This window comes from Geotrypetes seraphini, chromosome 10 (assembly GCF_902459505.1).
Source record: "Geotrypetes seraphini chromosome 10, aGeoSer1.1, whole genome shotgun sequence".
Classification (NCBI taxonomy): Eukaryota; Metazoa; Chordata; class Amphibia; order Gymnophiona; family Dermophiidae; genus Geotrypetes; species Geotrypetes seraphini.
Genome location: NC_047093.1, coordinates 119,849,437 through 119,921,525, shown reverse-complemented (window position 1 = coordinate 119,921,525; position 72,089 = coordinate 119,849,437). Strand labels below are relative to the sequence as shown.

General features: G+C 39.8%; 1 pseudogene; it reads right to left on the bottom strand.

The window, feature by feature from the left end:
• Positions 1-19,677: 19,677 nt before the first annotated feature.
• LOC117368564 lies at positions 19,678-69,730 on the bottom strand (annotated as a pseudogene).
• Between the last annotated feature and the right edge of the window lie 2,359 nt (positions 69,731-72,089).

The following is a 72,089-nucleotide window of genomic DNA, read 5'->3' as shown; positions in this document are numbered from 1 at the left end:
TTGTCGAAGCGGTATCGCTCCAGGCACTGCTGGTCACTAAGCTCAAGGAAGCAGGAGCGAGGTCTAAACAGCCTCCTGCGGTGGACTCGGTGATGGGGCCTCTCATTCTCCAGCTCCTCTTCCTGCAGAAGGATCTCTACTGCAACCAGCACATTGACCCCTTCCATCGCCCACAAAGAAAGCACCTGGCAAAGAAAGCAGAGCTCATTACAATCTAAACAGGCCCCAGCTGAAAGGACACATTTGAAAGGACACATTTGAAGTCTTCTTTCTCTGTCTGTGTTGGGGGGCTCAAACACAGACAGTGTTTGTGTTTGTTCTCTTGATGTTCTGGGAAAAGGCCATTTAATCTTGTTAATGAAGTTAGCTGTTTGAGACAATGGAGGTTCGACCCCCACTGCCATGTACCGGTTGAGAAAGATAAGGGAAGCTTTAACACCTTTAGATTTAGACAATGAAGTGCATATCCTGCTCACTCACCCCCCCCCTTTTCTTGTGTGATTACTTCTTTGAAGCCTATGTATCCTGGCACCAGATATGGTTTGTACTTACGTCATCTGCTAATACCACTGACCCATGTTCAAAAAAGTATAAAAATCAGACCTTAGACTTAGTAGGGATGGGCGGACCCGCTATTCCTAAGGCCTGATTGGTCCAGGCTTCTAGAGCCTGGGCCAATCAGACCTTAGGCTTCGGCGGGATGGGCCGGGAAGGGGTGGGCCCGCCTCATTTCGACGAGGCTTGCCTGCTTGCTCGACGTGCAAGACCCATCTGTAAGAACAGATTTGGTAGAGTGGGGGTTGTTAGCGTCGGGGGGGTGCGTCTTCGGGCAGGAGGGATTGGGCACCCTCCTGCCAGCGACCGATATTGTCGGGGGGGTTCGGTAATGTCGGGGGGGGGGCGGTCGGTAGTGTCGGGGGAGGTGCGTCTTCGGGCAGGAGGGTTTGGGCACCCTCCTGCCAGTGATCGGTCAGGGGCCACGGCCCGCTATACTTATAGCGGCAGAGAGATCCCTTGTCGCGATAAGTATAGCGGCCGCGTTTACTTACAATGTAGACCAGCATTTTGCTGGCCTACATTTTTAAGCTTCTCATCTACTAGGGAGACACGTAGGGCCGCCTAGGTTCAGCCTAAGGCCCGCCTAAGGCCCTTAGACGAGCTTAGGCATCTTGCGGGTCTCCCTAGGCTCCTGGAGGAGCCTTCAGGCCTGCCTGGGGAGCATTTTTTTAAAAAAACGTGCATCCCGATTGGCTGATTAGACAGCTGTAGGACGCCTACAGCTGCTTAAAATCGGGACGCACTTTTAGAGAATCTGGGCCTTCCTGCGTATCCTTCCTTTCTAAGGGGAATGCCTCCAGATGTCTGAACAAATGACAGGGTGTTTGCAGAGCGGTTTCGGGACCAAGAAACGGACCCCGTTCGTTTCAGTTGGGGGCTCGTGTCCGGGATGGCCTATACATCACCAATATCTTGTGAGTATTTCTGAATTTTGAATTCTGTTCTTTAATACTCACTGGTATTGGCGTCCTGTTCCAACCCTTTATTTATTTAGTAAGGCTTTTGGGAAGTCTCTCTATTGTGGAGTTTTTGGGAAACTCCCGCTGCGAAAGTGAGCAGCTAGCGTTCTTTCGGAAAGAACGAGATTATGTAAAGTCTTTTGGGAAGCCTATTTGTATTGCGGAGTTTTTGGGAAGCTCCCATCGTGAAAATAAGCAGCTGCCATTCTTTCGGGAAGAATGAAATTATTTAGAGAAACGCCTGCCCACTCTGTCATCTGTACCACTCTTTGCATGCGCTTTTATCTTCTATCGCTTAGATAAGATTTTATAGAGTATAAGATTATATTGTATATTATTAATGTATCTCGCTTATAGGTAAGGTAAGCGAGCATCGCACATTGCTATATTGTTTTTGTAATTGGTCAAAGATGAGACTTGTAAGGCTTATGTTGCCCATGTGTGTGACACTCTCCTTCCAGCTCACATCTCTCTGTGTCACCAATCCTTTCCCATATACGTTTGCATTGCTTATAAGTTTAAATTTCTGCTGTTTCTTGTGCTGTGTTGCCGGAAAGAAAAAATTCCGTTTTAGGTTTCAGGTTTGTTTGGGGATTTGATATACCATCTTGTCAAGGTTCAGAGCGGTTTTACATAATATATAAAAACAAAGAGTAGAAAGGCATACATTAAAAAACAAATTATAATTATTAAAACAGACAGTCAGACACATAGACAAACATTAACTTACCGAAACAAAATTAAAAAGGGTAGAAATACATTTGTGTAATGAAAAAGAGAGGGAGAAGGATCAAAACAAAAGGGAGGGAACAAAAAATAAATAGTCTAGCACTTTGTAGAAAAGATTAAAATGAATAAGAAAAGCAAGGAGCAAAGTTCCATTACAGTCCTTAAAAGGACTATTATACTCCAAATGCGTCTTTAAAAAAAAAAAAGGCCTTCAAGGTACTTTTAAATTTATCAAGTGATGGAATTTCTCTTATATAATTTGGTGCTGAGTTCCAGATGGTAGGGGCCGTTACAGAAAAGATATTAGTACGCATGGTGCCAATGTGTCTTAAAGAGGGAATGGATAACAGGTTTTGATAAGAGGAACGTAATGTGCAATGGGGGTTGTGGGGGATTAATAACCTGCTGATGAAATCAGGTAGACCGGAAGCTATGGTTTTATGCATCAGTAACATTATTTTATAAGTAATTCAATGATCTATGGGAAGTCAATGGGAGTTAATCAAAAGTGGTGTGACATGATCAAATTTTCGAGCTTTTAAGTTGAAATGATTTTAATGGCAGTATTTTGAATAATTTGGAGGCGTTATCTTTCTTTCTTAGTGATGCCTTTATATAATGCATTGCTATAGCCTAGACATGAAATGACTAGCGAATGAATAAGAGTATTTAATTATTATCCCCCGAGATTACTAAACACCTTCTGTTGTTTTCGGAGGACCCTAAAACTACCCCTTTTGACACTTTACTGCTCAGGATTGGGTCTGTGTGGAAGACCCAGCCAGTTCAAATTATTTCAGTATCAGAAGCTAGGAGGTGGCGTGCTGAGGGAGCACCCCAATACAAGAAAACACCACACACAGGAAATAGAGAGCATGGCAGAGGTAGTTACAGAAATACCTCCACTTACATTCCTTTCCATGAGCTCAGAGCACAGACAGAAGCATTAGAAAAAGAGAAAATTAAATGGGAACAGGATCAGATACAATGCAGATAGAATTGGAAAGAGTAAAAAGTGATTTGACAGCCAGGAAAACTGACTCTCTGTGTCCAAATACCAAGGTGACTCAAGCCTTCACAGCCCAGCTGGACTCTTTTCACTTACCTGTAGACTCACTTTTGGAGATGCAGGATAAGGGAAAGAAGTCAGGCTCAGAATTCAGCTTGAGGTATGTGGCACCTTTGATTTTGGACACTTCCGACTGCCCCAATGTTAATACTACCATAGAGAGTCAGGATAAATTAAATTTGATTGATAAAGGTTCCAGAATCAGTTTTAAAGATAGAGCGCCTCCTACTGGAGATCAGAAAAATATGGAAGTTTGTGAGATTCAGGGTCTAAATGACAAAGCTTCAAAGTGTGTGTCTATCCCACAAAAGGAGCAAAGGAAAGATATTGTAGAAACTAATGCCCACACGAGTGAGAATACAGGCAAAGAAATAGTTGAGGTGGCTGGTCTTGCATTGGGTACAGGAATTCTAAATGCTTCTAAACCTTTGGTTCATGAGGTTATCCTTCTTTCTAATCCTAATCTCACCATCAGATATTCTGCCCTGACTTACAGCCCCTCCCTCCTTTTAAATGGGTTTCTGGGTCTCAAGGGTGAACAGGATTCCCTTCCTCTCTTTTTTCTCAGCTTCAGTCCTTTGTTACCCCCTCTGAACTTGATGCCTGGCATCTGGCAGGTGCCCAAAGCTGCCCTTCGGATGGACTTTGGTGCAAAGAGGGGAAAGAGCTGTATACCAGCTGCTAGCTCTCCCTTATTCATTGTCCAATATCATGGCATTGGTCACCGCAGTGCTCGCTCGACATTTCAACTTCTTGCCAGTGATCGCTCCCTGATACAGACATATATAGCTTGACACCTTACTTACCCCACTTCTCCTTTTACATACTTACAGATTGACTTTACTCATATTCCTCATGCCACCTGGACTCGCCAGGATTACGCCCTTGTTATTGTTGACATGTTCTCCCAATGGCCTGAATTTTTTTCCCACTACAAATGAAACTGCTCAGACTGTGGTGAACATTTTACTTTGCGAAATCATCCCTAGGTGGGGATGTCCCACACACATCAACTCAGATAATGGTCCTGCTTTCACTGCCAGAGTATGCAATGATTTAGCTATCGCACTCCGCATTGAGTGGAAATTTCATCTCCCATATCACCCACAGAGTTCCGGTATTGTCGAACGCATGAACAGGACTATTAAAGACAAAATCAGGAAAGCCACAGCTGGCACGTTTGTGAATTGGAAAAAAGTGGTGTGATGTGACATTTCAGCTATTGTTTTAGCTGAAATTAGGATGTTGCCAATTTAAAATGTTTTTTTTTTCTTTTTCTTAGCAGCAGTTCGGATATATACATAGCCATCCCAGACCAGTTTTGGCTCAAAGATATTTCTAATGTATTCCAAGGATCCTCTTTATCATTGCAGAGATAGAGACGCTCCAAAGAGACATTAGCTTTTCCAAATATGAGATGGCTATGATATGCATTATTTCTATTTTTCATGTGTTCATCTTTATTTTGGTTCTCTATAACAATGTGTTTATTTGCAGATTTAAATTCAGCCCTGCACACTTGACAGATGGAAAAATAGCTTCACGCCTAAAACTTTGTGTTTTATGTTTTGTCTGTGCCATGTGGTCTGTGTTTTGTCCACTTGTTTTAGTTTAGTGGGTACCCCAGGATACATAACATTGGCCATTTCTAGAGCTCTTTTCCCACTTTTTACTAGCGTAATTGTGCAATGTTCTTTTTACTTATAGCTTTCATATTCTAAATGTAGCTTAGTTAGGGGTTATATGTTTAAGAAAAGGTTATACAGTGTTTATTCTATGGTGCTCACTAGATATGAACCATTCAGTATACATTTCTGACATAATTTTTTAAAATACATTCAGTACAGAATTATGGTCTCTCTGAATTGCCATAATAGTTATATGGAGCACACAGAAACACATCTTTTTGGAATGTCTGATTAAGAACCTTAAGTAACTGAATATCGTCTCTCTTTTGCCATAACTATACCAAGTAAATGCATTAATATTGTCACATGTTGCCACATTCAGTACAGGCAACCTGGTCTCTCTCTCTCTCTCTCTACATTCAGTACAGGATTTCTCTCTCATTTTCTATCTCTTATTTGGATCACACTGGAGTACAGCTGCTGAATGATATCTGGACTCTTTTCAAGCCGGTGTATCTCTCCCTGTATGCACAGACATCATTTAATCCCAAGGGTGAACACCACCAGTTTCCAGTGACTAACAGATCCTATGCAGACATCATTTCATCCCAAGTGTGCATCTCACCAGTTTAAAGAGACTGTCGGTTCCTGCTGGACTAATTCATCTTCCTGCACCCTGAATGCAAAGACTTCTGTACCTTCTCACTCATGCTGTACACAATGTTTCCAGTTAGCTGTTTCCTGTACATTGGATCTACGGATTCATGATAGCCACCTTCCTAAGAACACTTTGCTGTACAGTTCAACTTATTTACTGCTATGGACATTCCAGAATTTATTTCATATGCTGTGCATCCACTACCTCTTGGTATGGGGAACGAGACATTTCAAAAGCTGCTGAACTTTACTGAACTCCATGCATACATTTTACAGCTTAAGAAAACCTCCAAAGAAGTGAGTCATGCTATCTCTTTTGAAAATGGACAGATTGCACAAACTGTAGAAAATTTGCTCCGAGATGTTCATGTCTCAAGTTTGAGAACTTTTCTTTGAGTATTCGCCTACTGCAAAACACGTATTTAATGTTTTAATTCACCCTATCTTTACCTTAATTATTCTATAAATTTTGCTATGTATTGTCATAATTTTCCTTTGCTGTAAAGTGAAGCACATGTACATTTCTTTATCCCACAACGTTCCTTCTAACTTTTAAGACAGTTATACATATATTTTCAGTATCTTCTCTGACATTTGCTAATTGGCTAATTTAGTTCTAATTTGGTTTTAATATTGCATTGCATACCAAGGTCAGACATAAAATATTATCTCATCTCCCATACTCTCTCATGACATCTTGGTACCTTTATGCCTGAACCTCCTGAGAAAGTTTCCTGCATCCCTTATGCACCGTTCATTCGCTCAATGACGGGTAAGATATAAGCATACTGGGATTTCCTCCCAGATGACGGACTATACAACCTAAGACAGGTTTGAACTCATAATGAGAACTTCATAGCTTGGAGATTCTGCAGGACAGGGGACGTGCTGCTATAATGTTGGAGGTAAGTGAGGCATCTTCAAAGTGCAGACTGGCTGTTTATAGAAGGGTACCACAAGCTTCCCTTCATTTCAAAGAATAAAAATAAACAAAGTAAAGGAGATGTCAACATAGCTATTGCCAGCAATCAGCATTTTCGGTTGGCATAGCTAATGTCGGCAAGGGCCTATGGAAAATTATATCAATCTGATTCTGGAATGTAGATGCAGATAGACCCTGAGTGCTTAGCTAAAAGGTGTTAATATGTTGATGTCTGATGCTTAGAATGGACAGCTTGGGATGTACGGTGGGTCCAGGTGCACAGATAACTAAGATTAATCAGAAACTATTGTCAGAGGCATACTGGAAATTACATTTAACTGCAGCCTATTGTTCTGTCTTGGAATTATAGGTATGCCTCACTGTTGCAGCATCAGATTTTCACTTTAGGTGATATTTACTGGCTCTATGGAGACCTTCGGCTCCGTATTAAACTACCCAGCCAGTGGATAGGCCAGTGCGCTTTAGCTAAGGTTATCATGCCCCTGCTTCCTATTTGCATGGTTCCTCTTCCCCTTTGCCTTGACATAAACGTGATCTCCTTGGTAGTTTTGATCCGCATGTATACATAGATGCTATAGGGGTCCCAAGAGGGGTCCCAGATGAATTCAAGGCCCGAGACCAGGTTAAGGCTGGGTTTGAGTCCCTTATTCCCCTTATTACTATCAATAAGAATGTTGATTGGATTAATTACATTTATTATAATCAGCAACGCTTTGTGAATTACTCTAGAAACGCCTTGCAAGGTATTGCTGATCAGTTAGGCCCCACTTCTCAGATGGCTTTCCAAAATCGCATGGCCCTGGATATGATCCTTGCAGAGAAGGGGGGGGTGTCTGTAAAATTCTCCCCAGTACTTTATCCTGTTGCACCTTTATTCCTGACAATACAGGTCCCATGGGTAAGGTTACTATGGCCATTTAAAAATTAGAAGACCTCTCTGCTGAACTTAAACGTAATTCTGGTTTATCTAATCCTTGGGATCTGTATTTTAGTTGGATGCAGGGGTGGGTGAAAGACCTTCTTATTGTTATAATCTTATTATTATCTGCATTCTTGTTGCTTATGTAATTTTTAGACTGTTCCTGCGCTGTTTGACTCATATTACAGCTCCTAAAACCCCTCCTCAAGAGATATATCTAGAATATCTCTCCCTCCACGCTCATGCTGTGCATTTATGATGTCATTTTCATGATGTAAGAGGGGATTGAAAGGACACATTTGAAAGGACACATTTGAAGTCTTCTGTCTCTGTCTGTGCGGGGGGGCTCAAACACAGACAGTGTTTGTGTTTGTTCTTTTGATGTTCTGGGAAAAGGCCATTTAATCTTGTTAATGAAGTTAGCTGTTTGAGACAATGGAGGTTCGACCCCACACTGCCATGTACCGGTTGAGAGAGATAAGGGAAGCTTTAACACCTTTAGATTTAGACAATGAAGCACATATCCTGCTCACTCACCCCCCCCCTCCTTTTTTTTTGATTACTTCTTTGAAGCCTATGTATCCTGTCACCAGATATGGTTTGTACTTACGTCATCTGCTAATACCACTGACCCATGTTCAAAAAAGTATAAAAGCTGGATGTAAACTAATAAAAGATTAGGCAATCTTTTTAGGACACTGCCTGTGTATCCTTCCTTTCTAAGGGGAATGCCTCCAGATGTCTGAACAAATGACAGGGTGTTTACAAGGCGGTTTCGGGACCAAGAAATGAACCCCGTTCGTTTCATCAGCCAAGCAGTGACCCGACATCCCCCTCACCCCAGGGATTGAGCCAGGTGGTGAAACAGAACACTCACTCGTGTGCAGCTCATGCCACACGATAGAGACCACAGTGAATAAGTAAGCTGAAATAGATGTAAGAGAAAGAGCTGGTGATGGTGATAGGAGGTAAGTGGGATGAGAGAGGGGTTTTTGCAGAGATCAATGAAATGTGGGGAGACACACAGCAGTGAGAAAATAGGTTGGGAGGTTGAGATAGAGATGGTCAGCGTGAGAGGGTACACACAAAAAAAATTACATATCCTTCCATTACCTGTACACAGGACGGCACACACACAGGAACAGCTTAGACGTTGTGAAAGCAGGTCTAAGTTGAAACGCTACTTTGAACGCACAGAGCAAACTGATTTAGCTTTGGTTATCATATTTGTACGTTTGGGGCCTAACCCTCGGAAGGCCCCAGAACGCCTCCATGTTGTACCTCTTATGTTAGATGTTTTGCGGCGTAGGACGTGCAGCTGGCCGACTTTTGATTATGGTCGCTTGTACGTTTTGCCGGGTAAAATGTCCAAACTCCGACTTATGCGGTTTTTTAAGACGTTCTTGAGTTTTGATTATGAACCCTATACTGCCCAGCTCAGTCACTGTTAAGACAGCACACTTTAATTTGAGGGTAAAATCCAAAATGTGTTTGGGGGATGGAACTGGGTGAGTGGTGGGAAGAGAATGAGGTTGGACCGGGTACACTACTGTTAACGCACATTACTTCCTTTTTTTTTTTTTTTTTTAATCATTTTACATATAGATATATATACATTACTTGTATAAGAAAATAAAGAGAGAACTTCCACATATTTTTTAAAAGGAAAAGTATATCTGGATGCTGTCCATTTCATAATAAAACAAAATTTCGCTCTTAATTAGTCCACATTCTGGAGGAGAAACAATTCACATTTATGAGAGATATTTATAATGGATTAATTCAGTATATTACTTCCTAAAGGTGGAGGAACATGTTGCGGAAAATGTCCAAATTTCCACTAAGGAAAGTGACCTCAAAACAGAAAACCATCTTTTTGTTTCAAAAATAGCCACTTCCTAGATGTGTTTTGTTCTGTGTGTCTTTTATGAAACATATTTGGAAAAATAATGTCCAAATGAAAAAGGCACAAAAAACAGCTATTGGGACATAGGAAAGGCCAGTACTTCTAGTAGACTGGCCACACAGACATCCCAGCAGACTAGTGGAGTACCCTAGGGGCATTACAGTGAACTTCAAATATAGGGTCACAGGAACACATTTCACCATAACCACCTTACATTGTGGTGAGCACTCCAAAGCTCACCCAACATCTATCATATCCAACTGAATACCACCCTAATAGCCCTTATGCCTGTAGGTGTCAAAAATATGTTAGCACATTACATTTAGGTGGGTTTTGGAGGGCTCATACTTTCCATCACGAGTGTATTAGAGTGGGAGATAGGGCCGGGTCCTCTTCTCTGCAATCCACTGCTTTGACCACTAGGCTACTCCAGGAACCTTTTTGCTGCTCTACTAGGACTGACAATAGCATCTGAAGCTAACAGGTTGGTATGCACTGTTTCATTTACATATTTTGGGGATGGGAGGGGGGGCCAGTGGTCATCTAGTCAGTTTGGCCACCTTTTTTGGCACTTATTCATTATAGAAACAGGTCTAGCCTGAGACGTCCAAGTTTTGCCCTCAAAAACTCCATAGTCTCTTTGTGCAGTTAACACGGGAAGGGGGGGAGGGCACTTAGGGGATAATTCTATAAATGGTGCCCAAAGGTAAGCACTAGGAACCTTGGGAGAAGGACTTATGCTTGCTGAAATCTCATGTAAAGGCTGGCACATACCTCAAATCTGAGTCAAGTTGAATGAAACCAATCACACTAATTTTTACTTAAACTACGTACTACCATCAACGAATTCTAGCCTATCAAACAGCTTCTTGGGATAAAGATTTCAATTCCCTGATCTCTAATTCTGGGTTGTACCAACAGTTTAGAAAATACTTAGAAACCTATTTGTTTACCAAATTTCTAGGTAATTGAATGTATCTATCTCAGTGCTGGGGCCAATCCTGTTCAATATGTTTGTGAGTGACATTGCTGAAGGGTTAGAAGGAAAAGTGTGCCTTTTTGCAGATGATACCAAGATTTGTAACAGAGTAGACACCGAAGAGGGAGTGGAAAATATGAAAAAGGATCTGCAAAAGTTAGGGGAATGGTCTAATGCCTGGCAACTAAAATTCAATGCAAAGAAATCAGAGTAATGCATTTGGGAATTAATAATAGGAAGGAACCGTATATGCTGGGAGGAGAGAAGCTGATATGCACGGTCGGGGAGAGGGAACTTGGGGTGATAGTGTCCGAAGATCTAAAGGTGAAAAAACTGTGATAAGGCAGTGGCTGCTGCCAGAAGGATGCTGGGCTGTATAAAGAGAGGCGTAGTCAGTAGATGGAAGGTGTTGATGCCCCTGTACAGGTCATTGGTAAGGCCCCACTTGGAGTATTGTGTTCAATTTTGGAGACCGTATCTGGCGAAGGACGTAAGAAGACTTGAGGCGGTCCAGAGGAGGGCGACGAAAATGATAGGAGGCTTGCACTAGAAGACGTATGAGGAGAGACTGGAAGCCCTGAATGTGGAAAGGAGAGACAGGGGAGATATGATTCAGACGTTCAAATACTTGAAGGGTATTAACGTAGAACAAAATCTTTTTCAGAGAAAGGAAAAAGGTAAAACCAGAGGACATAATTTGAGGTTGAGGGGTGGTAGATTCAAAGGCAATGTTAGGAAATTCTACTTTACGGAGAGGGTAGTGGATGCCTGGAATGCGCTCCCGAGAGAGGTGGTGGAGAGTAAAACTGTGACTGAGTTCAAAGAAGCGTGGGATGAACACAAAGGATCTAGAATCAGAAAATAAGATTAAACATTGAACTAAGGCCAGTACTGGGCAGTCTTGCACGGTCTGTGTCTGTATATGGCTGTTTGGTGGAGGATGGGCTGGGGAGGGCTTCAATGGTTGGGAGGGTGTAGATGGGCTGGAGTAAGTCTTAACAGAGATTTCGGCATTTGGAACCCAAGCACAGTACAGGGTAAAGCTTTGGATTCTTGCCCAGAAATAACTAAGAAGAAAAAATTAAAAATTTAAATTGAATCAGGTTGGGCAGACTGGATGGACCATTCGGGTCTTTATCTGCCGTCATCTACTATGTTACTATGCATGTTCAATAGATAATTCGTTGTTAAAAGATTTCTTCATCCTAAGACCGTACTGTTGAACAAATCCCCCAATTATAATGTTCCCGTCCATGTTGTAGCCATCTTCTGAAAAGTGCATTTTCAGCTTTGGACATTGGTTCTCAATTGGTTTCCAGAAATCAGTGTAAAATATTATTATAATCCAGTGGCGTACCTAACATATGTGAGACCCGGGACCCATCATTTTTTGACACCCCCCATCTGTATGAAAAACATGATTTTTAGTAACAATCCACACGTCACACATGAATATCTAGGAAAAGGCAGCATCTAACATACTGCAGTGAGCAGTACATCAATAAACCCATTGCAAAACTAAACAAGCCAGACTAGTACAGATCAATCCTGCACAGACAATTCTAACAGAAAACCATGTCTTTCGAACACACAGAACACAGAAAACACCTTTGCCTAGCATGGAATAATAACTAACCCCTCCCCCTTTTACAAAACTGTAGTGTGGTTTTTAGCCACGGTGGTAACAGCTCTGCCGCTCATAGAATTCAGAGCATCAGAGCTGCTACCACCACGGCTGGTGCTAAAAAACGCTTCATAGTTTTGTAAAAGGGGGGATAAAATAGAAATACATAGACAAAGGTTAAATTGACCCACCAAGAAGCTGGACTCTGCATACAATGCAACACCACAGAAACGGTGACACATTTCTCCTAAAGCAATAAGTAAATAGAAATTTTTTTCCTACCTTTATCTTCTCTGGTTTCTGCTTTCCTCATCTTCTTGTTACTCTCTTCCTTCCATCCACTATCTGCCGTATCTCTGCCCCTATAGGGCATCTTCTCTCCTTCTATGTCCCTTCCAGAAACTGTATGCCTTCCCCTTCCATCTCTCCTTTCACCTCCATTGGTCTGGCATCTCTCTCCTCTCCTACCCTCTCCCACATTTCTCCTTTGCAATCCCTTTTCCTTATCCCCATTTTCCTTTTCCCTTTCCCTTCTCCCCCTCATTTTCCTTTTATTTACTGTATCTGTCTAGATTGTTTTACTACCCTGTCATCAATTTCCTTTTTTACTGTCTACCTATAGCTCGCCACATCTTTCCCTCACCCCCTCCAGTATTTCACTAACTCAATCATTTTCACCCCATCATGTGCCCTCCTTTTATTTATATTTATATCCTCCTTCCATCATGTGCCCTCTTTCTCTACCCCTTCCATCTAGTACCTTCCTCTCTCTCTGTCCAAGTTTCAAGTTTATTTAAGATATCATATACCACCCAATCAGCCTTCTAGGCAGTGTACAATATCATAAAAACATGTATTGACTAAAAAAACATATTTAGGGAAACAGCACATCATTAAAAACAATAAGTTATTAAAAACAATTAAAACCAAACAGAAACAAAAGGGAAAAGGGCTAGAACTACATTTCCTTCCTGCATTTGCTCCCTTATCTCTCCCATCCGTACTTCCATCCAGCATAGGCTCCCACTCTACATACCCCACTACCATCCAATGTCTGCCCTTTCTCTCTCTATCCACCCCTCTTCAATTAGCATCTGCCCCCTTTCTTTCCCTCCAATCTAATTCCATCCAGTATCCTTCCCCCTTATGTCTCTCTCCCCTTTCCCTGCACACCAATTTCATCAGCACCACCCTTTCATACCACCCTGCCCCCTTTCTCTCCCTCTACCACTCTTCCATACCAGCAGTCCTGTTCCCTTCTCTCCCTTCATGCAGCAAGGTCCCGCGATGACTGTAGCTGCTGGCTTCCAGTCCACCCCACTCCGATGTGCTTGCTCTGGAGCAGAGTCAGCAGCTGCGCTGAGGTGCAGGAAGGTCCTGCCATGACTGCATCTGCCAGCTCTGCTCTAGAAGAAGTTACATTGGAGGGGGTGGACCCAGCAGATGCAGGGAGTTGCGGCAAGGTCCCGTGATCACTGCATCTGCTGGGTCCACCCCCCTCTGATGTAACTTACTTCTTCCGGAGCAGAGCCAGCAGACATAGTCATTGTGAGATCTTCCTGCACCTCAGTGCAGCTGCCGAGTCTGCTCCAGAGCAAGTACGTCGGAAGGGGTGGACCGGCAGCTGTACTGAGGTGCAGGTCCTTTTGCACAGTAGGGCAGGACGTTCCGGACCCGAACCTGGACCCAGCTGGATGTGCACCCCCCTAGGGCATGCACCCGGGGCAGTCCACCTCCCCTTGGTATGCCACTGATATAATCAAAAAGGGATGAGCTCCCGTATTTCAAGGTGAGAAACAACTGCTCTTCCTGCTCTGCCACTCTGGAAAATTTCTAGTGAAAGATTTTGCACAGGTCATAGTGACCCTACCCCCCCATAAATACACCTTTTCAAATCTATGTATTAAGTATTAAGCAAGACGTTTCAAACTGACACTGAGAAGACACTTTGATGGACACAGATCACATTACAGATGGACCAGAGAAGCCTTCTCCTGATGTTGATGTGAACTCTGATCTGAACGAGAGTCCTGCAGCTCTGTGATCTTTATAGGACTCTGTTCCTGAAAGGTTTAGCCTCAAGGGATATTGTCCTCTCATCTGTGCATCTATTAAACATAGATTGCTTTATTTCTCTGAATATGACCTTGCAAGATAAATGTTAATTTGAAAGGATTGCTTTGTGAGGAGTGCACCTAATTTATAGTACACAGAAAATAAATAAAGTAGAAAATACTTAGAACCTACCATAGTAACATAGTAGATGATGGCAGATAAAGACCCGAATGGTCCATCCAGTCTGCCCAACCTAATTCAATTAAATTTTTTTTTTCTTCTTAGCTACCAGATATTCAATCCCCTGATGGCCAAGGCAGGGCTCACTGTATATACAATACTAGTTTCAGTCTTAGAGTCAAACTTAACAGCTATTCTAATTATGAAAATACAGAATTGGGAGGGCATTTCGTGCCATATTGAAAGGGAATTGTGTTGTATTTTGTTTCATATAGTTTGGATTTTATTTTAAGGAATTGGTACTGAATCCAATAAAGTTGTGTCAGTATTAAAATCCCTCCTGATTATAATGATCTAACATTAGCAGCTCCTCCCTCCCCATCTCTCTTCTCCATAATCTCTCGTACAACAACCACATCACTTAGGAGCCTTTCACTAAATTGCATTATGCAGTTAAGACTATATTCTCTATATCTGTGGTCCCCAACCCTGTCCTGGAGGACCCCCAGGCCAATCGGGTGTTCGGGATATCCCTAATGAATATGCATGGAGCAGACTTGCATGCCTGTCACTTCCATTATATGCAAATCTCTCTCATGCATATTCATTAGGGCTAGCCTGAAACCCAATTGGCCTGGTGGTCCTCCAGGACAGGGTTGGAGACCACTGCTCTATATGGCTTTGGGAAAAAAATCAATAATATCCAAATTCTATAAAAAATGCCTAATGTTAGGCACTTAAATTGGCCTGCCTATTCGATCTAGGAGTCTAACTTAATTGTATAAAAGGCTTAGCTGAATTGATGCAAATTGCATGTAATCGAATGGTACCATTTTGAGGTAATTGTCTAGTCCAAGGCCCCTAGATTGCAAGCTCTTTCGAGCAGGGACTGTTTTCTTCTTCTTTGTGACTCTGTACAGCGAGGCGCTATAGAAATAATTAATAGTAGTAGTAATGTGAAGAGTTTCAGTCTTTGGGAAGCAGAGCTGAGCTTGTGATGTCATAATGCCTCATTCCACCAATAAGAGCCAACCTCATCAGTGATGTCACAATGCCTTGATTGTCCTGTACTCCCCTCTGTCCTCCAATCCAGTCAGCTCATTAACTGTTCCCCTTAACTGGATCCATGACATCCTGTTTATCTTGGCTATTTAGATTGCAAGCTCTTTCGAGCAGGGACTGTTTTCTTCTTCTTTGTGACTCTGTATAACACTGCGCACGTCTGGTGTCAGGCTCTTTGCGGTTGATTGTGGTGAAAAAAGAAAAAAAAAGAGGGGAAAAGGACAAAAGAATTGGTATCTAATAGACTTAGGGCTCCTTTTACTAAGGTGTGGTACGCGTTTTAGCGTGCACTAAATATACACATGCGCTAAATGCTAACGCGCCCATTATAAGTCTATGACTGAAACCCCTGTAAGAAGAAAAGAAGTGTGGACTTTGCACAGGTGAATCAGTTTGAACAGACTTCAGAGGACTGCCTGGCACTGGCCTTACCTCACAACCACAGAAGTTACCACCAAAGCTCACTCCAGTCCATCCTGATCTGTCTTGCCCTTTTTAGGACACAGATTGTAGAAGGTTGCTCTGCACTGACCTTGCTTCCCAAATTATAGAGTAGCCTTCTAAGCACCATGCCTGCCAGTCAGAACACATCTGCATTCCTGCATACTTGATTCACTTGTTTTCTGTTCCTTTAAGTTGTAGTGTCATTGGTGTTCTCTGCAACCCTTATAGTACCACCGTCCTACCTCTCTACCATACCTTAAGAACATAAGAATAGCCTTACTGGTTCAGACCAATGGTCCATCAAGCCCAGTAGCTCGTTCTCATGGTGGCTAATCCAGGTCACTAGTACCTGGCAAAACCCCAAAGAGTAGCAACTTTCCATGCTTCATTTTATTTATTTATTCATTCATTAATTCAATTTTCTATGCCATTCTCCCTGAGGAGCTCAGAATGGTTTACACAAATGTATTCAGGTCTTTAAGATTCAGGTATATAAGCATTTTTTTCCTGTCTGTCCCATAGGGCTCACAATCTATCTATAATACCTGGGACAATGGGGGACCAAGTGACTTGAAAATAATTTACTCAATGAAAATGCTTGTCATCTAATTTACTTTACAACATTTTACTTGAAGGAAACGATAATTAAGAGATTTTCTTATATTAAAGTATAAAATAAAATTAAAAATATATAAATAAACAAGATTTTAGGATCAATGATAATGAAATCCATCGGTTACCAATTGACATCAAAGAACTCTATGGTTTGGAATTCAGAGATCCTTTTTCCTTCAAGTGAAATATTGTAAAGTAAATTAGATGAGTTAATCAAAACACAAAATACTGAGAAACAATATTATCGAAACACAGCTTCAAGCATAAATTCAAATAATTCATAAATAATGAAGCTAAACATTCTTTAATTTTTTAACTTTAAATATATATATATAAATATATATATATATATATATATATATATATATATATATATATACTAGTCTTATAGTCCGTTATATTAACGGGTGCTAGAATATATGTGTGTGTGTCTCTCTTTATTTCTTTCTCTCTCTCTCCTTAGCCGCTTTATTTCTTTCTGTCTTTCTTTTTCCTTGGCTGTCCATCACCACCCCTTGCCTGCTCCCCCTGTCCATTCTCCCTTCCTTTTACCTCCCCTGTATCCACCATCACCCCTTCACAGCTCTCCTTATGCAGCAGCAGCCCTTCTCCCTTTGTTTTACCTCCCCCCTGTCCAGCAGCACCTTCCTTCTCCCCCTGTCCAACATTAGACCTCTGTTCCTTTTTCTTCATCCCCCCCCTGTCCATCAGCACCTCTTTCCTTCTCCCCCTGTCCAGCAGTAGGCATCCCTTCCTTTTTCTCCCCCTCCTCCTTCTTATCCCTATGATACCTTGCTCAGCCCCTGATCAGAGGCTCCCGACAGCTGCCCAGTTGAACCCATTGGAAAAGTTCCCTCTGCGGCATTCCGCACCCCTCCTGATGTGACTCCGGCTGTCTTTCTTTCTGTCTGTCTCTGTCCCTGGCCCCCTTTGTCTGTTTGTCTTTCTGTATATCTCCCTGCCCCTGAGTCTATTCTTTTCTTTCTCTCTCCTTCCCTCTGTCTGTCTGAAGCAGCATTCCCTCCCCCTCCATTTCCCTCCCCCCACACCAGTTCCCTGTGCACCTGCCCCTGTGTCTTTCTTCTTGTCTTTCTGTCTCCCTTCCTCCCTCTGTCTGTCTGTGCAAAGCAGCATTCGCTCCCCCTTCCATTTCCCTCCCCCCACAGCAGTTCCGTGCAGCATTAGCGTTTCCTCTACCCCCTTTCCCTTCCCACAGTCGCGACTACAAACGCGGGCCCGAGTCCTTTTCCGCCCCCCCCCCTTCCCTTCCCTTCCCGCGGGCCCGACTACAATGGCAATTCAAGCAGCGCATGCAGCAGTCTTCACATGCTGCTTCGGGTCCTTCTACTGCCCTGATTTACTCTGGCACGTCCGGAGCAAATCAGGGCAGTAGAAGGGCCCGAAGCAGCGTGTGAAGACTGCTGCACACGCTGCTTAAATCGCCAATCGGGGAGAGGGGAGGCGGCAAATGACTTGGGTCCCGGGCAGCGGAAAGTTGCTGGGCTCCTCGGGGGTGCTGAGTGGCCGCGATCCCTCTCCTCCCATACCCCCCCCTGAGGAATGGAGATCGAGTTGCCGCCATTTTGAAGATCATTCTGCCCTGCTCCTTCACTTAGTATATTTTTAAGTTGAAAGACACGGTGGCGGCGGCTCCTCTCAAGATCCCCGACTGCATTGGACTTCCGACGCAGGTGGGGATCCTGAGAGGAGCCGCTGCCTCGTCTTTCAACTTAAAAATATAGCAAAGCAAGGAGCAGGGCAGACCGAAGAACAGCACGGCTGACAGCCGCTGCGTCCGACATCCGCCTCGGGGGAGACAGCCGCCGCGTCCGACATTCGTCTCGGGGGAGGAGAGAGAGTGTTTCGGACGCATGCGCACTCCTATCTGAGATGCTCTACATCTCACGGAAAACGGACGCACGCGATGGGAGTGCGTATGCGCAGCCTAGCATTTTATTATATTAGATATATATATCATACAATCATTATTACTAAAATACCTACATTTAAATACATTAACCATGTTAACAAATAAGAATACAGTGCATGAATGTTTTTTGTTTTTTTTTAATCTTTATTCATTTTCAAGTCTTACAAGTGTATAATATTCAGTAAGAGAAGTTTTTAAACAAATCACTTAACAATCTTACTTATACTCCTTAAAATATATAAATAATACAGTGCATGAATGATTTGTGTAAGTGCACATAGCTACCATTATTTGAAAAATAACAAAACATTGTTTAAACATAAGCCTGAAAAAGCCAACTTGCTTCAAATAATGGTAGCTATGTGCACTTACACAAACCATATTTACTAGTGTAGAATGTTTACAGCAGGTGCTTTGAATTAAGCGATGATTAGGCATTGAGGTGGTAGTGTTGGGTATTCCCGGGAAGGGGTAAAACGCGGACCTCATGGACCTCGCAAATCTAAACCCGTACGGCCTTAAAAAAATGAGGTCCGTGTCGGTCCATGTCCGTGGCGCTTGTAGTTTCTGTCGCTGACAGACCTTGATTGAGATTTGAGCGCTGACGGATTCGTCTCAGCCTAGGGAAGGAAAAGTGTTAGGATCCGTCAGCGCTAAAAATCTCTTCGAGGTCAGAGCCAGAGACTAGTGCTGGAGCGGCAGAGCAGAAGCCAAGAGAGCGGGGACATAGGTTTTGGACGTGCGTTATGGAAAAGAAGTCTCCAAACTCCAGCACTAGTCTCTGGCTCTGACAGACCTCGAAGAGATTTTTAGCGCTGACGGATCCTAACACTTTTCCCTCCCTAGGCTGAGACGGATCCGTCAGCGCAAAAATCTCATCAAGGTCTGTCAGCGACAGAAACTACAAGCGCCAGGGACACGGACCTCAGATTTTTAAGGCCGTACGGGTTTAGATCCGCGAGGTCCGTCAGGTCCGTGTTTTACCCCTTCCCGGTATTCCCTGTTATCACCTCCATATCTCTGAGCATTATAATTCACTATCAGTTGTATATGATATTTAGAATTTATTATGCTTGAGTGATTATTTTGTATTTTTGCTACGATTTTTGCCCTATTTTTTGATTTGACTGGCAAATTACAGCATAAAGCTTTAATGCACTTTCTGATCAATTATTTCCCCTATATTAAGGGCTCCTTTTACGAAGCTGCGCTAGCGGTTTAACGCGCATAATAGCGCATGCTAAAACCGCCAGCCGTGCTAGCCGCTACCGCCTCCTCTTGAGCAGGCGGTAGTTTTTCGGCCAGCATGGGGGTTAGCACGTGATGAAAAGTCGCATGCGTTAAAACCCGCAAACGCAACTTTGTAAAAGGAGCCCTAAATGTGTGATAGCACATTTAATGCAGTTTGGTAAAAGGGCCCCTACATTTTTAGGTCCTTCTTGTTGTTCCTTTCAGGCCTCAGCAGAATAATTTAGCATTTAGGGATAAAGATACATCCCAACAGTCCAGCACTGGAGGCCAGAATAGCAAATATCTCCACTGCCACCATGTACTTGCCCTTGGAACTCAGGTATGTTGGGATGAAGGAGATCCAGACGCTGCAGAAGACCAGAAGACTGAAGGTGATATTATTGGCCTCATTGAAACTGTCAGGTAGATTTCTTGCTAGGAAAGCTATGATGAAGCTGACACCAGACAGAAATCCCAGATAACCCAGAACACAATAAAATGCAATTACTGACCCTTCATTACACTCAATTAGTATTGTTCCAAGTTCTGATCTCATATTAAGATATGCAAATGGGGGAGTAGTGAACAACCAGGCAAGACACAGAACTGTTTGAATAAGGGAACAGGAAAGGACGATAGAGTTAGAGACCTTGGAACCCATCCATTTCCGGAGCTTGCTTCCAGGTTTGGTGGCTTGGAAGGCTGTGACCACAGTGATGGTTTTTGCCAGTATAGAGGAGAGAGCGATGGAGAAAGTGATCCCAAATGTAGTCTGTCTGAGAATGCAGGTGACATCCTCAGGATGCCCAATGAATAACAATGAACAGAGGAAGCAGAGTATGAGGGAAATGAGGAGAATATAGCTGATGTGTCGGTTGTTGGCTCTCACTATGGGAGTGTCTCTGTAATAAATAAAGATTCCCAAGATGGCAGTAGTGATGAGAAAGAAGAACATGCTGATGGAAGTTAAAGCAATCCCTAGAGGCTCTTCTTTTTTTTTTTTTTTTTCCATTATATTTTTATTTTCAAATTTCATAAAAAGTGTACAGAATAATAAAATACATTTGATACATGCATAGTATCACTTTTATATCTAACACAATGTATGTCTGAATTTGATTTTCCCCTTCCCCCTCCCCCCACCCCTTCACCACTTTAATATAATATTTTCAAATTTTATAAAAGTATATAACATAATAGAATACAATTAATAATTATTCAATAACATATTTATATCTAAAACAATATATTCTAGATAAATTTTATTCATTTTCCCTCCCCCCACCCTTCTATTATCCCTTAATCATTTGTTACATTTTGTATCATATATTATAATATATTATATATAAATTGTTTTCCTTACCCCCCCTATATGTGTGTCATAAGAAAATCTCTAAAAGAAGAAAGGAAGAAAAAGTATTCTATTATTTAATCATTACAGAATTTTGTCAATGGCCCCCATATTTTTATAAATTTATTATATGTTCCCTTTTGTATTGATATTGATCTTTCCATTTTAAAAACATGGCATATTGTATTCCACCAAAATGTGTAGTTTAGGTTGTTGTAATTTTTCCAATTGTTAGTTATATGTTGAATGGCAACCCCTGTCATAATTAATAAAAGTTTATTATTTTCTGGTGAAATTTGACTTTTTTTTCTCATCATTGTTCCAAATAAAATTGTATCATATGATATTGCAATATGATTTTCCATTAATTTATTAATTTGTGGCCAAATTGAATTCCAAAATATTTTAATATAAGGACAGTAGTATAATAAATGATCTAATGTCCCTGGTTCTAGATTACAGTGCCAGCATCTATTAGATTTAGAACTGTCTAGTTTTTGTAAACGAGTAGGGGTCCAAAAAGCTCTATGTAATAAAAAGAACCATGTTTGTCTCATAGATGCTGACACTGTACATCCCATTCTCCAAGACCAAATCAGTGGCCATTGAGATGCATTAATTTGATGTCCAATCTCAATGCTCCAAATGTCTCTTAGACCATTTTTTGGTTTTTTATTCAAATATCCAGATATTAATTTATACCACAATGCGGCTTGATGTCCCAGGAAGTCTGTTTTAAAGCATAAGAATTTTAAACTATATTGATTGTTTAATGATTTCCATTCAGGGAACCCAACCTGAATGGCCTGCTTCAATTGCAACCATTTAAAACTTTGTGTTTTATTAAGACCAAATCTATGTTGCAATTGTGAAAAATCCAGCAGTTTACCTTCTGAAATAATATCATCTAGAGATCTAATTCCTGCAATAATCCAGTTCTTCCAAAGGATTTGGGCTCCGCCTATTTTGATCTTGGAGTTTATCCATATGGATTGATTAGTTGATTTATATATTGGGATGGGTGTTAATTTATCTATAAATCTCAATGTTTTCCAAGTATCCATTATTATTTTATTTTCTCTGTATCTTTTAGGTATATTAATACTTGGTAAATGAACTAAATTTAGGGGAAACATAAGGCGCCATTCCAAATATAACCAATCTGGTGCATTATCTATAAGTTCTGGGAGGATCCAATACATACCCTGACGTAAAATATAGGCTTGATGGTACCTATAGAAATTTGGAAAATTTACCCCTCCCTCCTTAATTGATTTTTGTAAGGTTACTAAAGCTATTCTAGGTGTTTTACCAAGCCAAAGAAATTTTGTTAAAATTCTATTAAGCTTCTTATAAAAGGACCCCTGAAAATAAATAGGTATCATACTCATTTGGTAGCAAACCACAGGCAACATCATCATTTTAATAGTTTGAACTCTGCCCCACCAAGATATATGTAATGGGTTCCATTGTTCACATAACTCCATTACTTTTTTTAATACATATTTTTCATTTTCTTTTACAGTATCTTCAATTGTTTTTTTAACTTGAATGCCTAGATATTTAAATCCTTCTTCTTTCCATATGAATGGAAAAATATCAAATAATCCTTTTACACAGTAAACATTCAAGGGTATAATTTCAGATTTATTCCAATTAATTTTATAACCTGAAAATTTGCCAAACTTATCAATTAATTCCAATAAAGAAGATAAGGTAGACTCTGGATTTCTCAAATAAAGCAAAATATCATCAGCATAAGCCGAAATTTTATATTCCATATCTGAATATGGAATTCCTTGTATCTCCCTCGTTTGCTGTATTGCTAACAATAAGGGTTCTAATACAACATCAAATAACAAAGGAGATAAAGGACAACCTTGTCTAACTCCCCTCTGCAATTGAAAACCATCAGATATCTTATTGTTAATATTTAATCTTGCAATCGGGAAGCTATACAATGTTTTTACCATTTGTATAAATCCAGAACCTATACCAAACCATTCTAAAGCCTGATACATAAAATTCCATTCTACCCTATCAAATGCTTTCTCGGCATCTAATGAAACTGTAAATGCCGGTTCATCCATTTTTTTTGATAAGTTTAGCATGTGAAATAATAGTCTAGAGTTATTGGAGGAATGTCTTTTAGCAACGAAACCCGTTTGATGCATATCTATAATATGTGGGAGAGCTTTGGCTAATCTCAAAGCCAAAATTTTCGCCAAAAGTTTATTATCAACGTTTATCAAAGATATAGGCCTGTAGTTTGAAACCAAAGTAGGATCTTTATTTGGCTTAGGCAAAACAATTATTATTGATTCAGCCATAGTACCTTTTATGTTACCTTTTATAAGTTGTGTCTGATATAATTTTAATAAATGTGGGGAGAGGATATTTTGAAATGTTTTATAAAATTCTACTGTGTAACCATCACCACCTGGAGCGGATCCAACTCTAAGAGATCTCAATGCTGTTTCTAATTCTTTTAATGATATAGGTTCTTCTAAACTTCGTTTTATATGATCAGGAATCTTAGGTCCATTTATTAAATCTAAAAATTTTTTTCCATCTTTTTGTTTCTCCAAATAAGGTTCGGAAGAATATAGATCCTTATAAAAATTTAAAAATTGTTTTAATATTATATTTGTTTGATTTGTTATTATACCATTATCATCTTTTATTCCGTTAATATTAGTTCTCCTTTTTTTTGCCTTAAGATAATTTGCTAATAATTTTCCCGCCTTATTAGAATTTCCATAATACACCGTTTGTTTGGAAAACAAATCTTTTCTTATCATTTTTGAAGTTAATTCATTATATTTACCTTTTACTTTCAAAAGAGCTTGCAAAACTTCATATTCCCATTTACTTATCAATTTAGCTTCTAATATTTTTATTTCTTTTTCTAATTCCATATATTGTTTTTTAATTTGTTTCCTAATAAAAGCTGAATATGATATGATATTACCCCTCATAGTTGCTTTAAATGCATCCCATACATTCTCTATAGATGTATCTTCCACTAAATTTATTTGAAAAAATTCATTAATTTGTGTTTTAAAATTTTCCAAAAATTTGTCATCCACAAGCAATGCATTATCAAATCTCCAAAGAGGTCTATTATTTTCTAATTGATCTAATTGTAATTCTATCCATATTCCCGCATGATCCGAAATGATAATAGGATCAATGGAGGCTTTAATCACTTGTTGCACTTTATTTGTTGAAACAAAAATATAATCTATTCTTGAAAATGAACAGAGGAAGCAGAGTATGAGGGAAATGAGGAGAATATAGCTGATGTGTCGGTTGTTGGCTCTCACTATGGGAGTGTCTCTGTAATAAATAAAGATTCCCAAGATGGCAGTAGTGATGAGAAAGAAGAACATGCTGATGGAAGTTAAAGCAATCCCTAGAGGCTCTTCAAAAGACAGAAAAGTTATCATTTTTGGGATGCAGGCATCTCTTTTCTGGTTTGACCATTGATCATCCGGGCATGTTGTACAGGTGTCCATATCTGAGAAAGAATATTATCATATCATTATCTCAAATATATCATGAGGTCTATTTACTAAAGTGCACTTAAATATCATGAGTCCTATAATCTTCACAGCTCAGCCAAGAAAGAGCAGTTTAATTCACATTAACTGCATGGAGAGTGAAGGACTGTGAACTGCATATTGAGTTAGCACCTGGTACTTTAACTCTAATGTCTGCAAATAACACGGCTGCATGTAAGAGCAGGTAGTATATGCACTCATGCTACTACAAGTAGATACCATAGATCAATGCACAAAAATTGCAACCATTCCCCCCAGTATGAATCCTGAACCCCTCCATTCTACTGGTGAAGAACTAAACCTTCTCTCGCTCATATGGATCACCCAGCCTTTAATGGTGGTGTCCCTGGGGGGTTAGGCGGGGGGCATGAGCAATCCTCAGACATTTTTGTTGCTTTTCAAGCTCAGATTGAAAATAGTGGCTCTGATCCATGGTAGTACAGTCTACCAAATAAGGATGATATGACTTTATTTGATAATTTGACCCCCTAGAGTTAATTCTGAAAGGCTGATAAAGCAACATGGAGGAGTGTGTGGCACAGTGGTTGGCTCTACAGCCTCAGCATCCTGGGGTTATGGGTTCAAACCCCATGCTGCTCCTTGTGACCCTGGGCAAGTCACTTAATCCTCCATAGCCCCAGGTACATTAGATAGATTGTGAGCCCACCGGGACAGAGAGGGAAAATGCTTGAGTACCTTATTGTAAAAACCGCTTAGATAACCTTGATAGGCGGTATATAAAATCCTAATAAACTTGAAACTTAAACTTGAAATGGGGATCATTATTGCCCCACTTGTAATGCATGAGAGACACCCATAAAAAAGTGCTTGGGTCTCTGGCCCTATATCAAGGAGTTATGGGTCAAAGATATTAAGAGAAACAAATGTCCCAAACTTTATTGGAATGTTAGGAAGGGTGGACAGGTGAGTAGTATGGAAATCTAGAATCCTGTCAGGGTTGTGAATTCAAAACAGCACATTCCACTCTTCATAGAGCTATCTTCAGACATTCAGTTTATCCTTGGAACTTATTCTCAATAGTTCATCACCTTAATCCAAGACAGGGCCAGACAACTGTAAGCTGTGCACAACGTGGCTACCACTTCAATTCAGCCTTGCAGCCATTCTAATGGTCCATCGTGCCCATCAATCTGCTCCCACAGTGGCCCCTAGGTCAAAGACCAGTGCCCCAACCGAGACTAGCCCTACCTGCGTACACTCCAGTTCTCTTATTCTAAACCATTTAGATATCTTTGATGGACGTATATCAAGAAACTAATAAACTTGAAACTTGTGGAAAGTGTATTCAAACAATCTTGTATAATTCTGCAAGCAGGGAACCAGTTTACACAAGCCCACATCTCTCATAAGGAGTCAAGTGATTAAGAATAGCCTACACTTGTTGCTGGTTTTGCAGAAGCCTAGCAATGGAAGGCAAAGAGGTGGAACGGAGATCAGCATCAGTGAGAAGAAAGAGAAAATGAAGCCAAAAGCCAGGCACACTTGGAGAGGAAAAGCATAGCCCCCCAAAGAAACCAGGTCATACAGCTACAATATTGTGTATTTAAATTCCCTGAAACTGAAAAGCAGGAAGAGGCTCCCAGGGAAGATAAGGTCATAGTCAAGAGAATGAATGCATGTTTTGCATTTGACTTCAATGAGGAAGATAAGGGGCAGAAATGGTAGTCAATGCTGATAAACCAGAAAAAACTGAAACAGATCTCTGAAATACTGGAGGATATAATGGGTCAGTTTGACAATCTGAACATTGGCAAAGTCCCTGGACCAGATGGTGTATATCCCAGAATGCATTATAGAATAGAAAAATAAACATGCAGAGCTATTGTTACTAATTTGTTTTTAAAATCCAGCATTGTACTGGAAGACAGGAGGGTGACCAATGTGATACCAATTTTTAAAAAGGGTTCCAGAGGTGATTTGAAATATTATAGACTGATTAGTCTGATATTGGTACCAGGCAAATTGGTAGAAACTATTATAAAGAATAAAATGATAGAACTTGTTCATAAGCATTGATTGATGATAGAAAGCCAACATGGATTTAGTCAAGAGAAATCTTGCCTCACCAATCTACTACATTTCTTTGAAGGGATGAATGAACATGTGGATAAAGGTGAGCCGGTTTATATAGTGCATCTAGCTTTTCAAAAGGCATGATAATTTTTGAACCTAACTGACCTCACTTTTACAGGTCACTTTTTTAATAATTTACCTCACATTTATAAACAGGTCCCCATCAATTTTACTGTGATGGGAAAAAATATTTAGATTATAAGCCCTCTTGGGACAGGGCAGGTTTTACTTCATTTTATTATAAATGAACAAACTACTCTGTTCCAAAGTGATATACAGTACCTACAATATCTAAAAAATCTGAATGTAAGTCCTCCTTCAGCTACAAATACAGAAGTTGAGTGTTTAATTCATTATCTTAAAAATTCTATAATATATATATATATATTTTATATTTTGGTGATGGTGTGGCTCTACATAATTCTCATAAGACTGAGGACCTGAGTTTTCATAGAAAGATAGAAACATGACAGCATTTAAAGGCCTAATGGCCCATCCAGTCTGCCCTTCCCTACCATCCATTATCTTCTCTTCTCCATAAGAGATCCCACATGCCTGCTCCATGCTATACTAAATTCAGATACAGTCTTCATCTCCACAGGGTTCAGTGCTGGGGCCAATCCTGTTCAATATGTTTGCGAGTGACATTGCTGAAGGGTTAGAAGGAAAAGTGTGCCTTTTTGCAGATGATACCGAGATTTGTAACAGTGTAGACACCGAAGACGTAGTGGAAAATATGAAGAAGGATCTGCAAAAGTTAGAGGAATGGTCTAATGCCTGGCAACTAAAATTCAATGAAAAGAAATGCAGAGTAATGCATTTGGGGATTAATAATCGGAAGGGATCGTATATGCTGGGAGGAGAGAAGCTTATATACACGGATGGGGAGAGGGACCTTGGGGTGATAGTGTCCGAAGATCTAAAGGCAAAAACAAAGCGTGACAAGGCAGTGGCTGCTGCCAGAAGGATGCTGGGCTGTATAAAGAGAGGCATAGCCAGTAGAAGGAAGAAGGTGTTGATGCCCCTGTACAGGTCATTGGTAAGGCCCCACTTGGAGTATTGTGTTCAGTTTTGGAGACCCTATCTGACAAAGGACATAAAAAGACTTGAAGCAGTCCAGAGGACGGCGACGAAAATGATAGGAGGCTTGCGCCAGAAGATGTATGAGGAGAGACTGGAAGCCCTGAATATGTATACCCTAGAGAAAAGGAGAGACAGGAGAGATATGATTCAGACATTCAAATACTTGAAGGGTATTAACGTAGAACATAATCTTTTCCAGAAAAATGGTAAAACCAGAGGACATAATTTGAGGTTGAGGGGTGGTAGATTCAAAGGCAATGTTAGGAAACTCTGCTTTATGAAGAGGGTGGTGGTTGCCTGGAATGCGTTCCCGAGAGAGGTGGTGGAGAGTAAAACTGTGACTGAGTTCAAAGAAACGTGGGATGAACACAGAGGGTCTAGAATCAAAAAATAATATTAAAAATTGAACTAAGGCCCATACTGGGCAGACTTGCACGGTCTGTGTCTGTATATGGCCATTTGGTGGAGGATGGGCTGGGGAGGGCTTCAATGGCTAGGAGGGCTGGAGTAGGTTGGGCTGGAGTAGGTTTTAACGAAGATTTCGGCAGTAGGAACCCAAGCACAGTACCGGGTAGAGCTTTGGATTCTTGCCCAGAAATAGCTAAGAAGAAAACATTTTTAAATTGAATTTGGTTGGGCAGACTGGATGGACCATTCGGGTCTTTATCTGCCATCATCTACTATGTTACTATTTCCACTGGGAGGTCATTTCATGTTTCTATTACCCTTTCTATAAAGAAGCATTTTCTTAAATTACTCCTGAGACTATCAGCACTTAGCTTCATCCTATGCCGTCTCCGTCTGGTGTTTTGTTTTTAAAGAGACAAGGGCTAGTTCCTGAATTATCACCATGACTGCTCGGCCAGCTGGTAGGAAGAGAGGAATCTTATCAAGTATTTTCCCCATTGTGTAAAGGAAAAAATAGTCCCACCCAGCCTGTTTTCTCCCTTATTTGTATCTCTATCCTATCAATCATTGAATTTCCAGCACCTTATCATATGTATGAAATTAAATGTCTTTGTCTGATAAGCAGTATACAAATTTTTTAATAAACTTGAAACTTGAAAATGAATTACACTTTTTGGAGACCTACATCCCTCCTTAATTTCAAGAACAGGGACCATAATAGATACCCTATATTTATTTGTATCCCATGTTTTCCATGATGTCACCCACCAGTTTGGTTGGAGATCTCTCCCTCTGCACACGGAATACAGTCATAGCAGCAGATGGGTTTTCCTTCCTTGGTTAATTTCCTGTAACCAGGATGACAACTTGGACTGCATCTGAACTGCGGAGGTTTCTGAAGATTGAGAAAGCATATTATGTAACTTCATTTGATACTGGACAGTTGTTTCTGAAATGGAATGCTATTTTTATTTACTTTTAAATTATTGTCATGTGTCACAGCATATTTCATGCATAGGAAGGTACTTGTAAAAATACCCCAAAAGCGTTGATTCTGCATAGCCAGATTAGACCAGCCTCAGATCAGATGTGATCACTTTAATGGAAATAGATTTATAAAGACTAATTAAGTTATATAATAATATTTAGAGCTTACTAACCTTAGGATAGGTTATAGTAATCAGTAATTGAATATTCATAATACATCACATTAAAAACCAAAACAGTGAAATGAAAAAAAACCTGTTAAAAAATGCAGAACTGCCAACAGCATCATGTCCCCTCACATCCCACTGGCCAAGTGGTTCAAGCAGCTCCTCAGCATCCTGAGGTTGTAAGTTCAATTCCCACAGCAGCTCCTTGGGAAAGTTGTTTAATACTTTTTCTTTTGGAACTTTGCCTGTTCTAGCAATTTTTAAAGACTCGTTATTAAACTTTGATACAAACTGTAAATAAAGGTTTTGTGACTACAGGATGGACTTGACATCTCCAGTGCTTCTCTTTGTTGCCTCAAGGCTTGGTACCTTCTTCCCTTTCCCTATAATACTTTATTGTACCAGGTCCAAATTAACTACCTGTCTAAAACATGTAAAACACTTTGTAATCATTGAAAAAAGCAAAATATCAAGCCCCATCCCCTATCTTTCCATTTCAAATGAGTCAGGAGTAAGTAGGCAGACGTGCCTGTAACAGTTAATTAGTGTCAATTAACCCCAATTGACTAATTACTATGGGCTAGATTCACTAACCTTCCAATCCGTGTCCAATCCATGGGCGTTTGGAGGCATACCGACCGATTCACCAACCATCTTCATACATAGTAATATAGTAACATAGTAGATGACAGGAGATAAAGACCCAAATGGTCCATCCAGTCTGCCCAACCTGATTCATTTTTAATTTTTTCTTCTTAGCTATTTCTAGGCAAGAATCCAAAGCTCTACCCAGTACTGTGCTTGGGTTCCAACTGCCGAAATCTCCGTTAAAACCTACTCCAGCCCATCTAAACCCTCCCAGTCATTGAAGCCCTCTCCAGCCCATCCTCCCCAAACAGCCATATACAGACACAGACCATGCAAGTCTACCCAGTACTGGCCTTAGTTTAATATTTAATATTATTTTCTGATTCTAGATCTTCTGTGTTCATCCCACGCTTCTTTGAACACAGTCACCGTTTTCCTCTCCACCACCTCTCTCGGGAGCGCATTCCAGGCATCCACTACCCTCTCCGTAAAGTAGAATTTCCTAACATTGCTCCTGAATCTACCACCCCTCAACCTCAAATTATGTCCTCTGGTTTTACAATTTTACTTTCTCTGGAAAAGATTTTGTTCTACGTTAATACCCTTCAAGTATTTGAACGTCTGAATCATATCTCCCCTGTCCCTCCTTTCACAGCATCCAGTCTCTCCTCATACGTCTTCTGGCACAAGCCTCCTATCATTTTCGTCGCCGTCCTCTGGACCGCTTCAAGTCTTCTTATGTCCTTTGCCTGATAGGGTCTCCAAAACTGAACACAATACTCCAAGTGGGGTCTTACCAATGACCTGTACAGGGGCATCAACACCTTCTTCCTTCTTCTGGCTATGCCTCTCTTTATACAGCCCAGCATCCTTCTGGCAGCAGCCACTGCCTTGTCACGCTTTGTTTTTGCCTTTAGATCTTCGGACACTATCACCCCAAGGTCCCTCTCCCCATTTGTGCATATTAGCTTCTCACCTCCCAGCATATACGGTTCCTTTCGATTATTAATCCCCAAATGCATTACTCTGTATTTCTTTGGATTGAATTTTAGTTGCCAGGCATTAGACCATTCCAAGTTTTGCAGATCCTTTTTTATATTTTCCACTACGTCTTAGGTGTCTACTCTGTTACAAATCTTGGTATCATCTGCAAACAGGCACACTTTTCCTTCTAACCCTTCAGCAATGTCACTCACAAACATATTGAACAGGATTGGCCTCAGCACCAAACCATGAGGGACTCCACTACTCACCTTTTCTTCCTCCGAGCGACTTTCATTAACCACCACCCTCTGGCGTCTGTCCGACAGCCAGTTTCTAACCCAGTTCACCACTTTGGGTCCTAACTTCAGCCCTTCAAGTTTGTTCAACAGCCTCCTATGAGGAACCGTATCAAAGACTTTGCTGAAATCTAAGTAAATTACATCTAGCATATGTCCTCGATCCAGCTCTCTGGTCACCTAGTCAAAAAATTCAATCAGGTTCGTTTGGCACGATTTACCTTTTGTAAAGCCATGTTGCCTCAGATCCTGTAACCCATTAGTTTCAAGGAAGTACACTATCCTTTCTTTCAGCAACACTTCCATTATTTTTCCAACAACCGAAGTGAGGCTCACCGGCCTGTAGTTTCCTGCTTCATCCCTGTGACCACTTTTGTGAATAGGGACCACATCTGCTCTCCTCCAATCCCCAGGAATCACTCCCGTCTCCAGAGATTTGTTGAACAAGTCTTTAATAGGACTCGCCAGAACCTCTCTGAGTTCCCTTAGTATCCTCGGATGGATCCCGTCTGGTCCCATTGCTTTGTCCACCTTCAGTTTTTCAAGTTGCTCATAAACACTCTCCTCCGTGAACGGCGCAGAATCTACTCCATTTTCTCGTGTAACTTTGCCAGACAATCTCGGTCCTTCTTCAGGATTTTCTTCTGTGAACACAGAACAGAAGTATTTGTTTAGCACATTTGCTTTTTCATCATCACACACCACATATCGGTTCCCAGCATCTTTTAGTTTAGAAATTCTATTTTTCATTTCCTCCTTTCACTAATATATCTCCCTTTTTTACATCTTTAGACATTTGTTCTTCCGCCTGTGCTTTTGCCACAGGAGGCACGCCACCAACCGACTACACAGATCACTAGAGCCCTGACAGTAGTGACAGGAGAACCAGCCTCTTGTCACTGCTGTCAGGGCTTCTGCTGGCTTTTAATGTTTTTTTTTAATCGGGCAGATATTTTGTGTGTTTTCCACACACAAAATATCACCTTGATTTAAAAAAAAAAAAAATGAACCCCCCCCCGAGAAGTGCCCGATCCCCCTCCCCCAAATCCTCCCAAAAATGTGCCCTGCCACTGCCGCCCTTTAAAATTATGGCAGGAGGGTTCCTACTCCTTCCTGCCTTCGGTCCCACTCTTGACTTCACCCCCACAAAAAAAACATATGGCAGGAGGGAGGCCAACTCCCTCCTGCCACCCACCGGATGCCCCCTCCCCGTTCCCGGTCCACTCCCCGTGCCTTTAACAGATAAGGAAGGATGCTCAATCCCTCCTGCTCCAATGCCTCTCTCGATGAGTCTGATGCATGGGGTGGGGCATAAGGCCCTGATTGCATCAAGCGCCTTGGGCTCCTCCCTTGGAAGGGGCCTGAAGTGCCTTAGCCAATTAGGGACTTCCTTAGTGAGTACTTAGGTACTTAGGTACTCACTAAGGAGAGCCCTGATTGGCTGAGGTGCATCAGGCCCCTTCCAAGGGAGGACCCCGAGGTGTCTGAGCCAACAAGGGCCCTGCTTCAGACTCATTGAGAGAGGCATTACTTACTAAGGAAATCCCTGATTAGCTGAGGTCCCTCAGGCCCCTCCCAAGGGTGGAGCCTGAGGCACCTGAGCCAATCAGGGCCTTAGGCCCTGCCCTTGCTGCCATAGGCTGTGACAGCAGTGGGCAAAGGCCCACGGGGGGATCATTGGGGACATCGTGATAGGAGCGAAAAGCATGCGGGTTAAAGGTTTTGCAGAATATATAAAAAAGGAAGATTTTTTATATATTCTGCATAAGTGCATTGCCTGCCTGTGGTTTCAAAGGCACGTTAAAACAATGGGCTTGCACTCCAGGGAAGGGTAGGAGAGTTGGGGCTAAGAACAGGAGATCGGGGTTGAGAGCAGGAGATCGGGGCAGAGAGCAGGAGATTGGGGCTGAGAGCAGGGTTTTAGTATAAGTGACTGGCCCTCACCAGTCATTTGTTTTTGGATTGGCCAGCCAGTTGGTGTGCCTGAAAAATGTTTAGTGATTTGCATCCTTCCTACTTTGCATGCATGGATCAGAATCGGATCGGACGAGAGGTTAGTGAATCGGATCAGAGGAAAATCAGGTTGCAAAGGGGTCACAAACCGATCGGTACTGAGCATGGACGTTGGACGCCAGCGCACTCTTAAAGCTGCAGTTGCCAATTAAGCTGCTAGTTTTCACTCAAGGTGTGAAAAATAAGAAAAATATGGAAAATTAATACATAACTCAAGTTTTACCAAAATATAAGTATTTATTTATAGCTTTTATTTTTCCATCATTGAACTCAAAAGACCAGTTGCGTTAGCGGGAGGTTGTTATAGTTGCCAAAATGCTGGCCTTCTGATAACGAACTCTCCTCTCGATACTTCGAAGCTCCCCATTATATACCTGTAGTCCAGTGTGACATCATTGGCCCGTGGGCCAATCAAAAACAGAGGTGGTCTTTAAATTTGAACAAAGAAAAATTCCTTTACATGTTTAAAAGTTTCAGAATTCATATTTGTTTTGTTTACATTCATTTCTGAATATACATTAACATTTTATTACATATCCAATATTCTTTTTATCCTTTTCACAAAAGGTATATTAAGAGAACCTGCATTTATGTGCTGAGATATTCTCAGCCTCAGTCGAGGAGAAGGAGGGGCTGTTTCCCCCTCTCCCTGAGCTGACAGCTTCATTTTACACTAATACTCACACAGAAGCCTTCTTATGCTAGAGTGCTGCAATGTCTCTGATTCTAACTTAACCATTTCCAGATGTTGTGTTCAGGATTTTTCCTTAGTGTTCTTTTTATAAACCATTTCATTTTAAGTACAAATTATTTTATCCATCCATACCATACATTCAGGGGCCTCAAACATTCATAACATGTATTTTCATTCATTCTTAATGCATATTATATCTCAGTTTAGAATATGAAATCTAATATACTTTTCCTAACCAGCCTAAGGCACATCTGGTATCAATTAGAACCATGAGGCTGAACACAAAATGGAGTAAAACTAGGCAGAATATACAAAAAGACAGAGAACAAAATGGAATCAAGTTATAAGTTTCAAGTTTATTTGGATTTGATGTTTCGCTTATAAATCTAAGCGAATTACATAAAAAATGCATTAGCATAGAAAAATAAGATATATTTTACTACTTTACAAATAATGGGGCTGTGACAGACTGACAATATAGACAAACTAAAATACACTGGGGCGAAACATAAGGCGTAAAAGTTACAAATTGTAATTTCCCAAAGGGAAGAAAAGAAGAATGAGGTGGGGGGGATAGAAACATTTGGATTAGGGTATGATGAATCCATATATATCCTGATTTCCTTTATAATCTAGCTTAATAGCAAAGTACATAAAAAGAATATTATTATACTTTTCCTTAATATTAATCTGTAGTGTGTTTTTCTGGCCCTGGCTACATCCATATGCAGATTTTTATTTACCAATTTTTTGTACGCTTCTATTGGGTGTGGCCTTAACTAACACATATGCTTGTATCTGACTAGAGTTACCCAGAATCATACGAAAAACAGGCTCTTTTATAGAAAAATTCCATAAAATACTGCACTATCATGTCCTGACATCTATTTCATTACCGTACCATAGACATCATCCCCTACTGGCCACGAGCCACTACTCCTCAGTACACGATTGGTTTGCTTAGTGAATCTAGCCCTATAGGTACACACATGGGATCAGCACGCCAATTTAAATGATCTATACAGAATCTGGAAGCTAACGTTTTGCCCAGAAAGCCAAAATGCACCATTCTATTGACCATTTTATGACAAGTTTCATGATACCTGTTTTTATCAGCACCTCTGATCGCTTAAATCTGACCTGAGTGAAAGAACTGTCCCAGACGATTGCCTTCTCATCAATGGTGAAATCCTGCCCTGGGGGAGCATGGGGGTTATAACGTCCAACAACTTTATATTCCAATGTTGTATTAGGAAGAAAGTTCAAATTCAAAATATCGTATCCAATGGCGAGTTCTCCATTTTCATCCAGGTACATCTCTTCCCCTAGACCATTCTTAAAATGGAGGTTCCTCAGATAACGATGAAGCTAAGAAATGTAATTGAAAAAAAATTGGAATAGATTGAACTACAGTTTTTGGTGGAATTCAGTATGTCATATTTAGCTATTCAGAAAGGGAATTTTAATAAATTTCAAGATATGTGGAGGCCATTAACAAATTATTGTAATGAAGAGGTATCATTTTCCCTGATTTATACATATGAAAGAAATGGGTGGGGGAGGGGTACTGTATTATATGATATGAGATATTAAAGGGATGGGAGGGAAAGGGATAAATTTTATTTAATATGAAAAATCGTAGAATTCAAGTGATATATTAAGTTAAAATGTGGATTTTTTATGCACTTGATGTATGTTATTAAAATGAATAAAGAATTAAAAAAAAAAGAAATGAGATTTGCATTTTAAGTAGTGTTAGGTTAGACAGATAATTTCAAGCATACATAAAGATTTGTTTATAACTATAAAAAGAACTACACTTCCCCCTCCCCATTCACGGTTTTGACACTTGCGATTTCACAAATTTGCAATTTTTTTGTTTAGCACATTTCCGCCTCTCTCCAGCCTTCCTCCCGGCATCCCGGCCTTTACTTAGTGGTCTAGCGGGCTTTCTTCCTACGCTCTTGCTCCGTGTAGATCATCAATAGGGAATCGCTGCCGTGAGCTCCCATCGTAGTCTCGAGAGACTATGGGAACTCACGGCAGTCATTTCTTATTGGCGATCTGTACGGGGCAGTAGCTTAGGAAGATCATTCCTGCCCCGAAAGCCTGCCAGACCACCACTTAAGACCAGGATGCCGGGAGAAGGCGGGAAAGAGGTGGGGTGGGTCAGAGCCAGATGATTTTTTAATTCACCATCCGGCTCTGCCCCTATCCCCCACAAATACCGAAGGAGAAGTGTAATTTTAAAGCCATTTCTGGAGGTAAATCACTCTCTGCCCATACGCCGAGAGGCTGGATAAGCTGGGGCTCTTCTCTCTGGAAAAGAGGAGGCTCAGGGGGGATATGATAGAGACCTTCAAAATACTTAGGGGCATAGAGAGGGTGGATAGGGACAGGTTCTTCAGACTAATAGGGACGACAGGTACGAGGGGGCACTCAGAGAAACTGAAGGGGGATAGGTTCAAATGCAAGGAAGTTTTTCTTCACCCAAAGGGTCGTGGACACATGGAATGTGCTCCCGGAGGAAGTGATCCGGCAGAATACAGTACAGGGATTCAAACAGGGATTGGACGTATTCCTGAGGGACAAGGGGATCGTGGGGTACTGAGGGAGGTGCTGAGGTGTTGCATAAGTATAGACAGCTCACCAGGTCGTGCAGGTGCAAGGCCGGAGGGTTAGGACTTTGATGGGAAGATAGGACTTCGATGAAAAACCTAGGGGACCCATTCTGGTGATTCAGGCAGGTCATTACCTGTTGGGCCGCTGCGGGGGCGGACTGCTGGGCGGGATGGACCTGTGGTCTGACCCGGCAGAGGCACTGCTTATGTTCTTATGTTCTTATGAGTGAAGCTCCAGTTTTGGGACACAGGGTGATGGGTGATTGGGAGCTCCCACATGGATTTCCTGGGAAGGCAGCACCTAATGGCCGGATCCGGCCTCCCCCGTCGAGTGCATACAGGGGTTGCTGAGTGCCATGTTGCAGCAGCAGCTCTTTGGGAGCGTGGATGTCAGCGTCTCAGGACAGGCCTGCACTGGGAAGACGGAGCTATAGCTCAGTGGTTGAAGGGCACTTCTTCCATATTCACAAGGTACTGTGTTATATTGCCTATGATGGTTAGGTATGCCAGCATATTATCCTATCGGTGCCAGTGGTGCCCGCATGGTGCTTTGGTGGTTGGGCTTAGGCAGAATGCACTGGAAGTGGGGTTGCACAGAAGCTGCAACAGGTAGCAGTTACAGGGGGAGAATGGAGTCTCATGCAGTAGTTTGGGACCTCCAATGCATATTAAGTGAATTGGTCTAAGCATATTAAGTGAATAGTTAAAAAAATATATATATATCAGCGGCATCCTGGTCTGAGCAGCCAGATGGCATGGTTCACATTCTTGGTCAATGGCATCCTAGGGTCTCTAGTGGTCAAGATCAGAATCCTTGGGTGTGTTTTGGATTCTACTCTTTCTTTGACTAATCAAATTAACAATATATCAAAAAAATGTTTCTTTAGTCTTCGGATGTTGAGGAGGGTCTGTCGTTTTTTCCATCAGCAACATTTTGCCATTATTGGTCCTGGCTGTTATATTGGTTCATTGGGATTATGTAAACTCCCTTTATATCAGTTTAAGTAAGTGCAATTTAAAGAGATTGCAACTTATTCAGAACACAGCTGCCAAATTAATATTTGGCAAGAGTAGATATGATCATGTTACTTCATTAGTGAAGATATCTTTATTAACTTGTGCCATTTTGTAAAACAGTTGTAAATGTTATTAATATTGTGCATCCTTATTCAGGCCTGCAGGGGCTATTGCATTTGCTTAAAAAATCAAAAGATATATAGATAGATTCCAGAACTTGGTGGCAAAAGGAATGGCTGTGTAACTGCTGAGCTCCTCCCTTGGGCATACATACTGCTTATTATTTGATATTTTATTTCCTCCTAGCAGTTTTTTTTAATATATCACAGATGGCCTCAGGAAGAGAGACATGTTTAGAGGCTTCATTTGCTGCTCAAGGATCAGGTAAATGATCAAGCATGACCCTGTGACTCCTTCTAAAATGCTATTGCCAGGTGATTCCATGGAGATGTTCATGAATTTGATGGAGAGAGTGAAAATGTGCAAGAGCTTTTACAGGGCAACTCATCAAAGTTAGTTTTGGTCCAGGAAGAACTGACTAACCTTACTCAACAAGTACAAATATCTAATTTCAGGCTTGATGGCAGTGAACAGCGGATCACTGAATGTGAGATTAAAATAGTCCAGTGCCAATCGGACCATAAAGCAGTCCTTACTCTTACAAAGAAATTGAAGGATTTTGAAAACAAGGAGTGGAGAAATAATTTAAGAATTATGGGACTTCCTGAGGGTATTGAGGGAAAGAATATGATCAGATTTCTAAGGTGCTCTCTATAATCTTTTCTCAGCCTCTGGAATTTGAGAGGGCTCATCGGATCCCATCAAGAAAGAAAAACACTGCTACTGGCCCCAGGCCCATAAAATTTAAGTTATTGAGATTTCCACAAGTGCTGGAAAATTTGAAAGTGGCAAGGGAAAAAAAGAATATACCGGATTTTTCGCTCTATAAGATGCACTTTTTCTTCCCCCAAAAAGTGGGTGGAAATAAGGGTGTGTCTTATGGAGCGAATGCATATCCTCCCTTAATTCCTCCAGTGGTAGAGTTTTGTAGGGCAGGAGCTTTCACCCACCTGCCTTTCCCTCTGGCTGACTCCCAAGCGGCAGCGGCAGAGCAGCAAAGAAGGCAGGCGTGAACTTTTTGCTTCCTGACTTGTTCTGATAACAGAGCTTTCAGCCTCTTGCCCTTCCCTCTGGCTGACTTCTGAGCGGCAGAGCAGTACAGAAGGCAGGTACAAACTTATCACTTCCTGCCCTATTCCGCCACCGCCTGCCATCCCACCACCTCAAGAGCTCACCCTTCTCGCTGTGCTGCTTATTGGCTCCACTCCCCACCCTGCCCATGAGATGATCAACTGGCCTGGACAGACTATTGCCCCAGCATGTCTTCAGCCACAGAGGAGCCATGAGCTTCAGCTCCATCTCCACGCTCTTTGGCTGCCCCAGTCCTAGGTAGCTCTACCAGAGACATGGAACAATTTCTTATGGCATCTCTGATCAAACTGCATTGAACATTCATATGTTAGGTAAGCATGGCATTTAAATAATAATATATTTCAGTGTTCTTTCCTATAGTTATTAATGAAAGAAAACAATTTGCAAGTGCTAAGACACTTTAATTTGTTATTGCTAATTTTTGGCTAAGCAAAATGCTTTTATTTTTCTGTAGGGTAATGCAAATATATTTTTTAAAAGGGTTGCAGGGCTGTGTTTTTGTTTTTTGGGTTGAAAAAAATGAATGCTTTGTAGCCCAGCAAACACTATCCCCTTGCCTACCTACTTACCTCGGGATGGGGGGCCCTGCCTGCCTGTCACTAGTCTGGCCTGCCCTGTCCCTACCTGCCCTGTCCTGGCCTACCACTAGACTGCCAGAGGGGGGACAGGGTACAGAGCGTGGCAGGGAGAATTTGGTTCAGAATGTTTTTTTTCTTGTTTTCCTCCTCTAAATCTAATGTGCGTCTTATGGAGCGAAAAATATGGTAATCTGGCAGGGGATCCAAATTGTTTTTTCCCCCAGATTTTGCAAAGGCAACAGTGGCTATGAGGAAGAAATTTTTGGTACTTTGCTCAAATCTGAAGCAAATTGACTCTGTTCATTTGCAGAAATTAGATAGTTCTAAGTCAAATAGATGCTGGCTCTGTCATCTCGATATAGGGACACTGGATCTTCAATTGTTCTATTGTTCTTTGATACTCAGTTTTTAGAGATCTATATGGGGACATATTACTCTAATTCTAGAGACTGTGGTTCCAATGTCATATGAAGCGGTATTATGTGGGAAGCTGATATATTCTATCTCCAGCAGATAGGCATAAAAACAGGTTATTGTGTATAATGATTGGGGTAGCCATCCAAATGAGTACAAAAATCTGGAAGAATTGTGACCGCTTAAATTTCACTTTTTGGTGGAATTCGATATGCTTGTATTATCGTTATGAGAAAATGATGTCTGAACAAAGGGGTAAGTGGTTTAATCTGACGTGGTGTCCATTGACCAATTTTATTAATTCTAATTGAATGGTTTTTCCCTTTACTTTTGGTTATATATTTTACATCCAGGGAAGGGGGTGGGTGTGAGGGAGAAGAATAATGTATAGGGACTGGTTTATTTATGAGTTGTTAGTACTATTGTATGGATATCTTGAATATATTGAAATCAGGGGGGAGGGGGCTGAAAACTATTCTTATGTAATTCACTTATGGATTTAAGTGCTGTTTTTCAGGTAACTTGTTATGCAATTTTTGTATGCATTGTTTGTAGAATGAAAATGAATATATATATATATATATATATATATATATATATAAATAGATAGATTACTTGTGCTCAGATAATTAAACAGATATTTGAAGCAAATACAATAGCCCCTGCAGGCCTGTTCATACGGTGAGTGGCTTAACATGAAGAATTTGATTTTTATTGGTTGATTTTTATGATTAATATGCAACAAGTACAGGGGTTTTTTCATATGTAAAGTTTTATACAAAATAGTTTTTTGAGGACTGTTAATAGTAGGGTCACTAATGCGATTTTCATTTTGGCTTTGCAGCATTCTACTCTATAAGCTCACCTACGCCCTGAAGAAATGGTTGAAACGAATATTCCGTCGGAGAGGTGTTGCTGCTAAGCAAGCTAAGTACGCGTTCGATAAATTAGAGTGCATTTAGTAGGTTGTTTTTTTTAACTTTATTTTTACTAAAATATTTCATCATAACAACAAGTACAAAAACTTGAAAGGATTTGGAAATAATCCAATAAGGTAAATATAATTGAATTAACATCAAATAATAGATTAATTAATTATTTAGTCCACAATCTTTGGATCCAAGAACAATGAAAATTAAAATAAAGCAATACAAATACTTAATCTATTAGACAGAATCAGGGACATAGTTATCCCCCATACAGCTGGTTCGCTACACTGTGGGTGGTATAATTGAACCAATAGTGACTCCACCTCCTTCTCTGGCTGTAATAAACTCACATAATTGTTTTGGATCAAAAATTAAGAAATTCTACCCTTCTAAAAAAATACAAAATTTTGCAGGAATTTTTATAAGAATCTGAGCACCCAGAGCCAAAACTCTGGTTCTATAACTAAGAAAATCTTTTCTTCCTTTCTGTGTTTCTTTAGACAAATCAGGAAAAACACATAGAGTGGAACCGAAAAACTTTTCATTCAAGAGCCTAAAGTATGGCCATAGAATTAAGTCCCTATCAAACTCTAGGGCAAAAGTCACAATTAGAATGGTTCTCTCCATTATTATTTCAAGTGAGTCTTCAAATGAATTGAATAAGGCATATTTATAAAAGAAAAAATCATGAGAAAAAAATAAGCACAAAGAAGAAAGATAAATAAATTGAAATAGTATTTAAACACTTATAAGGGCAAAAAAATACACCGGGACTAATGAGGAGTCCATCCAGCTAGAGTCCTTTGGCCCAACTGGCCTTTTGAAGACCCTGAGGTTGATCACTAGCAAATCTTTGTACTTTTGTAAAAACCTTTTGCATTGTGTTGATATTTTGTTACTCCATTACTGAGAGCACTGCATTGGCTTCTGGTATACTGGAGGATTCAATTTAAATGTGCCATTGTTGTATTTTAAAGTTTATATCGGATCTTTTCCCCATTACTTAAGCAAGATTCAAGATTCTTTATTTTTGATATATTGTCTATAAAAATACATGTCTAGACGGTGTACATTATAAAAAATTATAAAAACAATTAAAGGAAGCAAATAAAAACGGTAGTTTATCAAATGTTAAAAATACTGGCCAAATTTAAATTAACATAGATGAGATGAAAGGATAGTAGGGGAAGGAGAGGTTGTTTAAAATACATCGAAGTAAAATTAATAAAAAAGTACGGTAAATGGGGAGTGGTAAAAACAATAGGAGGGGGTCACTTCAGAGGAAGTGTTAGATATTTCAAAACTATATATAAATCAGGAAGTTAGAAAGTGAAGGCTGATGCTAGAGAATGTAAACATCTTTAAAGAGGAAAGTTTTAAGTTTTGTTTTAAATTTTTCGAGGGAGTTCTCTAATCGAATGTCGAGTGAAAGGGCATTCCACAAAGAAGAGGCGGTAACTGAGAAGATGGATTTGCGAGTGGTGTCATGAAACAATTCCCGTATTTACGATTGTAGCCACACTGCAGTCCGGGACCAGGACTCTACAGCACTCCTAGTGGCTAGACATAGGGAAAACAACAACGTGTGACCCGGCCTGGAGTCACCCTGCAGGACTGGAGAGACAAGAGGAACTCAATCAAAAAGCACAACCACCGTAGTGTAATATAACATAGATTTACTTTCAAAAATAAAGGTCAGGATGGTTCAAGCAAAATAGATAGTGTTTGCAAAAGGTTCATAAAGCAAAACAAAACCACAAAACACAATCAGTCAATAACAGTTCAGGATTCTTCCTTTTCAAACAATAGCCCTTTAGCCTCCTGAGATCTTGCTCTCCTCAGAGCTTCTTCTCTCAGGGCAGTTATAGCCTGCTCCCAAGCAGGTTGAAATGCAACAATATAGTTCTCTGCTCTGGTATGTGTAAAGTTCACGGTTCCCAAAATGGAAGCCTCCAGTAGTCTATGGAACACTGCTGGGAAATAAAGAGTGTCCTAGGTTTGCCTTTCCAAACAGCTTTACAAAAAAGCTATCAAAATTCCCTCCCTGGGTGTTTGCAAACCTCACCCAAAAAGACACACTCACAGCTTCAAAGATTCAAACAAAAATGCAGAGTTCAAACAAAAACTCACAGTCAAAAGGGTCATTCTTGGCAACTGGTAATTAATCCAACCTCCATGGATTCAGGATATTCCCCAAGCTATTCAGACAGACTCCCTTGCAATTCCATAGGGGTTTCTTCCTCCAGCGTTTGGAGATCCAGAGAGTCACCAGCCTCAATTACCTCCATGGGTGTACAGCTCTCATCTCTGCTTGGACCAGGGGGGTCATTGACTGCCTAACTGTTTGTCCCAAACTGCTACTTTTTCTAGAGCAGGGGCACGCCCTGATCTAGTTGAGTCAGCTTAGACCTGCACAGCTCTTGGGCTCCCCCGGTGGTGACCTGGATATCAGATACCTGGTGAGTTCTCAGTTCTACTGGCTCCCCCTGGTGGATAACAAAGAAATCACCATGATCAGAGCAGGACCAGTCCTGCCTGGTCACACGACATAGAAAGTAAATTTTGATTATTTAATTGGAGGACCCTTGATGATGAGTAGGCGATCAAAAGTTTATCTATAAACGCCGGTTGATTAGAACTTTTTGTTTTGAAGGTGAGGAGAAGTATTTTATAGGAAAGATGATGAGAAACGGGCAGCCAATGTGCATTACAGAGAAGAGGGATGACATGATCACACTTTTTAGCATGATAGATTAATTTAACAGCAGTATTTTGTAATAATTGTAAATGACGGATTTCTTTCTGGGTTATGCCTTGATAGAGGGCATTACAGTAATCAATGGTTGAAATTACTAGGGAGTGAATCAAGATATTAATAGAAGAATGGTTGAGAAAAGAGGAAATAGAACGGATGAGCCTGAGCTTATGAAAACATTTCTGCATGACTGCACTAATTTGTTGATGGAAAGTAAGATCCCTGTCTAGAATGACTCCAAGGAGTTTAACTTTGTTATCCATTTGAATTGGGTAGGAGTCAATACTGATGGGTAGACATAGATAGTCATCTGGGAAAATCGAAAAAAGAACACTAGTAGTTTTAAGAAAGTTCAATGATAGTTTGTTATGCCGAAGCCAAAGGCTGATTTTATTGAATTTTTGATTAATTTCTGTTATGTCTTCAGGGGATGTAGTATTTATGGGATGAAGTAATTGAATATCATCAGCATAAGTATATACAGTAAAACCTATAGATTGGACCAGGGTGAGTAGAGGAGCTAGGAATATATTAAAGAGAAGGGGAGAAAAAATTGAACCTTGGGCACTCCATAGGTTTGGTAGATAGTGGATCTTTCTTTGAATTCTCAACAACACCTTTCATCTAGAGCATGGTTTTCAAAATCCCTCCTGAAGGGTCGCAATTCAGTCGGGTTTTCAGGATTTCCCCAATGAATATGCATGAGATCTATGTGCATGCACTGCTTTCAATGTATATTCATTGGGGAAATCCTGAAAACCTGACTGGATTGCGGCCCTCAAGAGGGGACTTTGAGATCCCTGATCTAGAGGAATACATAAATTTAAATTAGTATTCCCTTCCACTAGGTGTATACAAACCTTAGGTAGGCTTTCTCACTCTATGGCATTTGCTTTGGTAAAAATCTGGAATGATCTTCCTTCAGAAATTAGACTTCTCTCTTCTTTGACAATTTTTAGAATGACTTTGAAGATGTATCTTTTTAAGAAATTCTTAAATGATAAATAAGGGATTGTAATAGATTAATTTTGTCCTATCATTGCCTCCTTTACCTCTTTGGTTAATTTTGTGAACCGGATCGAGTCCCTTTCTGGGAATGACCCGGTATATAAGACAAAGGATTAGATCGATTGGTATTGGTTAAACACATTCAATGAATATCTAATTACACTGGTACTCATTGCAATTCAAACAAATAACTAAAGAGATAGATCTGTTGGCTACTACTGCATGATCAAAGATATAATTTGATAGGGCAAGAGCAGAGTCAGAGGCTGTTTAACCTGTGCTACTGGGGTTATTGCTGGCCGTGTGACAAAAAAAGAAACAAAACCCATATATACTCAAATATAAGTCAATCCGAATATAAGCCAAGACCCCCATTTTCCCCCCAAAAAAGAGGAAAAAAATGGTTGACTTGAATATGTCGGGTGGCTTAATATTCAAGTGTCCTGCCCTGCCAGATTCTGCACTCAGTCCCCCCTCCTTCCCTCCCTGCCCTGCACTCAGTCCCATTCCCTACCAGGCTGTAAACCAAGCCCCGCTACATTCCAGGCTCTGAACACTGTCCCACCTTCCTTCTTTGTATCCTCTTCCCCCTAAAAAGAGCCAACCTCATCAGTGATGTCACAATAGCTTGATTCTTCCATACTCCCCTCTAACCCAGCAAGCAGATTAACCCTTCTCCTTAACTTAAACCACTAATGGTAGGCCAGGACAGGAGGGATCCCTCCCGTCTCCTGACCCAGCCGACACTAATAAATACCACCCTCCCTCGTGTACCTGTTCCCTGGTAGTCCAGAGAAATCCTCCTTTGTAAAGGTAGTAGCCAGTGGCACAACCAGGCCGGCATGCAGGAGCGAGCTTTTCTTGCTGCCAGCCTGCCCTGCACCACTCCTTGATAGGCTGTTGCGAGAACCGCAAATCCTGTGAGAACTTGCGGCAGCCTATCAAGGAGCGGTGGAGGGCTGGCCAGCAGCAATAAAAACTCATTCCTGCATGCCGGCCCGGGTGTGCCGCTGGATACTACATTTACAATCTTTGGGAGGATTTCAGCACGGGATACACGCTGGACCACTAATTTTGAAAAAGCGTTGAGGGGGGGCTCCGACAGAGTCTCAGCTCTTTTCACTCTCTTTCCTGCCTCTAATCTCAGAGATGGGGCCCTGGGCTCAGTGTGTGAATGAGCATGGACCCTACCTCTCTGACTTTGGGGGGAGGAGAGGGAGGGCCACGCTAGGGAGGTGTTGGACTCCTCACTGAAGGAGAGGGGCTTCCGATTTCCAGGGGAGAGAGGAGATGGCTCTCAGAGCATTGTTATTCAGTGCTTTCTGCTCTTGCTGGAAGAGGAATCCTGATCAGCTTCTTAGTATGCAGGTCTCAGTGCAGCTCCTCATGCCACCAATGGGCGTAGGGGAGGGAAGAGGTGGAGGAGGGGGCAGGCCAAAGTAAAAAGCATTTAGGCAAGTCCCGGAGAGAGAGGGCAGTGGAGGAAGGATTGAGAGGGGGGCATGGAGATAGAAGAAAGAGTACGGGGTTAGGGCTCGATAGAGATGGGAAGGGAGGATATGGAGGGAGAGAGAAGAAAGAAAAAGTATGTGGGTTAGGGATAGATGGAAAAGGGGGAGGGAGAGGTGAGGGCCAGAGATGAACAGGGGGTGAGACTGGTAAAAAATTCCAAAATAAAGGGAGAGCAAAGAAAATGCGAGAGCATAGGGAGGTGACATGATAGAGAACAGAAAGAGGGGGAAGTGTCATCCATTGACAGGAAAGGAGGGCAAGACCTGTAGGTTATATCCTGCTCCCAGAGGAAGAAGCAAGAGTAAGTTCACAAGGGAAGATAGTGGGGCCCCATGCTGGCATCGGGGAGAGGGAGGGAAGGAGGTATAGATGGGCAGTGCCAGTAAGAGGGTGGCATGGAGCCTCTTGACCTTGTAAGCATAGGAGTGAGGATAGGGAGCTTTTTATGAGCACCAGAGCTGGAGGAAGCGGCAAAGGAGGATTCAAGCCCTGCTTTAACGTAGTGAGCACATGGCAGGCAGAGGAAAGAAATCAGTGAAGCTCCTGCTGAATGCAGGCACAGCTTCATCTTTCTAAGAAATTTAAGGCTATTGGAGTCCCACTGGCACGGCACTGCTGAATTGGCTACTGCTAGGAAACCGGATAGTAGACTTGAGTCCTTTGGTCTGACCTAGTATGTGACCCAATTGGGGAGTGAGAGGAAAGGAGGGAGAAGGAAGACCAGGGAAGGGAGAGGAGAAAAAAGAGAGATGCCAAGACCATGGGGCACTCCTGGACAACAGATCCTCTTATTAGACAGATGTTTGCAACTTCTGAGATAAGTCATTGTTGATGGTAGTTTAAGTTTGTTGGACATATGTGACTTCTTGGTTTCACAAGGCTCATCAAGTAGTGTATTTTGCATTTTTCTTTGCTTTTTGAAATTCTGGAAAGTTGTGATTTTACACTTGACACTGTGGGCATTTTATTATAACTATTACCAATTTTTGCACTTCTGAATTCATATTTATTAGATTTTTATATATACAGTACTCCCTCGATATTGGTGGGGGTTCCGCTCTAGTAATCCCCGTGAATCTTGAAAAACTGCAAATACGGTTTTTCATGGAGAAGACTATAGAGGGCAGTGGGAGAGGCAAGAGAGAGCAGCCGGAGCACCAGCGAGTGAAGGAAATCACTCGCTCCGACTGTCTCTTCCTTTCTAAAGTCGGGTTTTACCAATCAGAAGGCTATTTATTACAAAGGCAAAAAGATACCAGACCATGGAGAGAGAAGGGGAGGAGAAAGATACCAAACTTGGGAGGAGAAAAGAAGGAATGAGACAGATACCAGATCTGAGGAAAGGTAAGGAGGAGAGAGAGAAAGAGATGCTAAAATCATGTGGGAGGGAGAGATGGAAGGGAGAGGCAGACAGTTTCTTGAAGAGGCATACAAAGAGAGCAAATGCTATATGGAAGAGGCAGAGAGAGGGCAGACAGTGGGTTGAAGGAAGAAAATGATGAGGAATGCAGAAAGATGACAAAGGTAGAAAAAAAAATTATATTTGTTTTATTTATTTATTTTTGCTTTAGGATAAAGTATTATTGTAGCTGTGTTGATAATAGTTTATTAATAGAAAATGGAAATAAGGTGATCCTGTTTATTGGACTAATTTTAATACATTTTTTACTAATTCAAAGACCATAACTCCTTTCCTTGGGTCAGAACAGGGATACTGTAAAAGTAGTACAGTTTATTGATCTGAAGAAAAAGGTTTTAATCTCTGAAAGCTAATTGAGAAATGTATTAGTCCAATAAAATGACAGGCACTAAATTTTCTTCCCGCCATACCACTTGCCTCCTACCCAAATGCAAAATATAAATTGGTGGGCTTCCCAAAGCCCTGCCAGCTGCAGATCTCCTCCTCTAGGAAGGAAGGGGGGATTTGGTCAGAGATCTTTGGAGGTTGCATAGAAGAAAAACTGTACACTGGCACTGTTATGTTAATCTTTGCTGTTTGTTTTTGAATTTTAAAATAAAAGAAATAAAGTGGAAATAAAGAAGTAAATAAGAAAATGGGGCAGGGGGCATGATAGGGAAGGCAGAGGGCCCAGCGGACCTGTGTGCCTAGGGGCCCTCAACAAATTAATCCTGTCCTGAATTCAGATCCTTACCCTCCATGGCAAAGAGTCCAAAACTTCCATATTTTCTCTAGTCCATGTAGTGCCATTTCTTGAGCCAGATATGATCATGTTATGCAGTGCGTGTGCCACGGCATAAACAGCATTATATACACTGTAGCTGCTCCCAAAGAATGTGCTCAAACAGTGAGTTACGAAAAATCTCTCAAGTGTAGAGTTGCAGTCTCTTCTGATCTTTTTGGGGCATCTGCTGTCACACAGGACCTTCCACCAATTTTTACTCAAGACATCACTTGCCAGCCTGACAGGTATGATCTCACGGATAAATTTATAAAAATTTGGCATAGCTTTCTTATATGGTTTAAATATAAAGAACTTGATCCTTATGTTAAAATGTTTTAGATTTATATCTTTTTTTTCTACCTGAGTTATAGTGATAAAAACCTGGCCACTTTTCACATTTTCTTGAAAATTCTTTAGATTAATTAGAGAATATGCAGAATTTTTATAAAAGTAGAAAATGTTCACAGCAGATGATTGGTTAATTGCTCTAAAAAATTTCTGTAATTCTAAAACTGAGCAAATGCTCTGGTGAGGACAGCTTTGATGTAATGCGATGCAGCCACCATTCCGTTCAATCCCTTCTTTCATGATCTCGATAGCTCTCACACTGCTTTCGTCATCGGTTGATAAGATATTGACCCATTTCCAGCCAAAATACTTCAGTAGCTTGTCTATTGCAGCACAGAGATGCAACTCATTGGGGATAGTCCGGTAAAAATAAGGATACTTAACAGAGTCACTCATATAAAGATTCTGTGAGATATAACTGACCTGTCAGGAAAATATAAAATAATGAATATATAATCCTTTTTCATAACTCTGAGAGAACAGTTTATATCACATAGGACATAGGATTTAATAGCACATAGTTTGCAGGAGGCTCCTGTTAGTCTCTTCTTTATAAAATTGCTCTCCATGAGGGTCATTTTATAAAGGGATGTATAATATACCTGATATTGCATGTTCCCCCTTTGGGGATATTTAGTCATTGACACATAGACAGCCTCACATTAGGCCAACTCTCTTCCTTCCACCCTCCCTCACAAATCCAAGGAGGTACATAAATGTATTTTAATCTAGAATGATTTTAGTGTAGTATTGCTTTGCAAGTTAATCAAGGCAACATTAAATAGAAACACAGAAACATAGAAAGATGACGGCACAAAAGGGCTATGGCCCATCAAGTCTGCCCACTCCACTGTCCCACCCCATTAAGTCAGAGTGCTGCTCGACCCACGTAGAGATCCCACTGGATGTCCCATTTATTCTTAAAGTCGAGCACGCTAGTGGCCTTGATCACCTGCACCGGTAGTTTGTTCCAGTGATCCACCACCCTTTCTGTAAAGAAATACTTCCTGGTGTCACCACCAAATCTCCCTCCTCTGAGTTTGAGCGGGTGCCCCCTTGTGACTGAAGGTCCCTTAGGAAAGAATATGTCGTTTTCCACCTCGACACGACCTGTGACGTACTTAAATGTCTCAATCATGTCACCCCTCTCCCTGCGCTCCTCTAGAGAGTAGAGCTGCAACTTGCCCAGTCTTTCCTCGTATGAGAGACCCTTGAGTCCAGAGACCATCCTAGTGGCCATTCGCTGGACCGACTGAGCTCGAAGTACATCTTTACGGTAATGTGGCCTCCAGAATTGCACACAGTACTCCAGATGAGGTCTCACCATGGTTCTGTACAGTGGCATTATGACTTCAGGTTTACGGCTGACGAAGCTTCTATTGATACATCCCATCATCCGCCTTGCCTTGGATGAGGCCTTCTCTACTTGTTTGGCAGCCTTCATGTCTGCACTGATGATTACTCCCAAGTCCCGTTCTTCTGAGGTCGTAGCTAGTGTTTCTCCATTCAAGGTGTATGTTCTGCATGAATTTCTGCTGCCGAGATGGATCACCGTACACTTCTTTGCGTTGAAGCCCAGCTGCCATGTCGAGGACCAGTTTTCCAACGTGATCAGATCCTGCGCCATACCATCCGTGAGATCGCTTTCACCTACTATATTGCACAGTTTGGCGTCGTCGGCAAACAGCGCTACTTTTCCCTGAAGCCCTCGGGTCAAGTCCCTTATGAATATGTTAAAAAAGGATGGTCCCAAGACTGAGCCCTGCGGCACTCCGCTAGTCACCTCCGATGTCTTAGAGAGGGTGCCATTGACCACCACCCTCTGAAGTCTTCCACTCAGCCAATCATTGACCCATGCCGTTAGTTTCTCACCTAACCCCATCGATTTCATCTTGTTTAATAGTCTACGGTGTGGGACACTGTCAAACGCTTTACTGAAATCCAAGTACACTATGTCCAGAGACTCTCCCGAGTCTAGCTTTCCTGTCACCCAGTCAAAGAAGCTGATAAGATTGGATTGGCATTACTTGCCCCTAGTGACTCCATGTTGACAGGGATCCCTCAGATTCCCCTCATCCAATATCGTGTCTAATTTCCCTTTAAGTAGAGTTTCCATGAGTTTACACACTATTGATGTGAGACTTACTGGTCTGTAATTCGCAGCCTCCGCTCTGCAACCCTTTTTGTGCAGAGGAACAACATTGGCAGTTTTCCAGTCCAGGGGGACTCTCCCCGTACTTAGGGAGAGATTGAAGAGCATGGCTAATGGTTCCGCCAAAACATCACATAGCTCTCTGAGCACTCTTGGGTGCAGATTGTCCGGTCCCATGGCTTTGTTCACCTTGAGTCTTGACAGTTCTTTGTAAACATCAGCTGGTGTGAACTCAAACTTCTGAAATGGGTCATCCATGCTTTGCTTTGCATCCAGCCGAGGCCCGTGCCCTGGTGCCTCGCAGGTAAAGACTGAACAGAAGTAATCATTCAGTAGTTTGGCTTTATCGGAGTCAGTTTCCACATAATTCCCACCTGGCATTCTAAGGCGTACTATCCCGTTTGTGTTCTTTTTCCTGTCGCTAATGTATCTGAAGAAGGATTTGTCCCCTTTCTTGATGTTCTTCGCTAGAGTTTCTTCCATACGAAGCTTGGCTTCCCTGACTGCTGTTTTGACCGCTGCACACTTTGTCCTGTATTCAACGTTTGCTTCTTTTTCCCCCATGATATTGGCTTTTCTTTGGAGCCTCTGGAAGAATACAAAGTGGGGAACAGTCAGTAAATTTTTCAAGCTGTAAATATTCTTCAATCCAGTCATTAAAAAGTATGTATATTTGTTTTAGAGCAGTGGTCTGAAAGTGGCGGCCTGGGGGCCACATGCGGCCCGCCAGGTACTATTTTGTGGCCCATGGTCTGTACTAGTGCTGACCACTCTTTGCAGCTTCCTCTGGTTTCCCCCCGGTCTCCCGCTCTTACCTTCAGATTATTACCACAGCCTGCAGAGAGGATTGCCAGTGCTATAGCAATCCTTGCAGGCTGCCGTTGTCCTCAGCAGCACGTTCCCTCTGCTGCGATTCTGCCACTGACATCAGAGGAGGGGTAGGACCACAGCAGAGAGAACATGCTGTGGAGGCCGATGGAAGTCTGCAAGGAACACTACAACATGAAGTAGAACTCTTATTACCTTACTGATGTCAAGACTCTATATGCAAGCCTGCCCTGCATTTCATTTTCAATCTGCTTAAGTTTCATTTATTAAAGAAGCAAGCTGAGGCCCTGCACGACACCAAGCTTTTCTGGAAGAACACAGGCTTGTCATGGATTTGAACATGAATCATGTGAGCAAGAAGATATATGGTCCCTGTTACAGAGAAGCACAAGCAAAACAACTAGATGTAAAGATATAGGTGTCAGGCTTTAGGAATGTACTGAACCTTTTAGCTAGGCTGGATCTGACACCAGCTAACACAAAAAACAACAACTTTAAATTGCCAAATAAGGAAAAGACAGACCTATAGAAAAAACTGTGGACTTGTGTACGGATTGGTCATTTATAAATAAATGCAGCTATGGTTACCAGGAAATGATAGGATATGGTAGATAGGAGCAAATTTGCAATATGAGTTTTGATTGGCATAAGAGTAAAGGGTGTAGCCATGAGAGAAGGTTATAAAAATTGATGAATGCCTTTGTGTAAGGTAGGGATGATTACTTACAGCTAGATATTCTTTTGCCTTGGCACTAACCTGTACCAATCCCTCCAATGTATATCAAATGAACACTACCCTTTGTTAAATACATTTTGTGCTATTACATTGTCATATTCTGCTTAAATAAAATATTGTCAGCTTTTGGGTAATACATTGTCCGTTTGCATTGTCCTTGATGTCAATTATTGAGGAGCTTGTCAGAGGCTTCTCACTTCTGCCAGGCAAAACTCCCTTGGGGTTAGGCTTAATGCCCCAAGGGTGGGATACTCTCCAAATAATTTTCCCTCTATGAATCAGCTTGGAAAGATCCCCTCCACAGATCCCAACAAAATGACTGCCTGTAGCTTGTATTTAAAGTTCAAAACAAAACCTCAACATTTTCAATAAACTTGGGCAGACTTTACTTTTCCTTCCAGCTCCCTTATTAGCAATGGCTCTCAGCCTATGTCCATACCTTCAGAGCTGGGCAAATCTGAACATTCTATTTTCATATCATAGGTAATGTCATTATCCGCCATTTCACTATCCTGCACAAACCCAGAATTAACCTTATCATTAGCCTCTTCATCAAAAACCTGTCTGCGAGGCTTGACGGCGCTAGAAGATGGCTGGGTAATTAACTAGCTCCACTCCTCCAGGCATAACTTTGATTTCTTATCAGTTCAAAAATTCAAGTCTACTGCCAGATTGGTCATTCATGATCTATTATGGCCTCAACTAAGTAAATTAATTTAGAAACAGCGTTCGCTGGGAACAAATCAAAGAGAAGTAAGTAAGAACAGCTGACGCCGTGTAAAGTTCCCTTGCTAGTTGAGCCATCAGACAAGGCTGAATTCATGGAGGAATTTTGTTGTATTAAACTGCTACTGCAGGGAATTCAGAGAAGCTGGAGACAGTGATAGAGGAAGAGGCTAATTTAGCCAAAAAGATCGAGGTAATAAATGCTCATTTAGAAAATCTAGAGGGAAGAATGGGAAAAGCAGAATCGGCTATGATTCAGTACAAACAGAATCACAAGGAAATGCAAGAACTATCAAATCAGCTTTTAGATCTTGAAAACAGATCTAGGAGGTGCATTAGACTTTTGGGATTATCGGAAAATTCAAAAGGAAAAGATATAATTGCCTTTTACAGCATTTTATTCCCAATTTGGTCCCACTCTCCTCTAAGCTTCCATTTGAAATAGAGAGAGCCCACAGAATTCCAAGTAAACGGTTCAACGGTTCTTCTGCCCCTAGAGTTTTACATTTTCAACAGGCCATGGAAATATTATAATTTGCAAAGCAAAACAAAAATATAACATATAAAGAGTCAAAAATCCTATTAGTTCCTGATTTTGAATAAAAGACAGTGAATATGAGGAAGGAATTTTTAAATTTAAGACCTCAACTAAAAATGCTTGGAATACAATATGGGCTTTTCTACCCTGCAATCATGAAGATAACATATAAAAACAAAACATCTCAATATGATGATCCTAAAAAATTAAAGGAATTCATCTCTCAGCAACAATCAGAACCCATGGAATAAATAGTAATTTGCTGATGCGGTTTTCATTTTTACAAACTATACAAAATGCTTTAATAATACAATTCTACAACTAGTATGGGGAAAAAGGAAAAGAAAAGAAAAAGGATAAAGAGGTTTTTGAAGAATGGGAAAAAAGATCAATGTGATATTCTGTGAAAGGTTGAAGATATTGGAATAACATTTGGTCACCTGGTTTCATGTTTACTCTTTAAACCTGGCATTATTGGTTGAAAATGGTTAGTGCCGCCCCTCTTCTCCATTTCCTGTGGGGGAAGATAAGTTTGTTTGCCTGCTTTGTTTGTTAATGGCGGCAGTTCCTGAGGAAGAAGATTGGTTTTGAACTTATTCAATGGAGTTCTCTCTGCCTCAACCCATATATGCTCATTCAGATAACTGGTTGGATTCATCAAATTTGCTTGTAACTTGGATGGATTCGCTACTTTGCAACAATTCTTATGTGGGAAAATGGAAACTGATTGCCTGCGTTTGAAGGGCACGGCTGGACTATCGGAGGGAAACCTTGTTAAGTTTTCATTTGAATCCTTGGGAAACTGCCTGGTTATAGAGATGTGAGAAGCATGAGAACAGAATAGATGTGACTCTGGCTTCGAGTGAAGGTTCAGATGGAAGACGATCTTGTGTTTATTGTACATTATTAAAAACTTGTCTAATATTTGAGAGGGCTAATCTATCAGATAATAGCAATGGAATGAATTGTTGGCTGCTCTGTATTAAAGTGAATTATCCCCATATACAGGATGAGATAGGAGTGGAAGGGAATAGTTTCATTGCCTTTGGTGGGAAGGAGAAGGAAGAATGGAAGAGAAAGGGGGAAAAAAAAGAAAAAGTCAGAAGTTGGTTAGGGTGAGTGTTAGATTTCTGGCATGGATTGACAGAAAACGGGAGTTTTTGGTTTTTTGGGGTTGGTGTCTGCTTCTTTTATGAGTCGGCGGGCCCAAGGCCCTTTAATTTTGTGTGGAGTTCGGGGCCTTTGAAGCGGAGCGGCCGCTGACGTGACTATGTATAGAGAGCCCTAATTTTGTTGTTATTACTGATAATAAGATTTTCCGCCCTTTAAATTGCTTTCGGTATGAGAAATTTATTTTCATCTTTCAAATAAAGTATGTAGGAGTCGAATGGTATAGATAATGTATCCTAATGAAAAATATTTGAACTTATATAAATTCACTTTGTCTTCCTTTGATTTTCTTCCTCTGATTTATCTGATTTTATTTTAACACTTAGTAAACAGGTTGGAATCCATATAAGTATTCTTTCTGCTTGAACGCTTATGATATATCTTTAATAAATCTATGAGGAGTTTGCAGAAGGATTTTAAATATTTAAGTCAAATATGGGATGGAGGTTGTTGTTATGAGACTTAAACATATATTGTGAAGTTATAAAATATTTATATTTTTATTTGAATTTCTTGCTATTTTTTTAATAAAATACTAGATCTATAGTATTCTTTTCCTGGAATTACTAGTTGATTTGGATTTTATGGTAATTATTGAAATAGTTCATGATTTGTTTTTAACATTTGAAATTTTCTATAAAGAATACATTTGATTCCTATGAGAGAACAAATGAGCATGAGATTTGATATATTCTCTTACTGATACTTTAATATTCCATTTTTTAGATTTATGACCAATTTAACTTATTTACAGAATATATGAATCTTTCAAATTAGTTTATGATTATATACTATTATATTTATATTATATATATACTATTGATGATTTAATTAATCACTTAGTTTATTTTAATATGCTTTTGTCTGATTATATACAATTCATTTAATGTATGCTTTTAAAGATATTAATGGAGTGCATTTGCCTGGAGGGAGCTGTCAATTGCTTGTCTATTTGAGTACTTTCAAGCAATCATATTATTTATGGGGGAGGGGGATGGGAGGGAGAGGGGGGTTCCATTGGGTGGGTTATGGTTGCACATTGGATATACTAAAATCTTTAATTTAAATAATTTGGGTTTACTTATTTGGGTTATATTAACAAAAAATTCACAATGTTTTTGAAAATATTCTCGTTAAACATCAATGGGCTCAACCATCCTATAAAAAGGAAAAAACCACTTAATTTTCTTAAAAAACAAAATGCAGATATTTATTATATTCAAGAGACCCATTTAACTGATATAAAATCTAAAAAGTTAGAAGGTGATTGGGTCAAACATTGTTTTTATGCTCCTGCTGTAGGAAACAAGGTGGGGGTTCCTATACTAATAAATAAAAATTGTACGGCATAACTTAGTGTGATTTCTGCTGACCATATGGGAAGATGGGTACATGTGAACATGAGTTTAGGCAATGATACTCTGACGCTTTTTAATATTTATGCTCCTAATTCGAATCAAATAGAATTTTTCAAAACACTCCAACATATTCTTCTACCTCTGGCTGAGACTAATTTAGTGGTGGCGGGGGATTTTAATGATGTTATGGATCCATTATTGGATAAAAAACCTAGTAGAATGATAAAATCATTGGGATTGGATAATCTGATTCAAGTTTGTGCACTGAAAGATATATGGAGAATTCTAAACTTTAATACTCGGGAGTTTTCTTTTTGTTCACATGTTCACAAATCATTTTCTAGGATTGATTATATTTTTGTTTCAGATAATCTAGTACAACAGGTAAGGAAAGCTGCCATAGATCCAATTATTTTATCAGATCATGGTCGAGTATGGATAGAGTTTGAATTGGCGGAACAAGATGGAAACAGACCTATTTGGAGGTTCAATAATACATTGTGTGGGGACACAAAATTTACTGAAGAATTTCAGACAATAATGGAAGAATATTTTCAACTTAACTCTTCAGATGAGATCTCATTGGAAACTATATGGGATGCTTTTAAAGCTACCATGAGAGGGCATATAATTTCATATTCGGCTTATGTTAATACTCAGTCTAAAAAAGATTTCTCTGAATTGGAGGAAAAGATTAAGGAATTAGAAGCAAAATTAACAGTAAAATGGAAACATGATACATTCCAGTCCCTCTTAAAAGCTAAATATAAATATAATGAGATATCTTCTAAATGGGCTAGGAAGGAATTATTTACTCAACAGGCGTTGTATTATGGAAACTCGAATAAAGCGGGAAGATTACTAGCTAATTATTTAAAAGCAAAAAAAAGTAAAGTAAAGATTGTGGCTATTGCAGATGAAAATGGGGTTACTCATTCTCAAATTGATAATATATTAAAACAGTTTTTGCAATGTTATAAGACTTTGTATTCTTCTGAGCTTTATTCAAATAAAGAATTTGATGGTTTAAAGTTTTTGAATTTAATAGAGGGTCCTAAAATTCCCGAGCATATAAAAGGATCTCTTGATGCACCTATTACATTGAAGGAGATACAGACAGCATTGAAGTCCCTTAGAGTTGGATCCGCTCCAGGAGGGGATGGATACACTGTGGAGTTTTATAAATCATTTCAAAATACATTACTGCCTTATTTATTAAATTTATATCAGGTTCAACTGAATAAAGGCTGCATTTCAGGTACTATGGCAGAATCTTTGACTATAGTTTTGCTGAAGCCAAATAAAGATCCTTTATTGGTTTCAAATTACAGGCCAATATCTTTGATAAATGTTGATGGAAAACTGTTAGCTAAGTTATTGGCTCTACGCTTGGCTAAAGCTCTCCCTTATATTATAGGTATGCACCAAACCGGATTTGTTGCTCATACACATTCCTTACATAATACTAGATTGGCTCTTCATATGTTGACTTTAACATAATCTATGGAGGATCCAGCCTTTTCTGTGTCTTTGGATGCAGAGAAGGCATTTGATCGTGTAGAATGGACTTTTGGGTGGGTTCTGGATTTATACAAATGATCAAAGCTTTGTATAACTCCCCTTTGGCTAGATTGTATATAAATAATTCTTTTTCAGATAGTTTTCGTCTGGAGAGGGGAGTTAGGCAGGGATGTCTCATATCTCCTCTATTGTTTGATATTGTATTGGAACCCTTATTATTGGCTATTCAACAAACAGCGGAGATTCAAGGTAATCCTTATGCTGATAGGGAATACAAAGTTTCTGCATATGCAGATGATATTTTGCTTCATTTGAGGAATCCTGAATCTGCTATTCCACACTTATTGGATTTGATCGAAAGATTTGGAAAATTTTCAGGATATAAAATAAATTGGAATAAATCATAAATCCTTACACTTAATATACATTCTCAAAAAGGATTGTTTGATCAGTTCCCTTTTCTTTGGAAAGAAGAGGGTATAAAATATTTAGGAATACGGATTTATAAGACACTGGATGAGACAATAAAAATAAATGAAAAATCTTTATTGTTAAAGATTACAGAAATGTGTGAGCAATGGAATCCGTTACAGTTATCTTGGTGGGAGAGAGTTCAAACAGTTAAAATGATGATTTTGCCTGTGGTGTGTTACCAAATGGTAATGTTACCAATTTACTTTCAAGGTTCTTTTCATAAGACATTGAATAGTATTCTTATCAAATTTGTTTGGATGGGCAAAACTGCTAGAATAGCTTTAGTATCTCTACAAAAATCAATTGTGGAGGGAGGGGTACATTTTCCAAATTTCTATAGGTATCATCAAGCCTATATTATGCGTATGTACTGGATCCTGCCTGACCTCATGAAACATTATCCAGAGAGGTTAATTTTGGAATGAAAAATTATGCCGCCAATGTGTCTGTCTCATGCATTGGACATTAAATTACCTAGTTATGCTAAGGATAATAACATTATTTTGGATACTTGGAAGACCCTGAGATGTATAAATAAGTTAACTGAAATTCCTATAGAAAAGTCTTTGTGTCAATCCCTATGGCTGAACTCCAAGATACAAATAGGCGGGCCCAAAATTGCCTGGAAGGATTGGATGCAAGTAGGTATAAGAACATTAGAAGATGCCATTTTAAAGGGAAAATTGCTTGATTTTTCACGGTTGCAACAATCTTTTGGTATTTCAAAATTTCAGTTTTATAAATGATTGCAACTGAAGCAGGCTATTCAGAATGGGTTCCCTGAGTGGTGTAATTTAAAAAATTTTTATAGTCTGCAATTCCACTGTTTTCAGGCAGACATGCTAGGACATCAAGCCGCCAAGTGGTATAAATTAAAATCTGAACTTATGAATAAGAAACCCAAAAACGCTCTTAGAAATATTTGGAGCATTGAGATTAAGCAGTATATTTCTGCATCTCGATGGCCACGTAATTGGTCTTGTAGGATGAGGTGTACAGCTTCAGCATCTATGAAACAAACTTGGTTCTTTTTGTTACATCGTTCTTTTTGGACCCCAGTTAGATTGAATAAAGTTAGATAATTTGTAGATCTAACAGATGCTGGCACTATCACCTAGACATAGGAACATTATTAGTTCATTTACTGTTTTATTGCCCTAAGATATTGATTTTCTGGAGATCAATTTGGAGACATATTAATAATATTTTAGAATCTGAGATTCTGTTAACATATGAAATAGTAATTTGTAGTACCATTTTACATATCAAGGATCCCCTAGATAAATATAAAAGATGTCTTTTATTAATTATGACTAGTACAGCTATACAAATGATTACACGAAACTGGAAAAACTGGGATCGTGTCAACTTTACATTCTGGTAGGCAAGTTTATGTCTAATTTATAAATATGAGAAAAGGAACACTGATTTATTAGGGAATTCAAAAAACTTTAACTTAATTTGGGGCCCATTTTCGTCTTTTGTAGAATTATTATAGTTATGATTTTTGTAGTTAGATAAAATGCACATCCAGCGAGGTGGGAGGGGGGATGATTATAAGGTCTTTTAATTGATTATTTATACAGATGATAATAGGAGAGAAGGGTGGTATTTTTCAGGTTGATAAATAAGACTGATTAATCATATGTATAACTTATGTTTAAAATATGTATACTATAACTCTGGACATATGATAAATTTTATAATTACTTTAATGAGAAAGATTAGGAGGGGTGGGGGAGGGTAATGTTCCATATGAATCTTGTAAAATTATAAGTGATGTCTAAAGTGTTAAATGTATAATTTATGTTGTTTCACTTATTGAAAGTGTTTAAAATGAATAAAGATTATTTTTAAAAAACCAAAAACCCCTCTGCCTGAGTTAGTAACATAGTAACATAGTAGATGACGGCAGATAAAGACCCGAATGGTCCATCCAGTCTGCCCAACCTGATTCAATTTAAATTTTTTATTTTATTTTATTTTAATTTTTCTTCGTAGCTATTTCTGGGCAAGAATCCAAAGCTTTACCCGGTACTGTGCTTGGGTTCCAACTGCCAAAATCTATGTTAAGACTTACTCCAGCCCATCTACACCCTCCCAGCCATTGAAGCCCTCCTCTGCCATCCTCCACCAAACAGCCATACACAGGCACAGACCGTGCAAGTCTGCCCAGTAACTGGCCTAGTTCAATATTTAATATTATTTTCTGATTCTAAATCTTCTGTGTTCATCCCACGCTTCTTTGAACTCAGTCACAGTTGTTGCCAGGAGGAGGACTGTTGCTTTCTGGTTCTCTGTGGCTGTAGTCTGCTGCTTTCTTTTTGCTGTGTGGCTCTGGCTTGCTGAGTCTGGAGTAGGTGTGCACTTTGAGGCTGGTCCTGGAATTGTCTCTGTGTGAAAACTAAACCCTTTTCTTTCATTGTAGGGAGCTGATTAGTCCTCTCTGCAGGTGTATTAGGGTAGCCTGCCCTCAGAGAACTTCTCACCTGGCATAAACCAGTTTGAGCTTGTTTGATGTGGTGAATATTCCATTCCTGTTCTTTCCTTTTCTGGCCCTATGGCTGCTGGGAGATGTAGTCTTTCCTTCTCTTTTCCCATAACTGGTGTAGGTAAAGCTAAACCAGATATGCCTGCTTTAGGCAGGGCTTTAGGAGGTTTCTTTGCTGGAAGGCTTGGCTTGTGAGTATTCCTAGGGGTTGCTTTGGGACTCTCCTTAGCAGGCTTAGGAATACTTTCAAGGGATTTAACATCATTTTCTTCTTCCAGCAAGCCTTCCTTACTAGGAACAAGGTCCGCCCTGTGACAGTCTCTAACAGCAAATCAGGAATGGGAAAACAACAACAAACTCCATCTGAACCCAAACAAAACAGAGATTCCTTGGGTTCCTAACACAATGGGACAAATACCTGACTTCAAAATTTATTTGGATACGTATTAACACCCCCTAAAATTACAGGAAAGGAATCTTGGGATACTGTTAGACTCACCGCTCACTCTGATCCTGCAAATTAAAACAACGTTTAAAAATAGTCTGTATCATCTTTGGCAACTATGAATTATCTTTCCATAAATTGAAAATTCAAGTCTAAACAGAGCTGTCCATACCATGAGAGCATCACCACTAGACTACTGCAATGCCCCGTGCATTGGTCTAAACAAAAAGAGTTTGAATCATCTGCAACTAATTCAGAAATCAGAGTGAAAGCAGCATGACCACATTGCAATCTTCTTGAAAAGGCTACATTGGCTACTAGTACCTTACAGGGATAAGTTTAAAGCTCTATTTTGATCTTCAATAGGACTAGTGGACATACAATGAAGCTACTAAGTAATAAATTTAAAGCAAAGTGGCTAAAAACAGTTCCTCACTCAACATGTAATTAAACTCTGGAATTTGCTGCCAGAGAACAAGGTGAAAGCAGTTATCTTAGCAGGGTTTTTTTAAAAAAAGTTTGAATAATTTCCTAAAATAAAGTCCATTAGCCATTATTAAGATGGACTTGTGGAATTCCATTGGTTATTCCTAGGATTAGCAGCATAAAATTTATTTTACTCTTTTAGAATCTCTCCAAATACTTGTGACCTGGGTTGACCACTGCTGGAAACAGGATACTAGGCTTGGTGGACCTCCAGTGTCTCCCAGTGTTGCAACTGTTTTGATCTTATGATGTTATGGTACTGTACCGTTGATGATTGAAAAATAAGATTGAAAGATTATGAAAGTGCTAAAGCTTTAAATGAGGGTTCACCATACAATATAAGCAGTTTATATTGACATGTGTACCTTGCACTGTACAAGGTCTGTTCAATTTGGGGATGTATTGTGTTCCAGCAAAATTTGTTCCACGGTTGATGACTGATGATAGAAGAACAACCACAAATTATGCACAAAAATCACAATGACAGCTCTTCCCTCATCTACCTTAGTTTCCTGACTTGGCCCCAGCTGACTTCTTGTTTCCTAAACTTAAATCTATACTGCAAGGAAAGTGATTTGACACAATTGAAGTCATAAAGCAAATTTGATGAAGCAACTTTTGTCGATTCCTGAAGATCTATTTAATGACTGTTTCCAGAAATGGAAATGACATTGGGAAAAGTGTATATGTAGGGAAGGGGAGAACTTTGAAGACGACCCAATGGAATAAATTGTAGGATTGTTTAATATATTTTATAAAATCAGTTCTGGAATTTTTAACAGACCTCTTATGTTACCAGGAGCTTCTTCTATGTTATACTTTCTCTGGCAAAGAATCAAGATCCAGTCCCAACATGACTAGACTCTTCTCCTTAGGTTACACTGTTCCTGTAATGAGCAGTTGTTGGTCAGACTTACATACCTCTGTTCAGTTCATTTAGCATGTGAACAAGTCTTATCTTTTTTCTATATAACAACAGGGGATAGCTGTTGCCCAGACTCACAATACATTTGCTAATTCTTCTCCTTCCTCTCCTTCCATAGTTCATAGATATTCCAGTGAGCTCCTGGTGGGATTTCCCACTTGTGGGTGTTCTACATATTTCTTGCTGGACCAGCTCCAGGAAATAAAGGACATGGCTCCTCCCTAACTTGGAATATTATACTTTCCTCCACAAAGCTCAAGCTCAAATCTAGTTGGGCCACTTCCTCAGCACAGACCTCTTTCTATTCAGATTTGTTTCACACATTTTGGGAGCAGGAGTCTCAAATGTTCTTCCTGAAACTGCAAAGGAAAGAGCATTTTGGCAGCATGATATAGATTAATTCATTTTGAATAGGATTTATGTATGCAAGGATGGACTATATAGGGTAAGGGGTAGAATGTAAAGTAAGATTAAGAATCTCTCTGACCTGTGGGTAGTGATATATCTGGAACATGTTGTAGAATGCATATGTTTCCTCATTTGTAAAGCCTTCAATGATGGCAGCCACTGTGCGAAATGAATTACACTTGAAATTTACGATTGTGCTCTGACCTGCCAAAATTTGCAAGGCTGATTCAATTATTTTCCTTGTATATGTAAAAGAATCTTTAATATGGAGCCCCAGTGTGATGTTGGGTAAGAGCTCTGAGTTGTTGTTAATTTCCTCCACCGCAAAAACAAAGGCCAAGAAGTTATAGTTAATATAATAAAAATATCTGTAATGACATTAAGATCATAATTTCATAACAGTGTACCTGAAATATTTGCAAAGATCCACATATTTATGCGTATTTATTTTTTAAATAAAATATCAGAATGCAAAAATAAAACAAAACAAAACTATGTTCTCTTTTACCATGCAGTGTGAAAAAGAAACCTGGTGTGCTGAAGCCACTTGTAATGCTGCCAGGAACATGCAGCTTTTTCTATTTTTTTATAATGACCATGAGCTAATATCCCCACTAAAGCAAGGCCATTAGATTGTGAGCCCTTCCAGCACCTCTTTTGCACATAGTACGAGCTCACACACTCTTCCTGAGCTAATCAGTTAGCAATGCACAAGTGCTGATGGATACACATAGCTTTGTCTACACTCTATTCCTTACAAGTATATCTTATAGAACATAAGAACAACCATACTGGGTCAGACCAGTGCTCTCCTATTTCCAAAAGTGGCAAAATCTAGGTCACAAGTATGTTATGTTAGTATATGTTAATCAGGTTCTTTGTACCCTCTCTACCTATTCAGTTCAAGGCCAGATTACATTAAAGAAGTTGGTTCAGTTACCCAGGAAGTTTACAATGGACAGTTTGACACAGACATTGGACAGTTTGACACAGACATTCAATAGAGTTGGAAGTTCAGGTAGATCAGTATGACTATTAATACAATTATGTTGTAGTTACAAATACATAATTACAAGTTACAAGTCAAAAGGAGCCTGAGAAGTTTCACTTCATGTACGACATCCAGATTACTTTATGTACTGTGGTGCCTTGCCCATTAATACAGGTGGGTAAAACATGAAGGCTTTTTTAAAAAAAATATATCTTTATAGATTTTCAAAATACAATTGTGCAACAAATAATTCATATACATAAGGTATCACAAGACAAGCACAATAAACTTTCAGACATTAATATACAATTAAATTCCCCCCACCCAATACTCAAATAAAATAAAACCCACAAGAAACTATCCATATATACCCTGAATCAAATTCCAATGCAACTCCCTTTCCCCACCCCCTAACCTACACTGGATGTGTATGTTTACAAATCTATAAAATAAAATCAGTTATTCTTCCTTACAAAATTTAGCCAATGGCTCCCAAACATCCATAAACTTTCTGTAACGCCCTTGCTGTATGGCCATGAAACGTTCCATTTTAAAAATGTAACACAGAGGTTCCCACCAAAAATTGTAACTTAATCGATCCGAATTCTTTCAATTCCTTAAAATGAGCTGTATGGCAACCCCTGTCATTATAAATAGAAGTTTGTTATTTCGATTAGATATTTGGCTTTTAGCTCTCATCAATGTACCAAATAAAATGGTGTCATACGTTAATGCCACTGTTTTTTCCAATATTTTGTTCACTTGATCCCATATGGACCTCCAAAATTTAAGTATCAAGGGATAATAGTATAATAAATTATCCCTAGTCCCAGCTTCGAGATGACAATGCCAGCATCTATTAGACTTTGAACTATCTAATTTCTGTAACCTAACAGGGGTCCAAAACCATACTTGGAGACCCCTGTGTGTGTTAAAAATGCTAGCGCACCTTTGTAAAAGGAACTCTAAGTATTTAATATTTTGTTCCAAATTAGCGAATTCTAGCTTAAGTTGCTTCCTGACATGAGCTGAATAGGAGATAATTTGCCTTCTCATGGTAGCTTTAAAAGCATCCAAAAGTATTTCTAAATAGATTTCCTCTGAGGCATTAAGTTGAAAATATTCTTCCATTTTTATTTGGAATTTCTCAATAAATTATGCATCTGCAAGCAATTCATTATTAAATATCCAAACAGGTCTATTATATTCTTGCTCCTCAACTTTAAATTCAATCCAAACTCCACCATGATCTGCCAAAATGATTGGATCAATAGTGGCTTTTGTGATCTGTTGCACAAATGTGTCTGATACAAATACATAATCTATATGTGAAAATGATTTATGGACATGGGAATAAAAGGAAAACTCCTAAGCATTATAATGAAGAATCCGCCATATATCCTTCAATCTACAAGATTGAACTATATTATACAAATCTAATGATTGTAACATCCTACTAGGTTTTTTTTATCCAGCAATGGATCAATTACAGCATTGAAGTCCCCCGCCACCACTAAATCAGAGGCAGACAGAGGTAGAATCAAGTGTTGATTTGAATTAGGGGCATATATGTTAATGAGCTTCAGCGTATGTTTCCCCACGCTCATGTTTACTTGAACCAATCTACCTAAAGGATCAGCTGAAAGGAATTTAAATGTAGCCAGACATTTTTTATTAATTAAAATAGCCACTCTCACCTTCTTGCCTACCACAGGAGCATAAAAGCAATGTTTAAACCCATCTTTTTTCTAATTTACTTGATTCTGAGGCATTTAAGTGCGTTTCCTGAATGTAATATATATCGGCATCTTGTTTCATGAAATTAAGAGTGTTTTTTCCTCTTAATTGGATGATTAAGGCCATTGATATTTAATGAAAACAATTTCAGCGTCATGTATATTCTAGCAAAAATGGGACCCAAAAATATAATTCAACACGCTTAACCTTTACTAGCATTATATAAACATTACACATCCTTATACTCCTATAAATTATACCTCCCCCTACTCTATATATAATATGAACCCTTGAGAGCACCTATTTAGCTCTTTAACTCAAAGACCCCTTCAGACCTTCTTTAAGTTATTTTCCAAATTCAACCTTGTATCCCTTACAGATTACTACATGAATCAACTTCTCATATGATACTACTGATTAATGATTTATAATATATATGAGATAATCTTTATAACTTATCAATTTATCCCAAAATAAATTATTACTCTGAAAGTCATAAAAAAACTATAACTCTAAAAATAAATAACAAACCTTAAAAAGAGCCACAGAAACACCTCTCCCCTCTCAATATCATTCCAATACACCCCCATTATATTCAGTTAATATAAGCAACATTACCTATATCACTGTACAACAGAACAACCCGTATGGACAAAAATATATATCATTCACTGCATTTGATTTATTAAAACACAGCCAACCAAAACAAGTTTCCCACATAACAAGCAATCTTTTCCATATATTCCAATCACTCTCACAAAATTAAATCATCAACTTAAATTAATAACCAGCAATAAAAGTTACTCAAAAAGCTATTTCATTCACATTCATGCACTGTCAAACCCAAATGAATAAATTAATATTGAATGAGTAGTTAATCCAAAGAGACTGCAAAGAATCATTATATTCCATATCTACCCCCTCCCACACGTCTTATAAAACCATTCATCCCAACCCCCACCTCAATCTTTACAAAGGTTCCCCTTAAATATCCATACACTACCATCCACACACCAATATATGCACATTGCCAATCTACAACAGAACAACTTCCAATCTGACGTGTCTTTTCCCTTTTTAATACATTTTCAAACATTAGAAATACAGTCACACCAAACCCCAAGACAGGGCTCTCAATCAGGCAGAGTGAACATCCTGAAGCATCTGCCACTGGTGCTGCTTCTCCTCCTCCAGCTCCCAGTGTCAGTCAGCACATGCCGGATCCAAGCTTCACTCTCTTTTACCCTTGCATGTGCTGTTTTTTTTCCCTCCCCTTTTTGTCCCAACCAAACCGCTTCCTGTTCATTCCTCCACCATTCGGGATGGTAATGCTTTCTAAGACTCACAGGGGCTTGGAGCTTGGATATGCTTCTCTCCCCTCTGCAGCAAACCTCCCTGCACCTCTTCTCTCATTCTGCCTCCTCCTGGTTTGCAATCACCAACGGAAATCGCAAGAAATCCACTTCCCATTTGGAAATCAACATGAAGGCTTTTAAAATTGAGGCTTATTGAGCATTAAATTCACATCCAAAAACAGGTCAAGAACTCACCTGTAACTGCACATTGTTTGATTTCCACTATTCTTTTAATAACTTATGTATCACAGTTTTGGAGACAACTTAAAATAGTCTGAGGGGAAATGGCTTTCATAAACTCTTGATACAGAAGGAGGGGCAATGGATTTTTTTTATTTAGCCAGTGTATTTCCAAATGGCTAGAATCATGAGTTTGGCAATGGAGCCCACTTTTTGCATTCTAGGCATTAACTTCTAGGAAACAAAGAGGAGAAGTGCATGCCATTCCTAGTGTTAGGCAAGTTGAATGTTGTAAGGGTGTTTATACTTCTTTAGAGTGATTTAGAGTGTATATGAAGGGAGTTTTGTGATCTTGCATGTTTCTGATGGTGTTTTTTTGTAGGGGTGGAAGCAGCTTTAAAGTGGTTTTATTGATATTCAATGCTACTGATGTTTGGTGGAGTCATTATATAATGATCAAATTCTCTAATATATTCTTCCATTAAACCCTGGTTACTTAACATGTAATCACCAGATTACATACAAGCGGGTGCTGTAAATTATCAAGGGTTGTGGACTCTCCTTGAGTCAGGAATCTTCTTGAACCATTAAATTTTTTGAGTTAGTTGTAATAGAGTGAGTTTTGATTGAAGTAATTTTATTCTAGTTAAATGTTGGTGTTGGTGGTTAGATATTTAATCATATTATGTATTTTTCTAGGGTATCGGCAGCAAGAATCCCCTGAAGCAAGTTGCCTTAAATCATGTACCAATGTTTGGAGTTGAAAAGGGCATATATTGTTAGGACTATTTTTGAATTTTCTGGGTTCTCTGCATTTACAAGTTGGTGGTGACTGCTAACAACAGAAAGTAAATAGGAAAAGAGAGTCACTTGATTAAAGGCTTACATCATAAGATCAGGACCTGGAATAGCTGCGTTATAGAAGGTCATATGATCCAGGTTTCATAAGCAACTCTGATACCTCTCTTCCAATTAATAGAAAGCAGTTTTTTCAACAATTTATTTTGACATTCATTGCAACTCTAGGGAGTGATAGTGATTTATCTATTCACCTGTCCCCCTTTTTCTTTTGACTTGTTGAGGCTGTGTGTGAGAGACCCAAACAGAAGCAACATTCAACGCTACTGATCCCATGGCAAGCAGTGGCTTTCCTCAATGTCCATTTCCCAAAAACAGACTATGAACTTTCCTCTTTGAATGAAAACAGTATTTCCTCCTATTGGTTTTAAAAGTATCTTCTTGTAACTTCATTGACTGTGACCTAGTCTTTCTTTTCAAAGTATTCCCATATAATTTAATTTAAAGTCCCCTGGTTTTTGTACTCTTTGAAAAATTGACTCTCTCTTACTCTTACAGGGTATATATTTATCCTTCACTGATAAGTCTCTAACTCTAAAATTTGGTGAATTCACAAAAGCAAAATTTAGTTTCACAAACTGTTCACTCTTTCTATTCAAAAGAATATTTTATTTGGGTAACAGTGTTTCCCATTCAATCCAAGAATCAAACACCTTTGAAATTAAAATGATGAAATATTTTGACTCCTACCAGACAGCACTTAAGAAAGATCTGCGCTTTATTTCACATTCCAAAGAAATTTAAAATGTCTTTGCCACCTCTCTATCTCCTGTCCACCCAGCCACCGCTCCCTCTTCCTGTGATACTATCACTGAAATGCTTACATGTTTCCCTTATATATACTATTTGTCACAATTTGCATCATAAAATGCATTGAGTTACCTTTTTTCCTTTGTTTTTGTTTTATTTCGAAGTTACCTTGAAAAGTGGGCCAACACAGCCACCAACCATTTCAACACATAAATAAAGTCTTACTCAGCAACTCAGTGGCATAGTGATGGTAGGAGGTACTCCCTCTCTCCTTCTGCACCCCCACACTCTTCCCATGTCCCTATCAAACATTTGTCTACTTTTCTTCCCATATCTCTTTAACTCTTTGCCAGCATAAGCAGCACCTGCAACCTCCTGCCCACACTGGTCTTGGCTCTGTTTATCAGCATTACCCCACAGCATCTTACATCTGATCAGCTAGTGATGCTTAAGTTGCACTTCATTTTCAGTGGCATTAACCAGTCAAGTAGTGCTGAAAATCCAGGAGTAGCCAGCTCATCAGGAATTAACTAGGCAAGAGTCTCTCATGATGTTTAATTTCTTATCTAGAATTCCCTCCTAAATGGTCGTCATTTTGTAAAGTATGTGCTTTAAATGTGACTGCACCTGCTATTTTGGGTGGTTGATTGAAAAGGGGAAATGCCATGCCTTCTTGTGAAAATGTCATGTACATTCTCTGCTTTTCTCATCTTTTCAAAGCACCCCTCGGAGAAAACCTTTTTACTGGCTGCCTAAAGGTGGAAGAAGAAATGTACTTTTCATTGGGCAGAGGACATTTTCAAACAGGACTATCAAGGAATGTTCATCTGATTTAAGATTGACAAAAGTTCAAATATATTAAACTTCAGTTTAAAAAAATGATAGCATATTAGCAGTGTATGGAAGATTATTTCTTGACTAGTAAAAATTCACTTGCTACAGGTTATCATGAGTTTATGTGTTCAATGGTAAATAAAAATATTAATAGTCTGAATGAGGACACCAAAAACTCAGATATAATTATAAATGTAGTAATATCATATAAAAAAGAAGAAAAATGTAAACTCCTTATAAGACATACACTACAAAACATCCTTCATACAGGTACAAGTTATATTTCCAACAGCTAGTCACAGAGCAACTCACAAACACTTCTGAAATGGGAGGTAATGCACAATGCTACTTACCCTTTGTATTTAAAAGATATGATGTTGCTAAAGGATTTAGTTAATTTAACTGAATACTGTTGAACAAATCCTCCAAGTATAATGTCCCCATCCATGTAGTAGCCATCTTCTGAAAAGTCCATGTACAGCTTTGGACATTGGCTCTCAATAGGCTTCCAGAGATCAGTGTAAAATATGAATAAAATCAAAAGGGGATAAGCTGCCATATTTCAAGGTGAGGAACAACTGCTCTTCCTGCTCTGTCACTTTGGGAAATTTCTAGTGGAAGATTCTGCACGTCATAGTGAAACCCATCTTTTTAAATCTATATATTATGTATTATGCAAGAAGTTTCAAATTGACACTGAGAAGACTCTTTGATGGACACAGATCACTTTATGATTGGACCAGAGAACTTCATCCTGATGTTGATGTGAACGCTGCAACTGTGTGGGCTTCGTGTGATCTTTATAGTTCTCTGCTCCTGAAAGGTTCAACCTCAGGGGATTTTATCCACTGACTTGTGCATTTGATATTAAATATAGATTATTTTTATAAACTTGTTTTTCTGAACATGCTTTGTGAAGAGTGTAATAATACCAGCAGGGGAATTGTGCACTTGATTTATGATGCACAGAAAATAAATAAATTAGAAAATGCATTTTGATGATTAGAATATAACAGATAGTCAACCCCTGAAGACTCACTGTATATAGAGTCATATTTTCTATCTTAGAGCTGAATTTATCAGTTGTTTAATTATGAAAATACTGAATTTTGAGGGCAATCTTGTGGATTTGTTCACAGGTGCATGGGTCTTTAGTCATATACAAATACGCATGGCAAAAAACCACTTTCCTATCTGTGTTATGGTCTTTGACACCAATAAAGCCTTTATGTTGAATGGACGTTATTTATTTGAGGCATTGCACTGGTATCATCTAGGCTCCAATTTTATTACTAAGGTCAATGTATTGTACTATTGCCCATTGGCCTGCATTTTTCTTGATGGTTATGTCACAGAGGCCTTTGAGTTATCCAGGGGAACCAATCAAGGATGCCCCTGATCACCGTTGCTCTTCAATTTAGATTTAGATCCATTATTGCACACAATTCAGCCACATCTCACAATCTTTGGAATTTCCATGAATAATCAAGTTAAGGAAGAAGTCCAGCATATGGCCTTCATAGATGATGTTCTCCTCTACTTAATGTATCCAGAAAAGTCTATCCCAGCATTACTAGCCCTGCTTAAGCGTTTTGGATCTCTATCTGGATATACTGTAAACTGGGAGAAAACTGATGTTATGCCACTTAATATACACTATACAAAAACTATGCTAGCTTCCTTTCTGCTTCAATGGTGCTCCTCTGGGCTTAAGTATCTTGGTATAAAATTTTCACCCCCTACATACACAGTATCTCATGCTAATTCAGTAGGAGATATAGTAGTATATAAGCATTAGACAACAACGGGTCTACTCAAAAGAGCATCTTTTAGTCAGTTTTTCAAGATTTTTCCAATGAATATGCATGAGATTATTTGAATGTACTGCTTCCATTGTATGCAATAGATCTCACGCATATTTATTGAGAGAAATCCTATAAATCTGACTTGGTGAGGGCTGAGGTTGAACACCTCTGGTTTAGGTTTTCCTCTATACCCCTTCTTTAAATGTCAACACATACCACAGGAAGCTAGGGTTCCTCAGCATGGAAGAGAGACGGATGAGGGGAAATATGATAGAGGTCTGTAAAATACCATGAGAAGTGGAACGGGTTGACATGAATCCTTTGTTTATTCTTTTCAAAAATAATAAGACTAGGAGACATGCAATGTAGTTACTAAATAGTAAATTTAAAACAAGCTGGAAGAAAAATGTCTTCATTCAACATGTATTTAAACTTTGGAGTTCATTGCCAGATGGGGCAGGAGTGGAACGAGACCATTCCTCCCCATTCCACTAGACTGCTAGGGATCACCTTTGCATAATTCCCAAGGTAGTGAAGAGCCCGGCCATGGGGGCAGGTCTGAGATTTGGGAGAGGGACTGGGGAGTTAGAATGGTGAGGGGTGGGGAAGGTAAGTGAAGGGGACTATAGATGGGAGATTAGAACCAAGGAGGAATATGTGGAGAGATCAGACCAAAGGGGAGATTTGAGGGAGATAATATCCAGGGAATTAAAAATCTGCATGGTCTATGCAGTTTTCAATCTGTGCAGAGTGAACACTGGCATTACAATCACAGCTACTAGCAATATGTTACCACGCCTATAACATATAGGCAGTTCTAGATGGTGCACAAAATCACACCAGCAGATCACTAGAGAAACATAACAGCCACTCTAGAGTTGTTCAAAAATCTAAAGTGTGAATTGAAGTCTACAATGGTGTTCAACTCCTTGCAACTAGGCCTCAGTTTAACACCTCGCTCAGCTGTGTTATTTTAAGTTCAATATGTTTATTTATTTTCAATTTAATAGCAAATCAATACATGACCGA